The 71,655-nt window shown below is 42.5% G+C and overlaps 5 protein-coding genes across 6 annotated transcripts in view; 4 read left to right on the forward strand and 1 right to left on the reverse strand.

The window, feature by feature from the left end:
- The window catches only part of LOC139542056 (zinc finger protein 420-like), a 44,259-nt gene extending 43,195 nt beyond the window's left edge, over positions 1–1,064 (reverse strand). Inside the window, exons 1-2 of the mRNA XM_071347056.1 lie at positions 519–1,064; positions 1–76 (exon numbers count right to left, since the gene is read on the reverse strand). The exon at positions 1–76 is cut by the window's left edge and continues 22 nt beyond it. Of these exons, the coding sequence (XP_071203157.1) occupies positions 1–76; positions 519–735 (293 nt within the window). The 5' untranslated portion in view covers positions 736–1,064. The remainder of the gene's footprint in view (positions 77–518) is intronic.
- Positions 1,065–22,600: 21,536 nt separating this feature from the next.
- On the forward strand, positions 22,601–29,126 carry LOC139546840 (zinc finger protein ZFP2-like). The gene is made up of 2 exons (XM_071355697.1): positions 22,601–23,348; positions 27,841–29,126. The coding sequence occupies exons 1-2, from the start codon at positions 22,976–22,978 to the stop codon at positions 29,013–29,015; spliced, it is 1,548 nt and encodes a 515-aa protein (XP_071211798.1). The 5' UTR covers positions 22,601–22,975; the 3' UTR covers positions 29,016–29,126.
- A 10,217-nt stretch (positions 29,127–39,343) lies between these two features.
- Positions 39,344–45,648, forward strand: LOC139547024 (zinc finger protein 79-like). 2 transcript variants are annotated; one of them, XM_071356076.1, is made up of 2 exons: positions 39,344–40,116; positions 44,273–45,648. In XM_071356076.1, the coding sequence occupies exons 1-2, from the start codon at positions 39,636–39,638 to the stop codon at positions 45,046–45,048; spliced, it is 1,257 nt and encodes a 418-aa protein (XP_071212177.1). In that variant the 5' UTR covers positions 39,344–39,635; the 3' UTR covers positions 45,049–45,648. The 2 variants fall into 2 exon arrangements, with proteins under 2 accessions (XP_071212177.1, XP_071212171.1); XM_071356070.1 differs by having other exon boundaries at positions 39,345–40,116; positions 44,270–45,648.
- A 3,348-nt stretch (positions 45,649–48,996) lies between these two features.
- LOC139547069 (zinc finger protein 180-like) lies at positions 48,997–60,629 on the forward strand. Its single transcript, XM_071356130.1, has 2 exons — positions 48,997–49,611; positions 59,337–60,629. The coding sequence occupies exons 1-2, from the start codon at positions 49,269–49,271 to the stop codon at positions 60,221–60,223; spliced, it is 1,230 nt and encodes a 409-aa protein (XP_071212231.1). The 5' UTR covers positions 48,997–49,268; the 3' UTR covers positions 60,224–60,629.
- A 9,091-nt stretch (positions 60,630–69,720) lies between these two features.
- Positions 69,721–71,655, forward strand: part of LOC139542063 (zinc finger protein 431-like) — a 27,564-nt gene continuing 25,629 nt past the window's right edge. Inside the window, exon 1 of the mRNA XM_071347067.1 lies at positions 69,721–70,576. Within this exon, the coding sequence (XP_071203168.1) occupies positions 69,943–70,576 (634 nt within the window). The 5' untranslated portion in view covers positions 69,721–69,942. The remainder of the gene's footprint in view (positions 70,577–71,655) is intronic.

The following is a 71,655-nucleotide window of genomic DNA, read 5'->3' on the forward strand; positions in this document are numbered from 1 at the left end:
AGACTCTTCTCTGACTCGTCAGCATCAGGATGTTGTTGAGGCTCCCCAGAGGATCCACGATAGTCATGTCTCTCTCCTGTGTGAACGAGGACATCAAACAGATGGTAAACTTATGACCATCTATTGCAATCTTAGAGTCTTACAAGAGGCATGAATATGTCTAAAATGGCCACTTTCATCATGATTTCCTAAAATGTTCTTTGTGATGCAAATGTAAAAGGGTCGTTCCACAAAATGGGTGACTTTTGCATCCCTTTGATATTTTAAGTAGAAAATATGCACCAATATTGAATTTTAAAAGCCTGTTATATTAGATGAGGGGAACTTTAATATAGACCACATGGAGAATTCAATACATCTAATTGAAAAGTCCCAACAAAAAATGTACCAATGGCAGATCGAACCGTTAACAATTTATACAGTACTGAACAACATATTAAAATATAGAACTTCAGTAGAACGCCCCCACAGTTCAACAACTGCATAGTTTGTGCCCCTGCTTTTAAGAAAGTACTCACTGGTGTTAATCGGATCTTCTGTCTCCTCCTCTTTCACTCCCAAAACGTCTTCCTCCTTCACCTTTATTGAGATAGCATCCTCTTCCTCTCTAAAAGGTTCTTTCTCTTCTTTCACTATAACAGCCTCCTCTTCCTCCTTTTTCATTCTGAAAGATTCTTTCTCCATACAGCAGACCCCCTCTTCATTAGCAAGGGAAGAGTAGTTTGGTGAGCTCATGGTCAGGGATGTTAGCTAGCTAGCTAGCATTAGCGACTAGCCTAGTGCTAGGCTCAGTATCAATCTTTAACAAGTTTGCAAATTGAACAAGCAAATTAGGTTAAAGTTAAGCAGTTGATACGTCAACCGAAATTTGTTTAAAACACTGGGATTAGCTAATGTACACAAACATGGTCTAAAACGTAAACCTTTCAGTTTTATGTTGGCTAGCAAGCTACCGAGGTGGTTGAAAGAGTATCCGCGTTGTTGTTCCTGAATAAGCGTCCGGTCCAGAAAATGACACGTCACGCAAGAAGCAACACCTGAAAGACGCACATCGCCGTCTGCTGGCTGGAGTGGGTAACGCAGTTTGGAAACAATAGTTACTACACTTTTTTGTATTGGAAAGAACGTCATAATAATTTTACAATAAGCTGATATATTTTCTCTTCCAAATAATACGTTCCTGTACACAGACGTAGAAGCTCAATATGAATATGTAGATGATGAATAAATACTTATATGAATAGGTAGTGTGTTATTAATACACATTTTCTCTGTTTATTTTTCACATTCGTTTTTATCTAGATGTCACCATACTATTCCCTTAAAGCCACGCTCTATAAGATACAAATCATCCTGTAAACAACAGAGCAAATGCATCACATGCAAATAGCACTTGATTGTCTGTAGTGCTATACACTGAGTCAACAAAACATTAACAACACCTGCTCCTTCCATGACTTAGACTGACCAGGTGAATACAGGCTAAAGCTATGATCCCTTACTGATGTCACTAGTTAAATCCACTTCAATCTGTGTAGATGAAGGGGGGAAACAGGTTAAATAAGGATTTTTAAGCCTTGAGACATGATACATGGATTGTGCATGTGTGCCATTTAGTGGAAGACAAAATATTTAAGTTACTTTGCACAGGGTATGGTAGTAGGTGCCAAGCGCATCGGTTTGTGTCAAGAACTGCAACGCTGCTGGGTTTTTCAGCTCAACAGTTTCCAATGTTTACCAAGAATGGTCCACCACCCAAACAGTGGTGGTCAGTGCCGTTTAAGATGAGGCAGGACGATTAGTTTTTTCATGAGCATGGCCTTAATTCTATTACAGTATATTGTATGAGTGTCATTCATATTTCACTAACCCTGTTCAATGTAACAGCGATAGGTTTAGGCTACTACATGATACTAACATTTCCCCTATACCCATCATGAGGTAGCAACCTAGCCTATGAATGAAAGTTTAGAATGTAGGTTCACACAGGTCGAGAGCAAATTTTGCGGTGACACATGGACAGACACATTCAATATCGCCTTGCACACTCTCGCCTGCATCTAGCTAAGATAGAGAAGGTGAACAGTATAACTTTAGACCGTCCCATCGCCCATACCCGGGCGCGAACCAGGGACCCTCTGCACACATCAACAACAGTCACCCACGAAGCATCGTTACCCATCGCTCCACAAAAGCCACGGCCCATGAGGTAGCAACCTAGCCTATGAATGAAAGTTTAGAATGTAGGTCACACAGGTCGAGAGCAAATTTTGCGGTGACAGACAGTGACACATGGACAGACAGTGACACTTTCAATATCGCCTTGCACACTCTCGCCTGCATCTAGCTGAAATAGAGATATTACTGGACAAATTCAGGTATGTTTATCCTGGTCTTGTTCCGTTTAAGAAACATTTGTCAACAGAATCGGCGGAATGAATACACCCCTGATCAGGAATAAACACAGTTCACTTTCATAACAGCCACGTTGTATTCCTTCTCTCCTCCTCTCACCTTTTCCCTTTGCTTCTGGACTTCAATGCACAACACATCAGCTGTATGTGACCAGGCGAAAAAACCTTTCCAAGTCAAACCATACCATAACTGCTACACACAGCCTACATCCTTCACCATACTAGCTAAAGTAATGTCATAGTCAACATAGCTAATAGAACAAACGCGTTAGTAAACCTGCTACAATCATGCAGTAACATTACAGTGTACAGTCAGTAAGCAGTTTAGCACTTACATTGGCGGGTCCCAGTGGCAATAAATTAGTAAAACCAAAAACTTACCTTGACTTGGAAGAGTTCCAGTGTTGTGTTGGATAGTCATAGCCAGCTAGCTAACATAGCATCCCTTTGTTTGAGCCAAGTGTTTGAGTAAGCTAAACTAGATATCTGCATTTGCTAGCTAAGTAAGTGAAACTGAAAGTGGAAAATAAGTGACGAAATATCTCTCTCTCGCTTCTCCTTCATTTTGGAATAAAATAATTTGTTCAAAACTGTTCAACTATTGTCTTTTTCTCTCTCTTTGAGTCAACTACTCACCACATGTTATGCACTGCAGTGCTAGCTAGCTGTAGCTTATGCTTTCAGTCCTAGATTCATTCTCTGATCCTTTCATTGGTTGGACATCATGTCAGTTCATGCTGTAAGAGCTCTGATAGGTTGGAGGACGTCCTCCGGAAGTTGTCATAATAATAATAAGTCTATGGAAGCCTTGAGAATCCTCCTAGGTTTTGTATTGAAGTCAATGTAACCAGAGGAGGATGCAAAGTAGTATGTTTAACTTTTACTTGCTACGAATCCCGGATCCGGGAGCACCCCCCACAGTAAAAAAGCTGACTAGCGTAGCCTAGCATAGCGTCACAAGTAAATACAAGCATCTAAATATCATTAAATCACAAGTCCAAGACACCAGATGAAAGATACAGATCTTGTCAATCCAGCCATCATTTCTGATTTTTAAAATGTTTTACAGGGAAGACACAATATGTAAATCTATTAGCTAACCACGTTAGCAAAAGACACCACTTTTTTTACTCCACCAGTTTTTTACTCCATCAGTAGCTATCACTAATTCGACTAAATAAAGATATATATAGCCACTGACCAAGAAACAACTTCATAAGATGACAGTCTGATAACATATTTATGGTATAGCATATGTCTTTTTCGAAAAATGTGCATTTTTCAGGTATAAATCATAGTTTACCATTGCAGCCACTATCACAAAACTCACCAAAGCGACTAGAATAACTACAGAGAGCAACGTGTATTACCTAATTACTCATCATAAAACTTTTCTTAAAAATACACAGCATACAGCAACAAATTAGTTCTTATTAATGCAATCGCTGAATTACATTTTTAAAATTAACTTTACTGCGCAATACAGCGTGCGCTGAAGCAAGGCTACACTGAAATTAATGGCAGTGTAACGAAACTCTAATTCTTCCTCCTCCTCGGACGAGGAGAGGAGAGAGGGATCGGAAGACCAATTTGCAGCGAGGTATGATGACATGATATTCTTTATTCACAAGACGAAACTAAACACACGAAGAACACTTGATAATTTTACAAAACAACAAAACGACGTAGACAGACCTGAACGAGAGAACTTACATAAAACATGAAGAACGCACGAACAGGAACAGACTACATATACTAACGACAACGAAACAGTCCCGTGTGGTGCGAACATACACTGACACGGAAGACAACCACCCACACCAAACAATGTGAAACAACCTCCCTATGTATGTCTCTCAATCAGAGGAAAACGAAAACACCTGCCTCTGATTGAGAGCCATACAAGGTCAATTAAACCTGACACTTAACATAGAACAAACAACACAGACTGCCCACCCAGCTCACGTCCTGACCAACTAAAACAAATACAAAACAAAGGAAAACAGGTCAGGAACGTGACAGAACCCCCCCCCTTAAGGTGCGAACTCCGGGCGCACCAGCACAAAGTCTAGGGGAGGGTCTGGGTGGGCGTCTGTCCACGGTGGCGGCTCTGGCGCTGGTCGTGGTCCCCACCCCACCATAGTCAACCCCCGCTTCCGTGGCCTCCTCCCAATAACCACCCTCCATGTCAATCCCACTATTCCAAAAAGCAGTAACAGACTGAGGGGCAGCACCGGACTGAGGGGCGGCACCGGACTGAGGGGCGGCACCGGACTGAGGGGCGGCACCGGACTGAGGGGCGGATCCTGGCTGGCTGGCTCAGGCAGATCCTGGCTGGCTGGCTCTGGCGGATCCTGGCTGGCTGGCGGATCCTGGCTGGCTGGCGGATCCTGGCTGGCTGGTGGATCCTGGCTGGCTGGCTCTGGCGGATCCTGGCTGGCGGAAGGCTCTGGCGGATCCTGGCTGGCGGAAGGCTCTGGCGGATCCTGGCTGGCCGGCTCTGGCGGATCCTGGCTGGACGGCAGCTCCTGGCTGGACGGCTCTGGCTGATCCTGGCTGGACGGCTCTGGCTGGTCCTGGCTGGACGGCTCTGGACGCTCATGGCAGGCTGACGGCTCTGGACGCTCATGGCAGGCTGACGGCTCTGGACGCTCATGGCAGGCTGACGGCTCTGGACGCTCATGGCAGGCTGACGGCTCTGGACGCTCATGGCTGGCTGACGGCTCTGGACGCTCATGGCTGGCTGACGGCTCTGGACGCTCATGGCTCACTGGCGGCTCTGGCAGATCCTGTCTGGTTGGCGGCTCTGGCAGATCCTGTCTGGTTGGCGGCTCTGGCAGATACTGTCTGGTTGGCGGCTCTGGCAGATCCTGTCTGGTTGGCGGCTCTGGCAGATCCTGTCTGGTTGGCGGCTCTGGCAGATCCTGTCTGGTTGGCGGCTCTGGCAGATCCTGACTGACGAACGGCTCTAGCGGCTCCTGACTGACGAACGGCTCTGACGGCTCGGGACAGACGGGCGGCTCTAATGGCTCGGGACAGACGGATGGCTCAGACGGCACTGGGCAGACGGATGGCTCAGACGGCACTGGGCAGACGGATGGCTCAGACGGCGCTGGGGAGACGGATGGCTCAGACGGCGCTGGGGAGACGGATGGCTCAGATGGCGCTGGGGAGACGGATGGCTCAGATGGCGCTGGGGAGACGGATGGCTCAGATGGCGCTGGGGAGACGGATGGCTCAGATGGCGCTGGGGAGACGGATGGCTCAGATGGCGCTGGGGAGACGGATGGCTCAGACGGCGCTGGGGAGACGGGCAGTTCAGGCGCCGCTGGGCAGACGGCCAGCTCTGACAGCTCGGGACAGACGGGCAGTTCTGGGCAGACTGGCAGACCTGTAGGGAGGAGACGGAGAGACAGCCTGGTGCGTGGGGCTGCCACAGGACCCACCAGGCTGGAGAGACCTACAGGAGGCTTGATGTTAAAAGGAGGCACCTGAAGGACCGGGCTGTGGGGGAGCACTGGAGCTCTGGTGCGCAGCCTTTGCACCACTCCCCCAGGCTGGAGTACTATTCCAGCCCGTACCCTCCAGAGTACAGGCACAGGTTGAACCGGGCTGTGGATGAGCACTGGAGATCTAGTGCCTACTACGCGCACCTCTCTCTTAGGCTCCACTCCCACATTTGCCCGGTACGAGCGAAGCGTAGGCATAGGCATAGGACGCACTGCACCCTCCCAGCGCCCCGGAGACACAGCACGCAGAGCCGGCGCAGGATACCCTGGACCGAAACTGCGTACCGGAGACCAGACGCGCTGAGCAGGCACAATACGCCCCGGCTGGATGCCCACACTTACACGACACTTTCGGGGGGCTGCCCTATAGCGCACCGGGCTATGGGCACGCACTGGCGACACCGTGCGCTTCACCGCATAACACGGTGCCTGACCAGTGACGCGTTGCTTATAATAAGCACGAGGAGTGCGCTCAGGTCTGCTACCTGGCTTAGCCACACTCCTTTCTAGCCCCCCCCCAAAAATTTTTTTATGGGGCTGCCTCTCGTACCTGTCGCGCTGCCTTGCTGCCTCCTCATATCGCCGCCGCTCAGCTTTCGCTTCCTACAGCTCAGCTTTGGGGCGGCGATACTCCCCAGCCTGTGCCCAGGGTCCTTCTCCGTTCAAGATCTCCTCCCATGTCCATGAATCCTGGGATTTCTGCGGTTGCTGTCGCTGCCCTTTTCCCCGCTGCTTGGTTCTGGTAATTTGGTGGGTGGTTCTGTAACGAAACTCTAATTCTTCCTCCTCCTCGGACGAGGAGAGGAGAGAGGGATCGGAAGACCAATTTGCAGCGAGGTATGATGACATGATATTCTTTATTCACAAGACGAAACTAAACACACGAAGAACACTTGATAATTTTACAAAACAACAAAACGACGTAGACAGACCTGAACGAGAGAACTTACATAAAACATGAAGAACGCACGAACAGGAACAGACTACATATACTAACGACAACGAAACAGTCCCGTGTGGTGCGAACATACACTGACACGGAAGACAACCACCCACACCAAACAATGTGAAACAACCTCCCTATGTATGTCTCTCAATCAGAGGAAAACGAAAACACCTGCCTCTGATTGAGAGCCATACAAGGTCAATTAAACCTGACACTTAACATAGAACAAACAACACAGACTGCCCACCCAGCTCACGTCCTGACCAACTAAAACAAATACAAAACAAAGGAAAACAGGTCAGGAACGTGACAGGCAGCTTATGCATTTAACATTTTTCAACAGAACAACGATTTATCAGCATAAATAGTTCTTACTTTTAGATGAACTCGCATCAGAATCTTGGGAAAGGTGTCTTTTGTCCAGAACCATCTTCTTTTGGTCGAAAGATGTACTCTTGTCCTGTCGAAATCGCTGCTAACGTTCGGCATGTACCGGAAAGGTGTCCAAATGTTGAGAGCGCGTCACAAAGGAATGCCAGAAAATCGCAATAAACTGATATAAATTGCTATAAGTCGGTTTAAATTAACTACCTTATGATGTCTTTAACAACTATAACGAATAAAAACATGACCGGAGATATAGAACTGGCTAAACCAAAGCTTGGAAGGAGGCCAGTCCGACGTCCATCCTGAGTCAGGCGCACGGTCGAAAAGAAAGGTACTTCCTCCCCAAGGTATTATATGAGGTCCCAGATTGCACAATCGACTCCATTCAAATTGTCACCACTTACTGACGTCTAGAGGAAGGCGTATGCAGTGTTTGTAGCCCCACAGCATTCACAGGGACATAAAAACTGACCTGGGAACAGAGGCCAAGATTTCTGAAATCTCACTCCCTGGCAGGAAAAGTGCTGTAGAATGAGTTTTGTTCCACCCACAGACATAATTCAAACGGTTTTAGAAACTAGAGATTGTTTTCTATCCAATAGTAATAATAATATGCATATTGTACGAGCAAGAATTGAGTACGAGGCAGTTTAATTTGGAAACGTCAAGAAAAAAATAGTGCTAACAGTACCGGTATTGACAAAAGGTTAATTCAATTATTATTTGGTGATAAAAGTATACTAAATATAATTACATCTAAACTGAAACTGACATACTCCATATTTAGTTCAAATAAATTGTTATTTCCCACATGCGCTGATTACAACAGGTGTAGTAGACCTTACCGTGAAATGCTGAATACAACCTTACTGTGAATTGCTTACTTACAAGCCCTTAACCAACAATGCAGATTGAAGAAAAATAAGAGTTAAGAAAATATTTAGTAAATAAACGAAAGAAAAAAAAGTAACACAATAAAGAATACAGGAGGTACCTGTACAGAGTCAATGTGGAGGCTATATACAGGGGGTACCAGTACAGAGTTAATGTGGAGGCTATATACAGGGGGTACCAGTACAGAGTTAATGTGGAGGCTATATACAGGGGGTACCAGTACAGAGTTAATGTGGAGGCTATATACATGGGGTACCAGTACAGAGTTAATGTGGAGGCTATATACATGGGGTACCAGTACAGAGTCAATGTGGAGGCTATATACATGGGGTACCAGTACAAAGTTAATGTGGAGGCTATATACATGGGGTACCAGTACAGAGTCAATGTGGAGGCTATATACAGGGGGTACCAGTACAGAGTCAATGTGGAGGCTATATACAGGGGGTACCAGTACAGAGTCAATGTGGAGGCTATATACAGGTGGTACCGGTACAGAGTCAATGTGGAGGCTATATACAGGGGGTAGCGGTACAGAGTCAATGTGGAGGCTATATACATGGGGTACCAGTACAGAGTTAATGTGGAGCTATATACAGGGGGTACCGGTACAGAGTCAATGTGGAGGCTATATATAGGGGATAACGGTACAGAGTCAATGTGGAGGCTATATACAGGGGGTACCGGTACAGAGTCAATGTGGAGGCGATATACAGGGGGTACCAGTACAGAGTCAATGTGGAGGCTATATACAGGGGATAACGGTACAGAGACAATCTGGAGGCTATATACAGGGGGTACCAGTACAGAGTCAATGTGGAGGCTATATACAGGGGGTACCGGTACAGAGTCAATGTGGAGGCTATATACAGGGGGTACCAGTACAGAGTCAATGTGGAGGCTATATACAGGGGGTACCAGTACAGAGTTAATGTGGAGGCTATATACAGGAGGTACCAGTACAGAGTCAATGTGGAGGCTATATACAGGAGTTAGCAGTACTGAGTCAATGTGGAGGCTGTATACAGGGGGTACCAGTACAGAGTCAATGTGGAGGCTATATACAGGGGGTAACGGTACAGAGTCAATATACTGAGGTACAGCTTAGGAGCAGGTGTTGAAATAAAAAACATACAGCTTTATACAGTTTGATTTAATGAGGCTTAATGACCAAAAGCACAATTCTATTTTTGTAGAAAAACATGAGACAAGTGTACGAGCATTATGCCTGTTCTCTAATGAACTTTAAGTAGCCTACATTTGATGTGATATATTCTTTTCGAGACAGGATTGTGTGACGGCACAGATCTGGGGAAGTGTACCAAGGCATTTCTGCAGCATTGAAGGTCCAAAAGAACACATCATTCTTACATACATTTTCTAATAGAAGAAAACAGAATTAAACAAATAAAATTATTATATACCTGAGTATCTTCAACATGGACAATCTGGTTGATTCTCTGCTCAACAACACTGACTGTGAATCAATCTGGTTGATTCTCTGCTCAACAACACTGACTGTGAATCAATCTGGTTGATTCTCTGGTTGATTCTCTGCTCAACAACACTGACTGTGAATCAATCTGGTTGATTCTCTGCTCAACAACACTGACGGTGTCAAACTTTGATGTGTGTCCAGGCTGTCACTTCTGTCATCAACTACTAACACCAGTGCTGCACCTTTGTCCTTGAGAGACTGGATGACGGCTTCCTGCTCCCTCTTCCATAGTGACAACACTGATGGCTCAACATGGGTTTCTGAGAGACTGGATGACGGCTTCCTGCTCCCTCTTCCATAGTGACAACACTGATGGCTCAACATGGGTTTCTGAGAGACTGGATGACGGCTTCCTGCTCCCTCTTCCGTAGTGACAACACTGATGGCTCAACATGGGTTTCCTGGTTATGAAAGAAAGTGTGGCGGTCAATGGTAGCCACTCCCATTGTGTGAAGCAGTTGTAGTCTTTGTTGGCATGTATCCAGACACCAGAATGGCAGTAGAAAGACCCTGTTCCCCACATGCTTCCTCACAATCATTGGCTGCCTCGACCACTCCCCCACCTGACCACAGGACCAGCACTACTGTCCGACCTTCATTCCTACAGGCTTCATCTCCGCCCCTGGAGTCTCTTCACCGAGTAAGTAAAGCTAGTATAAGAAACCTGTCCCATTCTACTTGTCTATTATCTTTGTTTAGAAATAGTCATGTGTGACCTACTGATTTTCCCTACAATTTTTTTTAAAGGATTTATAAATATTGAAATAGTAGAACGAGCAATGTCAGAGTCTGGAATATAAATATATATACAGTTAGTTTACAATGTATATGATGGTGTGTCTAGACATTATGGACCGTATATGAATATAAAAGGTGTGTACAGCAGTAGTTATATAGGATGAGCCTTGACTAGAATACAGGGTGGAGTACTGGGTGGTAGACGGCTAGTAACAGTGACTAAAGTTCAGGGCAGGGTACTGGGCGGAGGCCGGCTAGAGGTGACTATTTAACAGTCTGATGATTACATTTTTACATTTTTACATTTACATTTTTAGTCATTTAGCAGACGCTCTTATCCAGAGCGACTTACAGTAGAGTGCATACATTTTATTACATTTTTTTTTTTTTTTACATACTGAGACAAGGATATCCCTACCGGCCAAACCCTCCCTAACCCGGACGACGCTATGCCAATTGTGCGTCGCCCCACGGATCTCCCGGTTGCGGCCGGCTGCGACAGAGCCTGGGCGCGAACCCAGCCCAGCCTGGGCGCGAACCCAGAGACTCTGGTGGCGCAGCTAGCACTGCGATGCAGTGCCCTAGACCACTGCGCCACCCGGGAGTATGATGATCTGGAGATAGACCACACATTAACCACACATTAAGTATTGTGGTGGTAGCATCATGTTATGGGTATGCTTGTCACCGGCAGGGACTGGGGAGTTTGTCAGGATCAAAATAAATATGAAAGGAGCAAAGCCCAGGTAAAAAGTTAAAACCCACCTCAGTCTTCTGAAAACCTAACCCTGCGACATTGTTTAATTTTTCTGAAGGACACAAATGTTTACACTGCTGCCACCATCAAGCCTGGAGGGCTGGGATAGGGTTTTATTTTTCTGGAATTACACAATTTTTTATGCAAAAGACACTCCAGAATGGCTTTCCAAGACTTGTTGAGTGTTCCTAAGTGGTCTGATCTCAGTCCTGACTTGAAAAAAAACATCTGGTTTAAATATCGCTGTCCAGCAATCAGCAGTTTTAACAAAAACTATGGATGTATTTTGCACAAAGTTGGTGGGATCTTAATGAAACTGTAATGGCTTCCACCAAGTATTAAACTTCTTAAGACTAGGGGGCGGTATTTTCGTTTTTGGCTAAAAAACGTACCCATTTGAAACTGCCTATTTCTCAGCCCCCGAAACTAGAATATGCATATAATTGTCAGATTAGGATAGAAAACACTCTAAAGTTTCCAAAACTGTCTTAAAAACTTCTTGAGAATACAGGGGGTGCTATTTTCCCATTAGCATAATTTGCTCTACAGATTAAACTGCCTCTTATTCAATTATTGCTCTTACTATATGCATATAAATAATACCATTGGAAAGAAAACAATCTCTAGTTTCTAAAACCGTTTCAATTTTGTCTCTGAGTGATACAGAAGTCATTTGACAGCACTTTCCATGACCAAGAAGAAAAAAGCAAGATGTGTATGCCAGCTTCAACGCTCTGCCTATATATGGTCGTGCCCCCTATGACCCGAAACACACCTCATTGGCCTTCCTCTGGGTGTCAAGAGGACGTCAGAGGAAAAATATCTTGTTTATCTGGGACTGACGTGAAATGAGAGCTAATTCTTTGGCGTGACCGACAACTTCCGGTTGTCTAAATCGTGCGACTTGTAGCTGCGATTGTCTTCTGTTGTGCGGCCATTATGGATGAAAACTATCTCCGTCTCGAAGTTTGTTTGATACATGTGACCAGATCATCGTAATGTATGTTTTTTCAATATAGTTTAATCAGATTATTTGAATTTTTTCGGGAGTTTTGTGGTGTTCCGTTGTCTGAATTTATTTACGTTTGAGAGATCTGTGCCACTCGACCGGTACCTGTGCTAAATGGAGTGGGAAAGGAACAATTCTGAACGGAACCAATGACTCATCTTGACAAAGGACACTTTGATCAACATTCTGATGAAAGATCAGCCATAGTAAGACCCAATTTACGATGTTATATCATATCTGTTGTGCATGTGAACTGGCCGTGGGCGCCTAGCCGAATCTGCCTGGTATAGCTATGCTAATTTAGCGCTACATTTTGTTTTCGTTATAAAACATTTAATAAATCTGAAATATTGTTTGGATTCACCAGATGTTGGGCTTTCAATATCTGTACGCTGTGTATTTTTCTGAAATGTTTTAAGATGAGTAATTCGTTATATGACGTTGGTCTCTGTAATTGTTCTGGCTGGGTCAGCACTATTTCAGATTGCAGCTGCAATGTAGAACTGTGATTTATACCTGAAAAATGCAAATTTTTCCCAAAAAAAACTATGCTATACCATAAATATGTTATCAGACTGTCATCTTATGAAGTTGTTTCTTGGTTAGTGGCTATATATATTTTTATTTAGTCGAATTAGTGATAGCTACTAACGCAGGAAAAAGCTGTTGGGAGTAAAAAAATCGTGTCCTTTGCTAACGTGGTTAGCTAATAGATTTACATATTGTGTCTTCCCTGTAAAACATTTTAAAAATCTGAAATGGTGGCTTTATTCACAAGATCTGTATCTTTCATTAGGTGGCTTGGACTTGTGATTTAATGATATTTAGATGCTACTATTTAATTGTGACGCTATGCTAGCGATGCTAATCAGTGTGGGGGGGGGTGGGGGGTGATCCCGGATCCGGGGTTGAGGCTCGTTAGAGGTTATCGTCTGTGAGTTTAACAGAACTGATATTGCAGGCGAAAACCGGAGGAAAATCCAATCAGGAAGTGGCTCTTTTTTGAAACCTCTCTGTTCCTATGCATGCCTAACGTGCATTTAAAGGGATATCAACCAGATTCCTTTTTCTACGGCTTCCCCAAGGTGTCAACAGTCATTAGACAAAGTTTCAGGCTTTTATTTTGAAAAATGAGCGTGAAAGATCACATTGCATAAGTGGATAGGTGGGGGCTCTCAGAGTGAGTTATGTCAACAGAGAAAGGCGGCCATTGTTTCTCCCTGTCCTAATGAAAAACCAACACTCCCGGTTGATAGATTATCGAATATATATTTGAAAAACATCCTGAGGATTGATTATAAAAAACGTTTGACATGTTTCTGTGGACATTATGGATATTATTTGGCATTTTTGTATGTGTTTTCGTGACCGCTCTTTCCGTTGGATTTCGGAGCATAACGCACCAAACGAACGGAGGTATTTGGATATAAAAGTAATATTTATCGAACAAAAATAACATTTGTTGTGTAACTGGGAGTCTCGTGAGTGGAACCACCCAAAGATTATCAAAGGTAAGCGATTAATTTGATTGCTTTTCTTACTTTCGTGACCAAGCTAACCAAGCTAATATAAGGCTAAGCTAATGTAGCATAGAAAGCTACACTCACAAAAGCTTGGATTTCTTTCGCTGTAAAATATATTTTCAAAATCTGACACGATAGGTGGATTAACAACAAGCTAAACTGTGTTTTGGTATATTCCACTTGTGATTGCATGATTATAAATATTTTTAGGAATATTTTTTAATCTGATACGTTTGGAAATTTCTGTCTTCCTTTCAGGACCTGAATGAGGCTGTCGTTTTTTTCTTCATGACGCACAACCCAAATGGCGTTTTTTTGTGATAAAAGTAATATTTATCGAACAAAAGAAGATTTGTTGTGTAACTGGGAGTCTCTTGAGTGGAAACGTCTGAAGATTATCTACGGTAAGCGATGAATTTTATTGTTTTTCACACTTTCGTGACTATGCTAATTTGGGGTTAGCTGATGTAGCATTGAAAACTACACTCACAAAAGCTTGGATTTCTTTCGCTGTAAAATATATTTTCAAAATCTGACACCATAGGCGGATTAACAACAAGCTAAGCTGTGTTTTGGTATATTTCACTTGTGATTGCATGATTATAAATATTTTGAGGAATATTTTTGAATTTGGCGCCCTGCAATTCATCGGTTGTTTAGGATAGTGAACCCGTATACGGTATGGGTTGGATGGGAACAGACTTATCCAATTATGATATAAAACTAAAAAAATTGTTCAACATTTTCTATTAAATCTAATTTAATCCCTTTATAGATTTAATTTTAAGGAGCAAAATGTGTCAAAAAGTTAAAAGGCGTGTAGACGTTCTATAGTCACTGATCAGCTTTAACTATGGAGTGACCCCATGAAATGAGATATCAGCCAATCACTGACCTCCACAGAACACTGATCAGCTTTAACTATGGAGTGACCCCATGAAATGAGATATCAGCCAATCACTGACCTCCACAGAACACTGTTCAGCTTTAACTATGGAGTGACCCCATGAAATGAGATATCAGCCAATCACTGACCTCCACAGAACACTGATCAGCTTTAACTATGGAGTGACCCCATGAAATGAGATATCAGCCAATCACTGACCTCCACAGAACACTGATCAGCTTTAACTATGGAGTGACCCCATGAAATGAGATATCAGCCAATCACTGACCTCCACAGAACACTGATCAGCTTTAACTATGGAGTGACCCCATGAAATGAGATATCAGCCAATCACTGACCTCCACAGAACACTGTTCAGCTTTAACTATGGAGTGACCCCATGAAATGAGATATCAGCCAATCACTGACCTCCACAGAACACTGATCAGCTTTAACTATGGAGTGACCCCATGAAATGGGACATCAGCCAATTCACTGACCTCCACAGAACACAACTTTGTATAGTTTACACAAATATTAGCATCTTAGCTCTTATTGCAGGACTTTGAATGTGCTACATCACATCCATAACCAACCTATTGTGTGTATTGAACATTCATATCGGACTGTACAGCTAGCTAACTGGCTACTGATCAACCTATTGTGAGAATTGAACATTCATCATTGACTGTACAGCCTTACCTATAGAGTGTACACCACCACCGATCACAACTTTCTGTTTCCATCATCCAGCTGTCGTGAGTTTTTTATACGGTATGACTTTACTGACATAAAAACTTTGGATGGAAACATGGTTAATCAAGCTATACAGTGGAGAGAACAAGTATTTGATACACTGCCGATTTTGCAGGTTTTCCTACTTACAAAGCATGTAGAGGTCTGTCATTTTTGTCATAGGTACACTTCAATTGTGAGAGACGGAATCTAAAACAAAAATCCAGAAAATCACATTGTATGATTTTTAAGTAATTCATTTGCATTTTATTGCATGACATAAGTATTTGAAAACCTACCAACCAGTAAGAATTCCGGCTCTCACAGACCTGTTAGTTTTCATTTAAGAAGCCCTCCTGTTCTCCACTCATTACCTGTATTAACTGCACCTGTTTGAACTTGTTACCTGTATAAAAGACACCTGTCTACACACTCAATCAAACAGACTCCAACCGCTCCACAATGGCCAAGACCAGAGAGCTGTGTAAGGACATCAGGGATAGAATTGTAGACCTGCACAAGGCTGGGATGGGCTACAGGACAATAGGCAAGCAGCTTGGTGAGAAAGCAACAACTGTTGGCGCAATTATTAGAAAATGGAAGAAGTTTAAGATGACGGCCAATCACCCTCGGTCTGGGGCTCCATGCAAGATCTCACCTCATGGGGCATCAATGATCATGAGGAAAATGAGGGATCAGCCCAGAACTACACGGTAGGACCTGGTCAATGACCTGAAGAGAGCTGGAACCACAGTCTCAAAGAAAACCATGAGTAACACACTACGCCGTCATGGATTAAAATCCTACAGCGCACGCAAGGTCCCCCTGCTCAAGCCAGCACATGTCCAGGCCCGTCTGAAGTTTGCCAATGACCATCTGGATGATCCAGAGGAGGAATGGGAGAAGGTTGTGTGGTCTGATGAGACAAAAATAGAGCTTTTTGGTCTAAACTCCACTCGCCGTGTTTGGAGGAAGAAGAAGGATGAGTACAACCCCAAGAACACCATCCCAACCGTGAAGCATGGAGGTGGAAACATCATTCTTTGGGGATGCTTTTCTGCAAAGGGAACAGGATGACTGCACCGTATTGAGGGGAGGATGGATGGGGCCATGTATCGCGAGATCTTGCATTGAAGATGGGTCGTGGCTGGGTCTTCCAGCATGACAACGACCCGAAACACACAGCCAGGGCAACGAAGGAGTGGCTTCGTAAGAAGCATTTCAAGGTCCTGGAGTGGCCTAGCCAGTCTCCAGATCTCAACCCCATAGAAAATCTTTGGAGGGAGTTGAAAGTCCGTGTTGCCCAGCAACAGCCCCAAAACATCACTGCTTTAGAGGAGATCTGCATGGAGGAATGGGCCAAATTACCAGCAACAGTGTGTGAAAACCTTGTGAAGACTTACAGAAAACGTTTGACCTCTGTCATTGCCAACAAAGGGTATATAACAAAGTATTAAAATAAACTTTGTTATTGATCTAATACTTATTTTCCACCATAATTTGCAAATACATTTATTAAAAATCCTACAATGTGATTTTCTGGAATTTCTTTTCTAATTTTGTCTGTCATAGTTGAAGTGTACCTATGATGACAATTACAGGCCTCTCTCATCTTTTTAAGTGGGAGAACTTGCACAATTGGTGGCTGACTAAATACTTTTTTGCCCTACTGTATGTATATGTATGTATGTATGTATGTATGTATGTATGTATGTATGTATGTATGTATGTATGTATGTATGTATGTATGTATGTATGTATGTATGTATGTATGTATGTATGTATGTATGTATGTATGTATATATGTATGTATGTATGTATGTATGTATGTATGTATGTATGTATGTATGTATATATTTATACACTGAACAAAAATATAAAACAAATGCATCAATTTTAAGATTTGACTGAGTTACAGTTCATATAAGGAAAAAAGTCTATGTAAATAAATTCATTGGGCCCTAATCTATGGATTTCACATGACTGGGAATACAGATATGTATCTGTTGGTCACATATACCTTTAAAATAACGATACCATGAAAAGGTAGGGGCATGATCAGAAAACCAGTCAGTATGATGTGACCACCATTTGCCTAGAGTTGATCAGGCTGTTGATTGTGGCCTGTGGAATGTTGTCCCACTCCTCTTCAATGGCTGTGCAAAATTGCTGGATATTAGCGGAAACTGGAACACGTTGTCGTACACGTCAATGCAGAGCATCCCAAACATGCTCAATGGGTGACATGTCTGGTGAGTATGCAGCCCATGGGAGAGCTGAGACATTTTCAGCTTCCAGGAATTGTGTACAGATCATTGCGACATTGGGCCGTGCATTATCATGCTGAAACATGAGGTGATGGCGGCAGATGAATGGCACGACAATGGGCCTCAGGATCTCGTCACGGTATCTCTGTACATTCAAATTGCCAACGATAAAATCCAATTGTGTTCATTGTCTGTAGCTTATGCCTGCCTATACCTTCACCCCACCATGGGACACTGTTCACAACGTTGACATCAGCAAACCACTCGCTCACACAACTCCATACATGTGAGGCCAGTTGGACGTACTGCCAAATTCTCTAAAACAACGTAGGAGGTGGCTTATGGTAGAGAAATTAACATTTAATTCTCTGACAACAATTCTCTGGTGGACATTCCGGTAGTCAGCATGCCAATTGCACGCTCCCTCAACTTGAGACATCTGTATCATTGTGTGACAAAACAGCACATTTTAGAGTGGCCTTTTATTGTCCCCAGCACAAGGTGCACCTGTGTAATGATCATGCCGTTTAATCAGTTCACTTATTCATATATCTTTATGTACATATTCTTTATCCCTTTACACTTGTGTGTATAAGGTAGTAGTTGTGGAATTGTTAGGTTAGATTACTCGTTGGTTATTACTGCATTGTCAGAACTAGAAGCACAAGCATTTTGCTACACTCGCATTAACATCTGCTAACCATGTGTATGTGTGACAAATAACATTTGATTTGTATTATTAAAACACTCACTACCTCATGAATGTTCCAATTGGTATTATTCAAACATTCACTACCTCATGAATGTTCCCATCAGTATTATTAAAACATTTACTACCTCATGAATGTTCCCATTGGTATTATTCAAACATTCACTACCTCATGAATGCTCCCATCAGTATTATTAAAACACTCACTACCTCATGAATGTTCCCATCAGTATTATTAAAACACTCACTACCTCATGAATGTTCCCATCTGTATTATTAAAACACTCACTACCTCATGAATGTTCCCATCAGTATTATTAAAACACTCACTACCTCAACATCAGTATTACTAAAACACTCACTACCTCATGAATGTTCCCATCGGTATTATTAAAACACTCACTACCTCATGAATGTTCCCATCAGTATTATTAAAACACTCACTACCTCATGAATGTTCCCATCAGTATTATTAAAACACTCACTACGTCATGAATGTTCCCATCGGTATTATTAAAACACTCACTACCTCATGAATGTTCCCATCGGTATTATTAAAACACTCACTACCTCATGAATGTTCCCATCAGTATTATTAAAACACTCACTACCTCATGAATGTTCCCATCAGTATTATTAAAACACTCACTACCTCATGAATGTTCCCATCGGTATTATTAAAACACTCACTACCTCATGAATGTTCCCATCAGTATTATTAAAACACTCACTACCTCATGAATGTTCACATCAGTATTATTAAAACACTCACTACCTCAACATCAGTATTATTAAAACACTCACTACCTCATGAATGTTCCCATCGGTATTATTAAAACACTCACTACCTCATGAATGTTCCCATCAGTATTATTAAAACATTCACTACCTCATGAATGTTCCCATCGGTATTATTAAAACACTCACTACCTCAACATCAGTATTATTAAAACACTCACTACCTCATGAATGTTCCCATCAGTATTATTAAAACACTCACTACCTCATGAATGTTCCCATCAGTATTATTAAAACATTCACTACCTCATGAATGTTCCCATTGGTATTATTAAAACACTCACTACCTCAACATCAGTATTATTAAAACACTCACTACCTCATGAATATTCCCATCAGTATTACTCCATGTCAGATAAAATAATATGCTGATTGTAAAAAGGATTAGATTGTCTGAATATAATTAAAATATAAAATACCCCTAATGAGAGGTTCATTATAAAATGTATAAAAACAGAAGTACATCATGTAGACGCATTAGGTGCTTAATGTGATGTCTGTTTGACTGACTGACGGTTTTTAATTGTCATGCATTAATAAAATATGCACTGACTAACAAATGGTTCTCTTTGTACGTTTCCAAATAATAACAATTATTTGATGAAATAAAGTGCAAAAAATTATCTTTTTGTCTGAAAATATAATACAAAATGTTACCAACTGCGTTACCCAGTCTAGACAGCAGATGGCGATGTGCGTCTTTCAGTCGATGCCGTCAGCGTGACTAATAATCTAGTGGACATGACGCTTCAACCAACAACAACCAGGGTTGCCATGTTTGGAGCAATGTTCTGAGTTTTCTAGCCAAATTGTGCTACTTTGAAAACGATGTGGTGGGTGAAAATGTATTGGTCGCGGGTTACAGGTTTTGGGCCACTTGTAATTTGCACAGCGGCCGCCATGGCATTTTTCTTAAAAATACAATCTTTCACTGTGATCTGCTGCTGCTGACTCAGGCAGTCTGTTGCTGATAGAATGAGTGTTGGGAGGGGGCAGCAAGAAGGGGTGGGGGGCGGGGCAAGAAGGGGTGGGGGGGTGAGACTGAGCGCTTTTTATTTTACCCTTTATTTAATTCCACACAATCCCGGATCCGGGAGCACCCCCATCAGTAAAAAAGCTGACTAGCATAGCCTAGCATAGCGTCACAAGTAAATACTAGCATCTAAATATCATTAAATCACAAGTCCAAGACACCAGATGAAAGATACACATCTTGTGAATCCAGCCATCATTTCAGATTTTTAAAATGTTTTACAGGGAAGACACAATATGTAAATATATTAGCTAACCACGTTAGCAAAAGACACCACTTTTTTTACTCCACCATTTTTTTCCTGCATAGGTAGCTATCACAAATTCAACCAAATAAAGATATAAATAGCCACTAACCAAGAAACAACTTCATCAGATGACAGTCTGATAACATATTTATTGTATAGCATATGTTTTGTTAGAAAAATGTGCATATTTCAGGTATAAATCATAGTTTACCATTGCAGCCACCATCACAACTCTCACCAAAGCGACTAGAATAACTACAGAGAGGAACGTGAATTACCTAAATACTCATCATAAAACATTTCTGAAAAATACACAGCGTACAGCAAATGAAAGACAAACATCATGTGAATCCAGCCAATATTTCAGATTTTTTAAGTGTTTTACAGCGAAAACACAATATAGCATTATATTAGCTTACCACAATAGCCAGAAACACAAGCCATTTACCAGCAGCAAAGGTTAGCGATCGTAACAAGCAAGCAAAAGATATATAATTTTTGACTAACCTTCATAAACTTCTTCAGATGACAGTCCTGTAACATCATATTACACAATGCATATAGGGTTTGTTCGAAAATGTGCATATGTAGCGGCACAAATCGTGGTTATACAATGTGAGTAGTGGCCAAACTTCAAGCAATCTGTCCGGCGCCATCTTGGAGAGGCACCTAATCTAATCGATAACTAATCATAAACTTGACTAAAAAATACAGGTTGGACAGCAAATGAAAGATACATTAGTTCTTAATGCAACCGCTGTGTTAGATTTTTAAAATTAACGTTACTACGCATACAGCGTGCGCTAAAGCGAGACCGCACCGAAATTCATGGCGGAATTATTGTTTAACATTTGTCAACATAAATACGAATTAACAGCATAAAGACTTCTTACTATTTGCTGAGCTTCCATCAGAATCTTGGGCAAGGTGTCCTTTCTCCAGAACAATCGTCTTTTGGTTGAAAGATGTCCTCTTCTCCTGTAGAAATAGCAGCTAACGCTAGCCATGTGCCGGAGAGGTGTCCAACTAGCGATAGCGCGTGACAAAGAAATTCCAGAAAATCGCAATAAACTGATATAAACTGCTATAAGTCAGTTTAAATTAACTACCTTATGAAGTTTTTAAGACAAAAATCAAATTAAATCAGAGCCGGAGATATAGAACTGCTAAAACGAAAGCTTTTCAGGACGCCATGGTGATGTCCCTCCTGCATCAGGCGCCCCGTTGAAAAGGTCGGACCTTCCGTTCCAAGAGCTTTTATAGTGCCCCAGATGGTGCAATCCACTCCATTCAAATTCTCACCGCTTACTGACATCTAGAGGAAGGCGTATGCTGTGCATGTAGCCCCATAGCTTACATGGGAATTTATAAACTGACCCTAGAACAGAGACCTCGATTTCAGAAATCTCACTTCCTGACAGGAAGTGTGCTGCAGAATGAGTTCTGTTTCACTCAGAGAAATAATTCAAACGGTTTTAGAAACTAGAGAGTGTTTTCTATCCAATAGTAATAATAATATGCATATTGTACGAGCAAGAATTGAGTACGAGGCAGTTTAATTTGGGAACGAATTTTTACAAAGTCGAAATGGCGCCCCCCTATTGACAAGAAGTTTTAACTAGGCAAGTCAGTTAAGCACAAATTCGTATTTACAATGAAGGCCTACTTATAACCCCCCGCAAATCGTCCCCTAACCCGGACGACGCTGGGCCAATTGTGCGCCGCCCTATGGGACTCCCGATCACGGCCGGTTATGATACAGCCCGGGATCGAACCCGGGGCTGTAGTGACGCCTCTAGCACTGCATTGCTGTAGTCTTAACGAGATGTCTCAACATCTGGGACATGATAACGTCACAGAAAATTGCCTAACATTAGTATTTTTTTTATTCATCCAAGTGTTTCTTGCACAGAGGTTGAGATCCTCTGTCCAACTTTCATCCCTCAAACTCTCCTGTTGGATGTATATATAGCTATGCACATGCCATACGGGATTTATTTACAATCATAGCAGTCAAACGAGTTAAATCGACATCCATTGATTGGAAATGATATGGCAAATTTAATGAGGGCGAATTATAATTTCTCTTGCGACATTATTAAATAATTTTTAGTCACCCTTATCTCACAATAATTATTGTTTCAATGGAAAACCGAATGTTGCTTCTTACATCGTTTCAAGTTAAATTGATAATCCTATTTAAATCACTCGATAACGTCATGGAAAAGGGGTTTGACTAAATCTGGCAACTCCGATGTTGCTGCGAAATGTTTTTATTTTTTTAGAGGGGGTTCGTTTTCAGGCCTTCTGGGCGGGTTTTGAGTGGTCAATAGAGATATAAATTGTATCTAGACCTGGCAACCACAACAGCAGCTAGTCAGCCACCATTGTTCAGCAACCTCGGTAGCTTGCTAACAAACATAGCAGAAACATTGGAGCCCTTTAGACACTATCGGTGATTATTAGCCATTTTATTTTCAACACACTTTCGTCGTATCTACCAGTTACCCCATTTAATAGCATATTTACGTTGTGGTTGTCAGTCAGCTAGCTGGATGGTTAAATTACCGCTAGGCTAGTCGCTAACGGTAACTAGCTAACGTTAGCTAGATAACATCCACGACTATGAGCTCCCTAAACTACTCCCTCCCAGCTAAAGAAGAGGCGGTCGGATGGACAGGGACAGAAACTCTCGTTAAAGAGGAGAAGGAAGAGGAGGCTGTCACAGTTAAACATGAAGTAGAGGGTGAGGCTGTTACAGTGAAAGAAGAAGAGAAAGACGTTGCAGTGACAGACGAGCAAGAAGCTTTAGGAGTGAAAGAGGAGAAGGATGTTACCGTGAAAGAAGAGGAGGAAGAGAAACAAGACGATGCGGTTTTTGGAGTGAAAGAGGAGGCAGCGATGACAGTTAAGGTAGAGGAAGACGTTTTTAGAGTGAAAGAGGAGGAGATGACTGTCTCGTTGGAGGAAGAGGAGACTGGAGATCTCATTAACACCAGTGAGTACTGTCTCAAACGGGTTAAAACGTTGAATGTGTGTTTTTTTTAAGGGTAAGTGTACTGAAATTGTACAGTTGAATATGTTGTTCTGTACTGTAGGGATTGTTAGTCACAAATAGTGGGGACCACCAAAAACGAAACAATGGATTAAATGCATTCTACTATTCTTTCTTTGATAAAGGTAGATGGCTGATTTAAATTCCTGCACTCTGTATGAATGTAATAGGTTCTCCATCAGTGGATGGACTGGAACATTAAATATAGAGTCCTGGACAGAGGCAATTCTGAATTCAACTAAGGATAACCGTTGAAGGTGGCTTACCTCTAGCCAGCTAAGTTTCTATGGCAACAAATCCTTCAACTCATCCTTCAACAAATCTTCTCCCAGGCAGGTTAAGGGCCAATCAGGATGCAGGCTAACTCCACTTTATCCTGACTCAAGTGTCTGAGCTGCGAGTTATGGTGTGGAGTCATGTATAGTAGTGATTTTAGGCCAGGATAGAAGCCAGCTCAGACACTTGAGTCAGGATAAAGTGAAGTTAGCCTGCCCCCTGATTGGTCAGATAACCTACAGTGATTCCACAACAGGATAGAAGCCATATATAGTAGTGATTCCACACCAGGATAGAAGCCATATGTAGTAGTGATTCTACACCAGGATAGAAGCCATGTGTAGTAGTGATTCCACACCAGGATAGAAGCCATATGTAGTAGTGATTCCACACCAGGATAGAAGCCATGTGTAGTAGTGATTCCACACCAGGATAGAAGCCATGTGTAGTAGTGATTCCACACCAGGATAGAAGCCATGTGTAGTAGTGATTCCACACCAGGATAGAAGCCATGTGTAGTAGTGATTCCACACCAGGATAGAAGCCATGTGTAGTAGTGATTCCACACCAGGATAGAAGCCATGTGTAGTAGTGATTCCACACCAGGATAGAAGCCATGTGTAGTAGTGATTCCACACCAGGATAGAAGCCATGTGTAGTAGTGATTCTACACCAGGATAGAAGCCATGTGTAGTAGTGATTCTACACCAGGATAGAAGCCATGTGTAGTAGTGATTCTACACCAGGATAGAAGCCATGTGTAGTAGTGATTCTACACCAGGATAGAAGCCATGTGTAGTAGTGATTCTACACCAGGATAGAAGCCATGTGTAGTAGTGATTCCACACCAGGATAGAAGCCATGTGTAGTAGTGATTCCACACCAGGATAGAAGCCATGTGTAGTAGTGATTCCACACCAGGATAGAAGCCATGTGTAGTAGTGATTCCACACCAGGATAGAAGCCATGTGTAGTAGTGATTCCACACCAGGATAGAAGCCATGTGTAGTAGTGATTCCACACCAGGATAGAAGCCATGTGTAGTAGTGATTCCACACCAGGATAGAAGCCATGTAGAGTAGTGATTCCACACCAGGATAGAAGCCATGTGTAGTAGTGATTCCACACCAGGATAGAAGCCATGTGTAGTAGTGATTCCACACCAGGATAGAAGCCATGTGTAGTAGTGATTCCACACCAGGATAGAAGCCATATATAGTAGTGATTCCACACCAGGATAGAAGCCATATATAGTAGTGATTCCACACCAGGATATAAGCCATGTGTAGTAGTGATTCCACACCAGGATAGAAGCCATGTGTAGTAGTAATTCTACACCAGGATAGAAGCCATGTGTAGTAGTGATTCCACACCAGGATAGAAGCCATGTGTAGTAGTGATTCCACACCAGGATAGAAGCCATGTGTAGTAGTGATTCCACACCAGGATAGAAGCCATGTGTAGTAGTGATTCCACACCAGGATAGAAGCCATGTCTAGTAGTGATTCCACACCAGGATAGAAGCCATATATAGTAGTGATTCCACACCAGGATAGAAGCCGTGTATAGTAGTGATTCCACACCAGGATAGAAGCCATGTGTAGTAGTGATTCCACACCAGGATAGAAGCCATGTCTAGTAGTGATTCCACACCAGGATAGAAGCCATATATAGTAGTGATTCCACACCAGGATAGAAGCCATGTGTAGTAGTGATTCCACACCAGGATAGAAGCCATGTATAGTAGTGATTCCACACCAGGATAGAAGCCATATATAGTAGTGATTCCAGACCAGGATAGAAGCCATGTATAGTAGTGATTCTACACCAGGATAGAAGCCATGTATACTAGTGATTCCACACCAGGTTAGAATCTAGTCATTATACTGTCACACCCTATGACATGATACAGACAACATCTAGGTGTTGTTATACTCCCTATAGTTTGCTCTAACATATGACCTCTGACCCCTACATTATACAGACATAATCTAGTCATTATACTGTCAGACCCCATGACCTCTGACCCCTACATGATGCAGACAACATCTAGGTGGTGTTATACTCCCTATAGTGTGCTCTAACATATGGAGTATGTCTTGATTCAGAAGTACAAATTGTCATGTTAATTTATTCAACATTCAAATATTCATGTTATCTCAAAAGTACTCTTTTTTTTTTTTGGGTTCATTTGAAGGCATATTGTTTGGCACCGTGTACTCTTCAATTAGGCCTGCTTCACATGTCCAGAGTGGGCTCTCTTGTTCATTTTGAAGTTGTGCTTCATTTTATGAGCTTCACTAACACAGTGAATGTGAAAATGCATTATAAAAAAAGGGACCTCTCTCTGTTGGTGATTTGCTGAATGTGCAATCGTCAAGGAGGGATGTGATTGGTTAATGACCTACAATGTACATTTCTATGTATAAAATGGGTGATATCTTCAGAGAGCCCACTCTGGAAATGTGACGTGTTAAAAAATTTTAAAAAAATCTAAAAAGAAGCTAAATCATAAAGGGTAATTTTCAGATATTTTTAATGTTGAATAAATGAATGTTCATATTTAAAAGCTCACTATAAAGGCCGATGGTCGGGGGGCCGGAACATAATTACAAATAATTTGTTGACTGCAAGAAGCCCAAACAAATATAATGTTTGACTTAATTTCAAACCTTGCTTATAACTCTCTATTATGCGTGTGAATACTTAGGAACAGATTTCTTAAATTTAAATCACTTGGAGCTGATTTTTCTGGTGTTTTTTTTTGTCTTATGTCCAACAATAAAAGTTTTTTTTATATATATAAATATATATATTTTCTTCTCAGAAAACTCGGTTGGGCCAAATAAAAACACCCGTGGGCCAAATTCGGTCCGCAGGCCTGAAGTTAGGGAACCCTGCTATAAGGAGTGTAAGACACCGAGATGTTGTCCCTATCATGAACGGTTCACAGATCATAGGGTCTTAAAGGAAGCATGAATAGGTCTCCACATTAAGTTTCTATGTGAGAATTACCAGAACAATCTGAGATACCCAACATATATTTCTGGGGTTTGTCCTGGAGACGAATTGCCCTCTCGCTAAGATTGCTTTAAAAAAAAAAAAATATTTTTTATTTTTTTGAAATTTAAAATGTAATTTAACCACGTAGGCTAGTTGAGAACAAGTTCTCATTTGCAACTACGACCTGGCCAAGATAAACGCATAGCAATTCGACATACAACAACACAGAGTTACACATGGAATTAACATCTTCCGCTTCATATGAACAATATTTCAGGCAGAGGACTGATGAAATGTTAGGGTTGCTTTGTCTTACCTTGCTTCATAGGGGCTGGGTTACCCGAGCAACAGCCAGGAAGAGAAGCGCTTCAAGGGGGGGGGGGGGCGTAGAGCTAGCCGGCAAATAAGCAGAGGGGGGAGGCGGGAGCTACACCGGGTCACGGGAGAGTCAGAGGGTAATCCGATGGGTATTCCAGAGAGATGTATGGCAAGGGAAATCCCAAATAAAGACATTCCCAAGGCAATACTCCAGAGCTGGGTCAGGGAACCAGGAGGCCAGCAATCAGAGGAAGAAGCTAAACAGGTGGATATGATCAAAGCAGTGCACTCCAGACTCAGACGTAGGCAAAACAGCCAGTTAGCAAGCTAGCTAGCGCTATTAAACCAAGGTGGTAAAAGTCACAAAACCCCCTTAGGCCTAAAAGTAGACAAAAACAACAGGCCTAAAAGTTGACAAAAACAAACAACGAAAAACAAAAGCAGACAAATCAAAGCTAACGGGTAAACACTGTTAACTAAACAGGTACCAGGCAGTACGCGGCAGTCAAGCACGACGCCAGCAGATACTCTTGCCCAGATATGACTTCACTGACATGATGACAACGTATTTAATGACCTTTTGACCCAGATTTCAGACGCACAAATTGTAATATCTCAGCAATGGTAAGGCCTAAAGACTTGAAACAAAGTGCACTGTACTTCTGAGAGTATGTTGTATCGGCTTTAAAAGCTATGTTTATTTTATCCGCATAACACCCTACCATGACTACTGCCATCCTACCACTATCAAGACTGTTTCACAACCATAAATATTTTAAGCACACATTTCTTCAGTAAATCTCATTTTCGAGTTAAATAATCTGTTTGTCTTTGGCAGGAGAGAGAACAGACTTTCATTCTGACAGTGGGAAGAGTCCTTCAGAGGAACCAGAGACATCCAACCCAGCAAGACGACACTGCTGCTCCCAGTGTGGAAAGAGTTTAACTCAGTTAGGGAACTTGAAAATACATGAACGAATACACACAGGAGAAAAGCCTTACCAATGTTCCCATTGCGGGAAGAGTTTTACCCAGTCAGGGTACTTGAGAACTCATATGAGAATACACACAAGAGAGAAACCCTACCAATGCTCTCAGTGTGGAAAGCGTTTTACCCAGTCAGGGCACTTGAAAGAACATAAGAGAACACACACAGGTGAGAAGCCCTACCAATGCTCCCAATGTGGGAAGCGTTTTACCCTGTCAGGACACCTAAAAGTGCATGAAAGAACACACACAGGTGAGAAGCATTTAGCAAGACCACACCACTGTTCCCACTGTGGAAAGTATTTTACTCAGTTAGGGAACTTAAAAATACATGAACGAATACACACCGGAGAAAAGCCATACCAATGCTCTCATTGTGGGAAGAGTTTTACCCAATTAGGGTACTTGAGAACCCATACGAGGATACACACAAGAGAGAAACCCTACAAATGCTCCCAGTGTGGAAAGAGTTTTACCCAGTCAGGACACTTGAAAGAACATAAGAGAACACACACAGGGGAGAATCCTTACCAATGCTCCCAGTGTGGGAAGCGTTTTACCCTGTCAAGTCACCTAAAAGTGCATGAAAGAACACACACAGGGGAGAAGCCTTACAAATGCGCCCAGTGTGGAAAGAGCTTTACCACATTAGTTCAATTGAAAGAACACAAAAATAAACACACAGGGGAGAAGCCTTTCCACTGCTCCCAGTGTAGAACAAGCTTTACACAATCAGGGGGCCTAAAAATACATATGAGAATACACACAAAAGAGAAACCCTACCAATGCTCTCAGTGTGGAAAGTGTTTTGCCCGGTCAGGGCACATGAAAGAACATAAGAGAACGCACACAGGGGAGAAGCCTTACCAATGCTCCCAGTGTGGGAAGAGTTTTACCCTGTCAGGGCACTTAAAAGTGCATGAAAGAACACACACAGGGGAGAAGCCCTACCAATGTTCTCTGTGTGGAAAATGTTTTACCACATCACAGAATCTTAAAGTACATGAGAGAATACACACAAGATAGAATCCTTACCACTACTTCTAGTGTGGAAATTGATATTTCACATCACTTGAAGACGGAGTGGTTACACAATTGATTGGACAACACCTAGTAAGCAATACTATACACATTAAAAAGTGAAATACTGTAGATATGTTCTTAAAAAATTCAACTCAAAGCTAGAAGCATCAGAGCACCTAGAAAGGTAGTTGACTGGGCAAAGTCACATTAGTTCTACCCTTAAATATGACTGGGCAAAGTCACATTAGTTCTACACTTAAATATGACTGGGCAAAGTCACATTAGTTCTACCCTTAAATACGACTGGGCAAAGTCACATTAGTTCTACCCTTAAATACGACTGGGCAAAGTCACATTAGTTCTACCCTTAAATATGACTGGGCAAAGTCACATTAGTTCTACCCTTAAATACGACTGGGCAAAGTCACATTAGTTCTACCCTTAAATATGACTGGGCAAAGTCATATTAGTTCTACCCTTAAATATGACTGGGCAAAGTCATATTAGTTCTGACCTTAAATACGACTGGGCAAAGTCATTACTTCTACCCTTAAATATGACTGGGCAAAGTCATATTAGTTCTGACCTTAAATACGACTGGGCAAAGTCATATTAGTTCTGACCTTAAATACGACTGGGCAAAGTCATATTTAAGGTTAGAACTACCTTTCTAGGCGTTCTGATGCTTCTAGATTTGAGTAGAATTTTTTTAATAACATATCTACAGTATTTCACTTTTTAATGTGTATAGTATTGCTTACTAGGTGTTGTCCAATCAATTGTGTAACCACTCCCTCTCCAAATTAGGGCTGATTTGGAAAAAGCTGTTCAAAAGAGGACAATGTATTAACATTTCTTTGTACTCCCTGATGAAAGCCGTGCGGCCGAAACGTGTCTGATTTTTTAAAACTTTGTTTCCATTGAACATGCCATACAAATAAAGTCATTTTAATTAATTATATGAAGAGTGCCTTGGTCCTCCTTTCTTTTTGATGACCAATTGACCCCTTTTACCAAAGAGCACCTTCTGTGTTCCTTAGCAGTGCTTCCCTTCCTCCTCTTTTTTCTACAAGGAAATTAATTAATTAGAAATTAATTCATTAGGCCCTAATCTATGGATTACATATGACTGGGAATACAGATATGCATCTGTTGGTCACCTTAAAAAAAGGTGTAGGGTGTGGATCAGAAAACCAGTCAGTATCTGGTGTGACCTCATGCGGTGCGACACATCTCCTTCGCATGGAGTGCTGGATATTGGCGGGAACTGGAACACACTGGATTGTACAAGTCGATCCAGAGCATCCCAAACATGCTCAATGGGTGACATGTCTGGTGAGTATGCAGGCCGTGGAAGAACTGGGACATTTTAAGCTTCCAGGAATTGTGTACAGATCTTTGTGGCATGGGGCTGTGCATTATCTTGCTGAAACATGAGGTGGTGGCTGAAAACATGAGGTGGTGGCTGAAAACATGAGGTGGTGGCTGAAACATGAGGTGGTGGCTGAAAACATGAGGTGGTGGCTGAAACAGGAGGTGGTGTGCTGAAACATGAGGTGGAGGCTGAAACATGAGGTGGCGGCTGAAAACATGAGGTGGCGGCTGAAACATGAGGTGGTGGCTGAAAACATGAGGTGGTGGCTGAAAACAGGAGGTGGTGTGCTGAAACATGAGGTGGAGGCTGAAACATGAGGTGGCGGCTGAAACATGAGGTGGTGGCTGAAACAGGAGGTGGTGTGCTGAAACAGGAGGTGGTGGCTGAAAACATGAGGTGGTGGCTGAAACAGGAGGTGGAGGCTGAAAACATGAGGTGGAGGCTGAAAACATGAGGTGGAGGCTGAAAACATGAGGTGGAGGCTGAAAACATGAGGTGGAGGCTGAAACATGAGGTGGAGGCTGAAACATGAGGTGGCGGCTGAAACATGAGGTGGCGGCTGAAACATGAGGTGGCGGCTGAAACATGAGGTGGCGGCTGAAACAGGAGGTGGCGGCTGAAACAGGAGGTGGTGTGCTGAAACAGGAGGTGGCGGCTGAAACAGGAGGTGGTGGCTGAAAACATGAGGTGGTGGCTGAAACAGGAGGTGGAGGCTGAAACATGAGGTGGAGGCTGAAACATGAGGTGGAGGCTGAAACATGAGGTGGAGGCTGAAACATGAGGTGGAGGCTGAAACATGAGGTGGAGGCTGAAACATGAGGTGGAACATGAGGTGGAGGCTGAAACATGAGGTGGAGGCTGAAACATGAGGTGGAGGCTGAAACATGAGGTGGAGGCTGAAACATGAGGTGGCGGCTGAAACACGAGGTGGCGGCTGAAACACGAGGTGGCGGCTGAAACACGAGGTGGCGGCTGAAACACGAGGTGGCGGCTGAAAACACGAGGTGGCGGCTGAAACACGAGGTGGCGGCTGAAACACGAGGTGGTGGCTGAAACACGAGGTGGTGGCTGAAACATGAGGTGGTGGCTGAAACATGAGGTGGTGGCTGAAACATGAGGTGGTGGCTGAAGCGAGCCTCTTGCCCACACAATTTGCTTAATATAAGGAATTCTAAATTATTTCTACTTTTACTTTTGATTAATTAAGTATATTTTAGAAATTACATTTACTTTTGATACTTAAGCACATTTAAAACCAAATACTTTTAGACTTTTCCTCAAGTAGTATTTTACTGGGTGACTTTCACTTTTACCTGAGTCATTTTCTATTAAGGTATCTTTACCTTGACTCAAGTAGTATTTTACTGGGTGACTTTCACTTTTACCTGAGTCATTTTCTATTAAGGTATCTTTACCTTTAAGTCTGACTATTACTTTTTCCACCACTTGTTTCTAACATGTATTGACTCAGGGGACTCAGGGTGGGGAATACTTATCTAATCAAGGTATATTCATGTTACATTTTTCATTAATCTTTAAAAAAATATATTAAAACATGTTCCACTGACATTACAGGGTATTTTATGTAGATAGTTGACAAAAATGACAATTCAATCCATTTTAATCCCACTTTGTAACACAATAATATGTGAATAAATCCAAGGGAGGTGTAGACATTCTATAGGCAATGTTCTAAAGACTCCAACCAACCAAAAGCCTGTTCTCTCTGCTTCTGCACAGCAAGCGGTACAGGAGCATCAAGTCTGGCACCAACAGGCTCCTGAACCAACACTGTCTCACACTCAATTCGTGCAAGTATGTACAAAAAAGTATTTCCGTAGGTTTTGTGCGTTTTTGTGTGGCTTAATTAGTGTGAAAATACAAATTTTTGTGCATCTCAATTCGTAGGAAAATACATATGTTTTTGTGAGACATCATTTATAGGAAAATACATGGGGGGGGGGGCAGCAAACTTCGGGACAAACATTTGAAAGTAATTGGAGCAATGCATTTTGGGTAATGGGGTTCTACACGGCCTTTTTTTGTGTCCCACATTTATTTATATAAAAAAAGAAACGTGTTAACAATCCAATATTGTTAATCAACCAGGTTGTCACCGAAATACTTATAATAGTAGTCTTCCGTTTTTTATTTTTTATTAAAGCCAATACTGTTCTCTGTGCTTATTTTCGCTTAATACTTTGGGATTCTGGTGCTGTTTGATTTCATGGGGGTTGCTAGATTGGAGTAAAAACGGGTTTTTGTCAGGTTTTTTTTGGTGGTGGTATAGTGTTTGGTTGGGGAATCGAGGTATACATTTTCATGATGGGAAATTGATTTATAAATAAATATGGGGAAATAGAAGACCTGCAAAAAAAATGTTTGGTTTAAATTCACCTGATGCAACTGCATGGTATTTAGAACTAAAAATGAGTCAGGACCATGATCAATTAAACCATATCTATAACGAGTCTGGACTATGATCAATTAAACCATATCTATAACGAGTCTGGACTATGATCAATTAAGCCATATCTATAACGAGTCTGGACTATGATCAATTAAACCATGTCTATAACGAGTCTGGACTATGATCAATTAAGCCATATCTATAACGAGTCTGGACTATGATCAATTAAGCCATATCTATAACGAGTCTGGACTATGATCAATTAAGCCATGTCTATAACGAGTCTGGACTATGATCAATTAAACCATATCTATAACGAGTCAGGACTATGATCAATTAAACCATGTCTATAACGAGTCTGGACTATGATCAATTAAGCCATATCTATAACGAGTCTGGACTATGATCAATTAAGCCATATCTATAACGAGTCTGGACTATGATCAATTAAGCCATATCTATAACGAGTCTGGACTATGATCAATTAAGCCATATCTATAACGAGTCTGGACTATGATCAATTAAGCCATATCAATGCAGTTAAACAGGTTAATGTAAAGTCCTGAATTATGTTGGTTTACACTTATGGCACTTCCAAAGGCCGTTTCATGATGATTATTACGGTCGTGTCAATCATGTTATATACTTAGGCTAGCGTGGTAGACCTACTGCCTCTGCCCAGAGGAATACTAGGCTGTCATGACAACAGGCGTTACTTTACCACGTGTGAGTCCTCTCTCTACCGCTACTCTGGGATCACGTCCAGCTCACGTCTCGTCATGTGATCTAGTGGTGGGAAGCATTCTGATTTTCTAACATTGTGTTGGGTGTAATTACGTTGATGTATCTAGTGAACAATGGATACGTAACAATGGGGTTGTGACGGATAGAAGTAGTCACTACAGGTGTGATCAAGCCTTACATCCAAGTTGCCTGAAGCCTAATGGAAAGTGCTCTGCCCTGATCAGTGATTCAGAAGGAAATCCTCTGTGACTGTCTCATTTACATAAGTTAACTTACCAGTGTGGACCCCCCACAAAACAAAACACTTTCTACACATTTACAAAGTGTTATTACAACCATGGTTTTCTGTTGTTACTGAAACTTATATCAGATAACCTGACATTGATCCACATCATATGGGTAGACAAATAATGTACGAGTGTTATGCAGATCAAACACAACTATCCTTTTTAAAGATGCAAACCAGTCATATGAAGCACTGTTGACCATCCTGTTCTGATCTAATGAGATGGATGGAGGATTTGATTTGATTTTACGGACTAGAATCAAGGCCTTTCCTGTTCTGATTTAATGAGATGGATGGAGGATTTGATTTGATTTTACGGACTAGAATCAAGGCCTTTCCTGTTCTGATCGAATGAGATGGATGGAGGATTTTGAACAGCTTTGAACAGCACCCCTGATAAATTGAAATACATTTGAAAAAAATTAAAGTTATAGTTACTGCTGTATGTTCAGAGATAAATGATATAATTCAGAATAGGCTATGATAAAGTATATAATTTTGACACAGAGGATCAATAGCTTCTTGGAGAAAATAATTGCCTAGCTGTAGAGTGTAGCACAATAACAAGGCATAGCCTACGGTTGGAAACGCGGCAAATCTGTCAAAGAACAAACAGCATGCAGACAAAACAGGTCTTTTGCAATATTTCAAATACAATCGGGGAAAACACAGGTTGGAAAGAAAATGGCTCCTGCTGAAAAGAGAAGACTGTAATATGTCCGCTGTAGGCTACCAACATATTTGATCAACTTTCAAATATTGTTTTACGACGAAAAAAACGAGAGGGGCTTTTTGGCACGAGCGCATCGGCTATCACCAGCGAGTGGGTTGCGCATCATTAGGTGAGTCAGTGAAACAGGATATCATTTTTAGGACTATAATTTCCTCCTAATATTGTAGCCTACACTCTGTAACTAAATCATCATTTTCAAACTCTGCCTGTGTGGGTTTGTGTGTGTGTCTGCTTATGTCATTCCTTCAGCACTACAGATAATCAAGCGCAATCGGCTATTTTCTCAATTGTTTATATTTGTGTTGGTGGATCACTCAGATAATTTGTATATTATAGAGTGTGATTTTAAGGAAATAGTATGTTTATATTTTACAGAGTGTGATTTTAAGGAAATAGTATGTTTACATTTTACAGAGTGTGGCTTTAAAGGGGCAATCTGGAATTGCTACATCCAATTTCAATCTTTTAAAATAATGATATACACTCATGGATTATTGGAGAATTAACTTATACATGCCTCATGGGCTTAGATCAACTGTTGTACCCCATCAGAACCCAACTATAATATACATGCCTCATGGGCTTAGTTCAACTGTTGTACCCCATCAGAACCCAACTATAATATACATGCCTCATGGGCTTAGTTCAACTGTTGTACCCCATCAGAACCCAACTATAATATACATGCCTCATGGGCTTAGTTCAATGGGCTTAGTTCAACATTTTCATCCCCAATTACAAGATTTTCAGACAAGATAGAACGGCCAAAGGGGGCGGTGTTGCAATCTACTGCAAAGACTGCCTGCAGAGTTCTGTTTTACTATCCAGGTCTGTTCCCAAACAATTTGAACTTCTACTTTTAAAAATCCACCTCTCTAAAAACAAGTCTCTCACCGTTGCCGCCTGCTATAGACCACCCTCTGCCCCCAGCTGTGCTCTGGACACTGTATGTGAACTGATTGCCCCCCATCTATCTTCAGAGCTCGTGCTGCTAGGCGACCTAAATTTGAACATGCTCAACACCCCATCCACCCTACAATCTAAGCTTGATGCCCTCAATCTCACACAAATTATCAATGAACCTACCAGGTACCACCCCAATTCCGTAAACACGGGTACCCTCATAGATATCATCCTAACAAACTTGCCCTCCAAATACACCTCTGCTGTTTTCAACCAAGATCTCAGCGATCACTGCCTCATTGCCTGCATCCGTAATGGGTCAGCGGTCAAACGACCTCCACTCATCACTGTCAAACGCTCCCTGAAACACTTCAGCGAGCAGGCCTTTCTAATCGACCTGGCCGGGGTATCCTGGAAGGATATTGATCTCATCCCGTCAGTAGAGGATGCCTGGTCATTTTTTTAAAATGCCTTCCTCACCATCTTGAATAAGCATGCCCCATTCAAGAAATTTAGAACCAGGAACAGATATAGCCCTTGGTTCTCTCCTGACCTGACTGCCCTTAACCAACAGAAAAACATCCTATGGCGTTCTGCATTAGCATCGAACAGCCCCCGTGATATGCAACTTTTCAGGGAAGCCAGAAACCATTATACACAGGCAGTTAGAACAGCCAAGGCTAGCTTTTTCAAGCAGAAATTTGCTTCCTGCAACACAAATTCAAAAGTTCTGGGACACCGTAAAGCCCATGGAGAATAAGAACACCTCCTCCCAGCTTCCAACCGCTCTGAAGATAGGAAACACTGTCACCACCGACAAATCCACTATAATTGAGAATTTCAATAAGCATTTTTCTACGGCTGGCCATGCTTTCCACCTGGCTACCCCTACCCCGGACAACAGCACTGCCCTCCCCTCTGCTACTCGCCCAAGCCTTCCCCATTTCTCTTTCTCCCAAATACAGTCAGCTGATGTTCTAAATGAGCTGCAAAATCTGGACCCTTACAAATCAGCCGGGCTAGATAATCTGGACCCTTTCTTTCTAAAACTATCTGCTGAAATTGTTGCCACCCCTATTACTAGCCTCTTCAACCTCTCTTTCGTGTCGTCTGAGATCCCCAAAGATTGGAAAGCAGCTGCGGTTATCCCCCTCTTCAAAGGGGGGGACACTCTTGACCCTAACTGCTACAGACCTATATCTATCCTACCCTGCCTTTCTAAGGTCTTCGAAAGCCAAGTCAACAAACAGATTACCGACCATTTCGAATCCCACCACACCTTCTCCGCTATGCAATCTGGTTTCAGAGCTGGTCATGGGTGCACCTCAGCCACGCTCAAGGTCATAAACGATATCGTAACCGCCATCGATAGGAAACAATACTGTGCAGCCGTATTCATTGACCTGGCCAAGGCTTTTGACTCTGTCAATCACCACATCCTCATCGGCAGACTCGACAGCCTTGGTTTCTCTAATGATTGCCTCGCCTGGTTCACCAACTACTTCTCTGATCGAGTTCAGTGTGTCAAATCGGAGGGTCTGTTGTCCGGGCCTCTGGCAGTCTCTATGGGGGTGCCACAGGGTTCAATTCTTGGACCGACTCTCTTCTCTGTATACATCAATGATGTCGCTCTTGCTGCTGGTGATTCTCTGATCCACCTCTACGCAGACGACACTATTCTGTATACTTCTGGCCCTTCTTTTGACACTGTGTTAACAACCCTCCAGGCGAGCTTCAATGCCATACAACTCTCCTTCCGTGGCCTCCAACTGCTCTTAAATACAAGTAAAACTAAATGCATGCTCTTCAACCGATCGCTGCCTGCTCCTGCCCGCCTGTCCAACATCACTACTTTGGACGGCTCTGACTTAGAATATGTGGACAACTACAAATACCTAGGTGTCTGGTTAGACTGTAAACTCTCCTTCCAGACTCACATCAAACATCTCCAATCCAAAGTCAAATCTAGAATTGGCTTCCTATTCCGCAACAAAGCATCCTTTACTCATGCTGCCAAACATACCCTTGTAAAACTGACCATCCTACCAATCCTCGACTTCGGTGATGTCATTTACAAAATAGCCTCCAAAACTCTACTCAATAAATTGGATGCAGTCTATCACAGTGCCATCCGTTTTGTCACCAAAGCCCCATATACTACCCACCACTGCGACCTGTACACTCTCGTTGGCTGGCCCTCGCTTCATACTCGTCGCGAAACCCACTGGTTCCAGGTCATCTACAAGACCCTGCTAGGTAAAGTCCCCCCTTATCTCAGCTCGCTGGTCACCATAGCAGCACCTACCTGTAGCACGCGCTCCAGCAGGTATATCTCTCTAGTCACCCCCAAAACCAATTCTTCCTTTGGACGCCTCTCCTTCCAGTTCTCTGCTGCCAATGACTGGAACGAACTACAAAAATCTCTGAAACTGGAAACACTTATCTCCCTCACTAGCTTTAAGCACCAGCTGTCAGAGCAGCTCATAGATTACTGCACCTGTACATAACCCATCTACAATTTAGCCCAAACAACTACCTCTTTACCTACTGTATTTATTTATTAATTTATTTTGCTCCTTTGCACCCCATCATCTCTGTCTCTACTTTGCACTTTCTTCCACTGCAAACCAACCATTCCAGTGTTTTTTAGTTTTTATTTTACTTGCTGTGTTGTATTCACTTCGCCTCCATGGCCTTTTTATATTTTTATTTATTTATACATATATTTGTTTGCCTTCACCTCCCTTATCTCACCTCACTTGCTCTCATTGTATATAGACTTATTTTTTTCACTGTATTATTGACTATATGTTTGTCTTACTCCATGTGTAACTATGTGTTGTTGTATGTGTCGAACTGCTTTGCTTTATCTTGGCCAGGTCGCAATTGTAAATGAGAACGTGTTCTCAATTTGCCTACCTGGTTAAATAAAGGTTAAATAAAAAAATAAAAAATAAAAAAAATAAAAAAACTGTTGTACCCCATCAGAACCCAACTATAACTAATACATGCCTCATGGGCTTAGATCAACTGTTGTACCCCATCAGAACCCAACTATAATATACATGCCTCATGGGCTTAGTTCAACTGTTGTACCCCATCAGAACCCAACTATAATATACATGCCTCATGAGCTTAGTTCAACTGTTGTACCCCATCAGAACCCAACTATAATATACATGCCTCATGGGCTTAGTTCAACTGTTGTACCCCATCAGAACCCAACTATAATATACATGCCTCATGGGCTTAGTTCAACTGTTGTACCCCATCAGAACCCAACTATAATATACATGCCTCATGGGCTTAGTTCAACTGTCGTACCCCATCAGAACCCAACTATAATATACATGCCTCGTGGGCTTAGTTCAACTGTTGTACCCCATCAGAACATAAAAACCTGTTTTTACCTCGTTGTTTGTAAACAATGTAGTTCTGAACAAACACTATATATTCTCACAGTTTGGTTAAAACTATAACCCCTTTTTTACCAAAACAGTGGCGGGGTAGCGGCTTGTTATTGTTTGAACTGCAGATTGCCCCTGTAAAGAAATAAAATGCTCTCATCAAGATAAAAACTCCGGAGGTGAAAACATAAACAACGACAACAACAGATAATTGTTTAACACATTATCTTTTCATAACAGGATTTATTAAATCTGTACATATTCATATTCAGCTTCTACATCTGTGTAGAGGTACTTAGAAGTAAGAGAAAAAATATCTGGTTATTTTCCCAATAATTTCTTTGTAACGTTGTTTGCCAGAATTGTTTATTTCATTGAACAGCGTTACCCACTCCAGTCAGCAGATGGCGACGTGTCTTTCAGCTGATGCTTCTTGGTGACGTGTATTCTAGTGGACGGGACGTGATGCTTCTTGGTGACGTCTATTCTAGTGGACGGGACGCTTCTTCAACAACAACACGGCTACTGATTCAACCACTTCGCTAGCTTGCAAGCAAACATAAAACCTAAACATTGATACTCTTTCGACCATTTGTGTTCATATGAATCTCAGTGTTTTAAACACAATTCTGTTCACGTATACACTACTTAACTTACATGCAATTTGCTTGTTTACTTAAATAAGCACATTTGTTAAATTCATACTGAGTTTAGCACTAGGCTAGTTGCTAATGCTAACTAGCTAGCTCGCTAACATCCCCGACCATGAGCTCACTAAGCTACTGTCCCCTTGTTATTAAAGAAGAGGAGGTCTGCTGGACGGAGAAAGAAGCTCTGGGGCTGAACATTGTCGTAAAAGAAGAAGAGGATAATATTACAGTGAAAGAAGAGGAAGAAGAAGCTTTCAGAATAAAACAGGAGGAAGAGGAGGATGTTACAGTGAAAGAAGAAGAGGAGGATGTTACAGTGAAAGAAGAGAAGGAACCATTTGTAGTGAAAGAGGAAGAGGGGATAGAGGCTGTCACAGTGGAAGAGGAGGAGGTAGAAGCTTTCAGAATCAAAAAGGAGGAAGATGACGTAACATTGAAAGAAGAAGAGAATTTAGTGAAAAAAGAGGAAGAACCTTTTGGAGTAAAAGAGGAAGAGGAGGCTATCTCAACAAAAGAGGAGGAGGAAGACGTTTTGGGAGTGACAGAGGAGGAGGAAGATGGAGAGGAGGAAGAGACTGAAGATCCTGTTAACACCAGTGAGTATTGTCTTAAAAACAGGGGACAGAAGCTATGCAGTTGTTGAACTAGGCTGTGTGTGTTTTTAAAGGGGCATTCTACTGACGTTCTACACTTGAATATGTTGTTTAGTACTGTATGAGTTGTTAAAGGAGAAGACGGCCATTGGTACATGCCTGTTTTGTTTAACTAAGTTCTGTGGCCAACAGCCCTAGCCATTGATTCTAGGAGAATTATAAAGGCCCAATGAGCTTAGTTCAACTGTCGTACCCCAGGGGTAGGCCTATTTATCAAATCAAGTTTATTTTATATAGCCCTTTGTACATCAGCTAATATCTCGAAGTGCTGTACAGAATCCCAGCCTAAAACCCCAAACAGCAAGCAATGCAGGTGTAGAAGCACATTTACTTTTGAGTCATTTAGCAGACACTCTCATCCAGAGAGACTTACAGAAATAGCCAAATTCACAAATTTGAAGTGGTGTCCACATACTTTTGTATAAACAGCATATCTTAGATTAATTCTGACCATTTTGAAGAACTGTATACTGCCTACGGCGTCTCAAGACGAACAAACAGTACTATTGCAGTTTTAAGTACTATTAAAAGGGAGTAGCCTATGTGAGCACACTCGTTAGGTTCGCCAGCTGAACCAAAGCATGCGGAAGGCTTTTGGGGCGGCAGGTAGCCTAGTGATTAGAGTGTTGGGCCAGTAACCGAAAGGTTGCTAGACCGAATCCCCGAGCTGACGAGGTAGAAATCTGTCATTATGCCCCTGAACAAGGCAGTTAACCCACTTTTCCCCAGTAGGCCGTCATTGTAAGTAAGAATTTGTTATTGACTGACTTGCCTAGTTAAATAAAGGTTAAATAATTTTTTTTTTTTTTTTTTAAATAGGCAGGGCTTCGATATTAACACTTTGTCCGCTTGCCTGGCACAAGTTTTTTTTTTTTTAAATAGTCAGACAACAGAGGAACTAGATAGCCAATTCAAATCATCTAGTTAACTATTTAGCTATTAGCGCCAAATCAAATGTTATTAGTCACACGCGCCAAATACAACAGGTGTTTCACCTTAGTGAAATGTTTACTTACAAACCCCTAACCAACAATGCTTACTTACAATACATTGACATGTATTAATGTCAACGTCTTGTGCCCACTGTCTTGTTGCCAAACCGCGCTCCTTAACACCTGCCCGCTTAACTCTGCACCAATGTGTCAGAGGAAACACCGTTCAACTGACGAACGAAGTCAGCCTGCAGGCGTCTGGCCCCCCACAAGGAGTCACTAAAGAGCGCGATGAGCCAACCTATATGTAACTAGGCAAGTCAGTTAAGAACAAATTCTTATTGACAATGACGGCCTACCAAAAGGCAAAATGCCTCCTGTGGGGACGGGGGCCTGGGATTCAAATAAATAAATACAATATAAATATAGGACAAAACACACATCACAACAAGAGAGACAACACAACACTACATAAAGAGAGATCTAAGACAACAACATAGCAAGGCAGCAACACATGACAACACAACATGGTAGCAACACAACATGGTAGCAGCACAAAACATGGTACAAACATTATTGGGCACAGTCAACAGCACAAAGGTCAAGGCGGTAGAGACAACAATACAAGAGATGGAGACAAAACGGTCCAGTTTGAGTGTTTGTTGCTGCTCCTTCCAGTCGCTAGCTGCAGCGAACTGAAAAGACGAGCGACCCAGGGATGTGTGTGCTTTGGGGGACCTTTACCAGAATGTGACTGGCAGAACGGGTGTTGTATGTGGAGGATGAGGACTGCAGTAGATATCTCAGATAGTGGGGAGGGAGGCCTAAGAAGGTTTTATAAATAAGCACTTTTGATAAACAGGGCAAAATAGAAATAGGCCTATAACAGTTAGGATCAGCTTGATCTCCCCCTTTTAAATAAAGGACGAACTGTGGCTGCCTTCCAAGCAATGGGAACGTCCCCAGAGAGGAGAGAGGTTAAACAAGTTGAAGATGATAGGGGCAGCAACCTTAAAGAAGAAAGGGTCCTGAATACGAAGTGTTATGTTTGGGGCAAATCCAATACAAAGCTCTTAAGAGACGTACCCAGAAAGACTCACAGCTGTAATCAAATGTGATTCTAACATGTATTGACTCTGGGGTGTAAATAATTATGTAAATGAGATATTTCATTTTCAATAAATTTGCTAAAATGTCAACAAAAAAATGACTTTGTCGTTATGGGGTTATTGTGTGTAGATAGATGTGTGAGAGCAAAATAATATTTAATCCATGTTGAATTCAGGCTGTAATTCCACAAAATGTGGAATAAGTGAAGGGGTGTGAATCCTTTCTGAAGGCTCCATGTTTCAATTGTCTCGAAACTTAAAAATCCTTATTTAACCCCCCCCTCCATTCATCTACACTGATTGAAGTGGATTTAACAAGTGACATCAATGAGGGATCATAGCTTTTATCTGGATTCACTTGGTCAATCTATGTCATGAAAAGAGCATTTCTAATGTTTTCTTCCTCAGTGTATGTGACGGATATGAAAATCTTTGTTAGAAACTTAAAGGGGCAGTAGGAAGCTTTTTAGGCACCCCGACCAAATTCACATAGAAATATAAATCCATTCTCATTTAAAGCAAGTCTGAGAAGCGGTAGATCTGTTCGACATGATCTATTTCTATGCTTTTCATCGCTCTTAAGTTTCTCGCTTTTGCTCGTTTTACTTTCGGGTTTCGCACACCAGCTTCGAACAGCTGAAAATACAATATTTTTAGTTCATGAAAATATGTTTCACAGCGGTTTAGATGCTACAATGATCCTCTACACTATTCATCGCTTGTTTTGCCACAAACTGAAATTAGGCGAACCGTTCGAATTTCTGCCACCAGAATTCTGTCTATTGTGCCGTTTAAGAAGAAGGTAAATGTAAAGCTGCAACAACTAGGATAGGTTGCTAATATGTCTAGGATTGTGCCTTTGACGTCTGGACAACGAAATGAAAACCAATAGAATAGGAGTGAAATGCTGGTTTCAATGACATAATGAGGCAGTCTTTATAAAATAATAGCCTCCATGTTTCTATGGTTAGATATTGCCTCGGCTACTTTGAAGCAAGGTAAGACATGCCCCATAATGTGAAGTAAAACTGGGTGACATGTCTGGTGAGTATGCAGGCCATGGAAGAACTGGGACATTTTCAGCTTCCAGGAATTGTGTACAGATCCTTGCGACATTGAGCCGTGCATTTTCATGCATTCAAATTGCCATCGATAAAATTAAGTTTTTGTTCGTTGTCCGTAGCTTATGCCTACCTATACCATAACCCCAACGCCACCATGGGACCCTCTGTTCACAACGTTGACATCAGCTAACCACTCCCCCAAACGACGTCAAACACGTGGTCTGTGGTTGTGAGGCCTGTTGGACGTACTGCCAAGTTCTCTACAACTATGTTGGAGGTGGCTTATGGTAGAGAAATGAACATTCAATTCTCTGATAACAGCTCTGGTGGATATTCCTGCAGTAAGCATGCCAATTCCACTCCCCCTCAAAACTTGAGACATCTGTGGCATTGTGACAAACTGCACATTTTAGAGTGCACTTTTATTGGCCCCATCACAAGGTGCACCTGTGTAATAATCAAGCTGTTCAATCAGCTTCTTGATATGCCACACCTGTCAGGTGGATGGATTATCTTGGCAAAGTAGAAATGCTCACTAACAGGGATGTAAACAAATTTGTGCACGACATTTGAGAGAAATAAACTTTTTGTGCACATGGAACATTTCTGGGATCTTTTATTTTTAGCTCATGAAACACGGGACCAACACTTCACATGTTGCGTTCATATTTTTGTTGAGTTGCATGTGTGTTGTTACTCTGAGTAAATAGGGGTGCTACTTTGTTTTATTACATGTATCCTATACTGACTAGTCTATTTACCCATTAGGTCTAATACATGTATCCTATACTGACTAGTATATGTATCCATTAGGTCTAATAAATGCATAACACCACTAAGTTTAATAGTGTTTTTATTAGCCTACAAAGCACTACAGCCACTCTGTGATGACAAGCTCTAGTCTAGATTAAACCTCATAGGAAGACAGTGTTATTATGTGGAGGTTTCATTCAGGTCTCTCTGTTTAACTAAACTCTCTGTTTGTCTTCAGCAGGGGAGAGACCAGACGCAGACTCTCAGTGTGACAGCTTGAAGAGTGCTTCAGGGGAACCAGACCCAGAGACGTCCAAACCAGAAAGACGAAGACACTGCTCTCAGTGTGGAAAGAGTTTTAGCTGGTTTGCGAACCTGAAACGACATGAGAGGACACACACAAAGGAGAGACCCTACCAATGCATTCAGTGTGGAAAGAATTTTAATTCATCAGAATATATGAAAAAACATGAAAAAATACACTCTAAGCCTTACCACTGCTCCCAGTGTGAAAGAAGTTTTACCCAACGGGGGGACCTGAAATCACATGAGAGGACACACACAGGAGAGAAGCCTTACCACTGCTCACAGTGTGAAAGGAATTTTTTCTCATCGGGGTCCTTGAAAAGACATGAGGGGACACACTCTGTGGAAAAACCTTTCCACTGTTCTCATTGTGAAAAGAGTTTTAAGAATGTATGGAACCTGAAAGAACATGAGCAAAGACACACAATGGAGAAGCCTTTCCACTGCTCCCACTGTGGAATTAAATTTACGTGGTTTCAACAACTTAAAGAGCATGAAAGAATCCACATCGTAGAGAAAAGTTATCAGTGCCTCCGGTGTGGAAAGATATTTATGCAGTTAGGGCACCTGAAAGTCCATGAGGTAACACACACAGGGGAGAAGCCTTACCAATGCTCCCAGTGTGGAAAGAGATATAGTACCTCACATGGACTTAAAATTCATCAGAAAACACACATTGTGCTCCCACAATTGTCTCATATTTTTGACTGAGTGTTTTTGTTTATGCCACATTAAATCTAATTATAGAAAGTGGACTCAAAAATACATTTGTATGATTTATTTTTATTTTAAAATATAAATTGAATATGGAGTGAGTAAGTGTATGGCTTTCCCAGATTTCTATGATGTATAATTAATTACAATATGAGTGAAATCGTTTTCCAAATCTTTAAAATTAAGTATGTTAAAAAGGTAGCTTTTCTGTGTTGGAATGGTGTGCGTATCCCAACTACAGAATGTTGTGGGCATATATACAAGTCATTAAAGGTATACTTTATGATTTTGACAATGAGGCCCTTTATCTACCTTACCAGAGTCAGATGAACTAGTGGATTCCATTTTTATGTGTCTGTGTCCAGTATGGGGGACGTTTGAGGTAGTTTTGTGAGCCAATGCTAACTAGATGAAATAGCTGAATCCACTCATTTTAAGGGGTAATCTTGCATACACTATATATACAAAATGATGTTGCATATCTTAATTCATATTCCCACTATTGATGAATAATATGTGTAATGATGTAGGCACTTCAACAGTTGTTCCATCCTCGAGCCCATATAAATAAATAAAAGAGAAGACTTGATGACTGAATGTGTATTTTGTTATTTTTTGTATTTAACATTGTATTTAATTAGGCAAGTCAGTTAAGAACAATGATGGCCTACACCTGCCAAACCCGGACGACACAGGAGGAAGTGGGAGTCCCAGACACAGGAGGAAGTGGGAGTCCCAGCCACAGGAGGAAGTGGGAGTCCCAGACACAGGAGGAAGTGGGAGTCCCAGACACAGGAGGAAGTGGGAGTCCCAGACACAGGAGGAAGTGGGAGTCCCAGCCACAGGAGGAAGTGGGAGTCCCAGCCACAGGAGGAAGTGGGAGTCCCAGACACAGGAGGAAGTGGGAGTCCCAGACACAGGAGGAAGTGGGAGTCCCAGCCACAGGAGGAAGTGCGAGTCCCAGACACAGGAGGAAGTGGGAGTCCCAGACACAGGAGGAAGTGGGAGTCCCAGACACAGGAGGAAGTGGGAAACAAGGCAGTTGACAAACTGTTCCCCGGTAGGACGTCATTGTAAATAAGAATTTGTTCTTAACTGACTAGTTAAATAAAGGTAAAATAAGATGTCACCAGGAGGAGGCCTTCTCATTGCCACCCCTACCATGTGTTTGTTATAAATATCCATTATATGACGTGGTCCAGCGATTCCTTTCATTGATACGGTCAGGGCAACAGCCTACCTGTGACAGGAATATGGTCACATCGAGATGTTAAAAATAACTTTGAAAAAACAATGAGTATTTATTAATTATGGAGGGAATTCAGACCTGACAAACACACACGGAAATGGAACCTCATTCCCTTTTCACGCAGTTTCCTCACACATTCTGACGTTGAACTGTTTCGTTTGTAGTGGAGAGAGCAGAAATGGAGGCGTGGCAGGGGTGTGTCTATAGATAAGTGTATTCTGACCTTGACTTCATTCCCTCATAATTCCACCACCTTTACGTGCGAGGAAACCATGAATAAAGTTGAGCAAAAATGGAAAAAATCTACTTTCTTTTTTTTCTCTCGATATAAATAACACAATTCTCCATGCACTGCGATTTACAAATTGCGTGAGATAACGAGCAGCATTACTTCCGGTGATTTGGACAATTCACGATGTTGCAGACGTCAGAAGGGGATGGGACATCTGGCCTGTGACTTGCAAAAAGAGAGGTCATTTTCACACTTTGTTTCGTGTGTGTGTGTGTGGTGTACGCGCGCATCCTTGTCTATGTGTCATTCGGATAATTGTGCTATTTGGATCAATAAGATAAACCAGCTAACTTTAATAAAGAATTAGAAGATATCTGTTGATTTTCTGGTTCATTAGGAAACTTAGATATGCGTTTTTGGCATATCTACAGTCAAATATTCTTAGTTACAGCCACATATATATATATATATATATATATATATATATATATATATATATATATATATACACTGCTCAAAAAAATAAAGGGAACACTTAAACAACACAATGTAACTCCAAGTCAATCACACTTCTGTGAAATCAAACTGTCCACTTAGGAAGCAACACTGATTGACAATAAATTTCACATGCTGTTGTGTAAATGGAATAGACAACAGGTGGAAATTATAGGCAATTAGTAAGACACCCCCAATAAAGGAGTGGTTCTGCAGGTGGTGACCACAGACCACTTCTCAGTTCCTATGCTTCCTGGCTGATGTTTTGGTCACTTTTGAATGCTGGCGGTGCTTTCACTCTAGTGGTAGCATGAGACGGTGTCTACAACCCACACAAGTGGGTCAGGTAGTGCAGCTCATCCAGGATGGCACATCAATGCGAGCTGTGGCAAGAAGGTTTGCTGTGTCTGTCAGCGTAGTGTCCAGAGCATGGAGGCGCTACCAGGAGACAGGCCAGTACATCAGGAGACGTGGAGGAGGCCGTAGGAGGGCAACAACCCAGCAGCAGGACCACTACCTCCACCTTTGTGCAAGAAGGAGCAGAAGGAGCACTGCCAGAGCCCTGCAAAATGACCTCCAGCAGGCCACAAATGTGCATGTGTCTGCTCAAACGGTCAGAAACAGACTCCATGAGGGTGGTATGAGGGCCCGACGTCCACAGGTGGGGGTTGTGCTTACAGCCCAACACCGTGCAGGACGTTTGGCATTTGCCAGAGAACACCAAGATTGGCAAATTCGCCACTGGCGCCCTGTGCTCTTCACAGATGAAAGCAGGTTCACACTGAGCACATGTGACAGACGTGACAGTCTGGAGACACCGTGGAGATCGTTCTGCTGCCTGCAACATCCTCCAGCATGACCGGTTTGGCGGTGGGTCAGTCATGGTGTGGGGTGGCATTTCTTTGGGGGGCCGCACAGCCCTCCATGGGCTCGCCAGAGGTAGCCTGACTGCCATTAGTTACCGAGATGAGATCCTCAGAGACCATATGCTGGTGTGGTTGGCCCTGGGTTCCTCCTAATGCAAGACAATGCTAGACCTCATGTGGCTGGAGTGTGTCAGCAGTTCCTGCAAGAGGAAGGCATTGATGCTATGGACTGGCCCGCCCGTTCCCCAGACCTGAATCCAATTGAGCACATCTGGGACATCATGTCTCGCTCCATCCACCAACGCCACGTTGCACCACAGACTGTCCAGGAGTTGGCGGATGCTTTAGTCCAGGTCTGGGAGGAGATCCCTCAGGAGACCATCCGCCACCTCATCAGGAGCATGCCCAGACGTTGTAGAGAGGTCATACAGGCACGTGGAAGCCACACACACTACTGAGCCTCATTTTGACTTGTTTTAAGGACATTACATCAAAGTTGGATCAGCCTGTAGTGTGGTTTTCCACTTTAATTTTGAGTGTGACTCCAAATCCAGACCTCCATGGGTTGATAAATTTGATTTCCATTGATAATTTTTGTGTGATTTTGTTGTCAACACATTCAACTATGTAAAGAAAAAAGTATTTAATACGAATAGTTCATTCATTCAGATCTAGGATGTGTTATTTTAGTGTTCCCTTTATTTTTTTGAGCAGTGTATATAGATAATATATATATATATATATATATATAGAGAGAGAGAGAGAGAGAGAGAGAGAGAGAGAGAGATGAGAGGGAGCGAGAGAAGCAATGTTGTTTTTTACAGTTTTTTTTATTTTTATTTTTTACAGTTTTTTTTTCAACAGAACATTGTACAAATGGCAGCAACATGCTGAACAGTACAACTAGCATTTGAGTATTACAATTGGCAAAACAAACAAAAATCCAATAAACAACTGATTTTGAAATTACTTGTTATGATATTGCATGCCCTGATATTGCTTGCCAGAACAAACACAATGTAGGGAATATTTTCCTAAACTGCGTTACCCACGCCAGTCAACAGATAGCAATATGCGTCTTTCGGGTGGCGCTTCTTGCGTGACGTATAAACTAGTGGACGGAACAGGACGCTTCCTCAACAACAAAACGGCTGATTCAAACACATCGGTAGCTTGCATGCTAACAAAAAACCGAAACATTGAAGGTCTGTAGATCATTGTTTTTGTATTAACTTCAGTGTTTTATACATACTGTCTGCATCTTTACTAGTTACTACATTTAATATGTACATTGTTAGTCAGCTAGCTGACTGGTTAAATTAGCCTAGCACTAGGCTAGTCGCTAATGCTAACTAGCTAGTTAACATCCCCGACCATGAGTTCAATAAGCTACTCCCCTACTGCTAAAAATGAGGGGGTCTGCTGGACGGAGAAAGAAGTTCTCGTGAAAGAGGAGGTGGAAGAGGAGGATGTCACAGTTAAACAAGAAGTAGAGGGTGAGGCTGTTACAGTGAAAGAAGAAGCTTTCGGAGTGAAACAGGAGGAAGATAAACAAGAGAATGTCGTTTTTGTTGAGGAGGAGGAGAATATGACTGTATTAGTAAAAGAAATGGAACAAGTTTTTGGAGTGAAGGAGGAGGGGGAGATTACTGTCACATTGGAGGAGGAGGAAGAAGAAGAGGAGGAAGAAGAGAATGATGGAGATCTGATTAACACCAGTGAGTACTGTCTTAAACTGGGGCACAAACTATGTAGTTGTTGAATCCATGTCTCTGAATATCTCTTTCTGTTGAACTAATGTGATTTTAAAGGGTATTTTTACTGAAGTTATGGGTGATTCCAGTTCTATGGACATTACAACCCTAGTAGACTAGTAGACCCTAGTAAAACCCTAGTAGACTAATAGACCCTAGTAAAACACTAGTAGACTAATAGACCCTAGTAAAACCCTAGTAGACTAGTAGACTAATAGACCCTAGTAAAACCCTAGTAGACTAATAGACCCTAGTAAAACCCTAGTAGACTAATAGACCCTAGTAAAACACTAGTAGACTAATAGACCCTAGTAAAACACTAGTAGACTAGTAGACCCTAGTAAAACCCTAGTAGACTAGTAGACTAATAGACCCTAGTAAAACCCTAGTAGACTAGTAGACCCTAGTAAAACCCTAGTAGACTAATAGACCCTAGTAAAACCCTAGTAGACTAGTAGACCCTAGTAAAACCCTAGTAGACTAGTAGACCCTAGTAAAACCCTAGTAGACTAGTAGACTAATAGACCCTAGTAAAACCCTAGTAGACTAATAGACCCTAGTAAAACACTAGTAGACTAATAGACCCTAGTAAAACCTACCCTACTAGTAAAACACTAGTAAAACCTACCCCACTAGTAAAACCCTTGTAAATCACTAGTAAAACCTACCCTACTAGTAAAACCATTGTAAATCACTAGTAAAACCTACCCTACTAGTAAAACCCTAGTAAAACCTACCCTACTAGTAAAACGCTAGTAAAATCTACCCTACTAGTAAAACACTAGTAAAACCTACCCTACTAGTAAAACACTAGTAAAACCTACCCTACTTGTAAAACCCTTGTAAATCACTAGTAAAACCTACCCTACTAGTAAAACCCTTGTAAAACCTACCCTACTAGTAAAACCTACCCAACTAGTAAAGCCCTAGTAAAACCTAACTCTACTAGTAAAACCCTAGCAGACCCTAGTAAAACCTACCCTATGAGTAAAACGCTAGTAAAACCTACCCTACTAGTAAAACCCTAGTAGACTAGTAGACCCTAGTAAAACCCTAGTAGACTAGTAGACCCTAGTAAAACCCTAGTAGACTAGTAGACCCTAGTAAAACCCTAGTAAAACCTACCCTACTAGTAAAACCCTAGTAAAACCTACCCTACTAGAAAAACCCTAGTAGACTAGTAGACCCTAGTAAAACCTACCCTACTAGTAAAACCCTAGTAAAACCTACCCTACTAGTAAAACCCTAGTAGACTAGTAGACCCTAGTAAAACCTACCCTACTAGTAAAACCCTAGTAAAACCTACCCCAGTAGTAAACCCCTAGTAGACCCTAGTAAATCCTACCCTACTAGTTAAACCCTAGTAAAACCTACCCTACTAGTAAAACCATAGTAAAACCCTAGTAGACTAATAGACCCTAGTAAAACCTACCCTACTAGTAGACCCTAGTAGACTAGTAGACCCTAGTAAAACCCTAGTAGACTAGTAGACCCTAGTAAAACCCTAGTAGACTAGTAGACCCTAGTAAAACCCTAGTAGACTAATAGACCCTAGTAAAACCTACCCTACTAGTAAGACCCTAGTAGACTGACACTAGTAGACTAGTAGACCCTAGTAAAACCCTAGTAGACTAGTAGACCCTAGTAAAACCCTAGTAGACTAGTAGACCCTAGTAGACTAATAGACCCTAGTAGACTAATAGACCCTAGTAGACTAATAGACCCTAGTAGACTAATAGACCCTAGTAGACTAATAGACCCTAGTAGAACCCTAGTAGACTAATAGACCCTAGTAAAACCCTAGTAGACTAGTAGACCCTAGTAGACTAATAGACCCTAGTAGACTAATAGACCCTAGTAGACTAATAGACCCTAGTAGACTAATAGACCCTAGTAGACTAATAGACCCTAGTAGACTAATAGACCCTAGTAGACTAATAGACCCTAGTAGACTAATAGACCCTAGTAGACTAATAGACCCTAGTAGACTAGTAGACCCTAGTAGACTAGTAGACCCTAGTAGACTAATAGACCCTAGTAGACTAATAGACCCTAGTAGACTAATAGACCCTAGTAGACTAATAGACCCTAGTAGACTAATAGACCCTAGTAGACTAATAGACCCTAGTAGACTAATAGACCCTAGTAGACTAATAGACCCTAGTAGACTAATAGACCCTAGTAGACTAATAGACCCTAGTAAAACCCTAGTAGACTAATAGACCATAGTAGACTAATAGACCCTAGTAGACTAATAGACCCTAGTAGACTAATAGACCCTAGTAGACTAATAGACCCTAGTAGACTAATAGACCCTAGTAGACTAATAGACCCTAGTAGACTAATAGACCCTAGTAAAACCCTAGTAGACTAATAGACCATAGTAAAACACTAGTAGACTAGTAGACCCTAGTAGACTAGTAGACCCTAGTAGACTAGTAGACTAATAGACCCTAGTAGACTAGTAGACCCGAGTAGACTAATAGACCCTAGTAGACCCTAGTAGACTAGTAGACCCTAGTAGACTAATAGACCCTAGTAGACTAGTAGACCCTAGTAGACTAATAGACCCTAGTAGACTAATAGACCCTAGTAGACTAATAGACCCTAGTAGACTAATAGACCCTAGTAGACTAATAGACCCTAGTAGAACCCTAGTAGACTAATAGACCCTAGTAAAACCCTAGTAGACTAATAGACCCTAGTAGACTAATAGACCCTAGTAGACTAATAGACCCTAGTAGACTAATAGACCCTAGTAGACTAATAGACCCTAGTAAAACCCTAGTAGACTAATAGACCCTAGTAAAACCCTAGTAGACTAATAGACCCTAGTAGACTAATAGACCCTAGTAGACTAATAGACCCTAGTAAAACCCTAGTAGACTAATAGACCCTAGTAGACTAATAGACCCTAGTAGACTAATAGACCCTAGTAGACTAATAGACCCTAGTAGACCCTAGTAGACTAATAGACCCTAGTAGACCCTAGTAGACCCTAATAGACCCTAGTAGACTAATAGACCCTAGTAGACTAATAGACCCTAGTAGACTAATAGACCCTAGTAGACTAATAGACCCTAGTAGACTAATAGACCCTAGTAAAACCCTAGTAGACTAATAGACCCTAGTAAAACACTAGTAGACTAGTAGACCCTAGTAGACTAGTAGACCCTAGTAGACTAGTAGACTAATAGACCCTAGTAGACTAGTAGACCCTAGTAGACTAATAGACCCTAGTAAAACCCTAGTAGACTAGTAGACCCTAGTAGACTAATAGACCCTAGTAGACTAGTAGACCCTAGTAGACTAATAGACCCTAGTAGACTAATAGACCCTAGTAGACTAATAGACCCTAGTAGACCCTAGTAGACTAATAGACCCTAGTAGACTAATAGACCCTAGTAGACTAATAGACCCTAGTAGACTAATAGACCCTAGTAGACTAATAGACCCTAGTAAGACCCTAGTAGACTAATAGACCCTAGTAAAACCCTAGTAGACTAATAGACCCTAGTAGACTAATAGACCCTAGTAGACTAATAGACCCTAGTAAAACCCTAGTAGACTAATAGACCCTAGTAGACTAATAGACCCTAGTAGACTAATAGACCCTAGTAGACTAATAGACCCTAGTAGACCCTAGTAGACTAATAGACCCTAGTAGACTAATAGACCCTAGTAGACTAATAGACCCTAGTAGACTAATAGACCCTAGTAGACTAATAGACCCTAGTAGACTAATAGACCCTAGTAGACTAATAGACCCTAGTAGACTAATAGACCCTAGTAGACTAATAGACCCTAGTAAAACCCTAGTAGACTAATAGACCATAGTAAAACACTAGTAGACTAGTAGACCCTAGTAGACTAGTAGACCCTAGTAGACTAGTAGACTAATAGACCCTAGTAGACTAGTAGACCCTAGTAGACTAATAGACCCTAGTAGACCCTAGTAGACTAGTAGACCCTAGTAGACTAATAGACCCTAGTAGACTAGTAGACCCTAGTAGACTAATAGACCCTAGTAGACTAATAGACCCTAGTAGACTAATAGACCCTAGTAGACTAATAGACCCTAGTAGACTAATAGACCCTAGTAGACCCTAGTAGACTAATAGACCCTAGTAGACCCTAGTAGACTAATAGACCCTAGTAGACTAATAGACCCTAGTAGACTAATAGACCCTAGTAGACCCTAGTAGACTAATAGACCCTAGTAAAACCCTAGTAGACTAATAGACCCTAGTAGACTAATAGACCCTAGTAGACTAATAGACCCTAGTAAAACCCTAGTAGACTAATAGACCCTAGTAGACTAATAGACCCTAGTAGACCCTAGTAGACTAATAGACCCTAGTAGACTAATAGACCCTAGTAGACTAATAGACCCTAGTAGACTAATAGACCCTAGTAGACCCTAGTAGACTAGTAGACCCTAGTAGACTAATAGACCCTAGTAGACTAATAGACCCTAGTAGACTAATAGACCCTAGTAGACTAATAGACCCTAGTAGACTAATAGACCCTAGTAGACTAATAGACCCTAGTAGACTAATAGACCCTAGTAGACCCTAGTAGACGAATAGACCCTAGTAGACTAATAGACCCTAGTAGACTAATAGACCCTAGTAGACTAATAGACCCTAGTAGACTAATAGACCCTAGTAGACTAATAGACCCTAGTAGACTAATAGACCCTAGTAGACTAGTAGACCCTAGTAGACTAGTAGACCCTAGTAGACTAATAGACCCTAGTAGACTAGTAGACCCTAGTAGACTAATAGACCCTAGTAGACTAGTAGACCCTAGTAGACTAATAGACCCTAGTAGACTAATAGACCCTAGTAGACTAATAGACCCTAGTAGACTAGTAGACCCTAGTAGACTAATAGACCCTAGTAGACTAATAGACCCTAGTAGACTAATAGACCCTAGTAGACTAATAGACCCTAGTAGTCTAATAGACCCTAGTAGACTAATAGACCCTAGTAGACTAATAGACCCTAGTAGACTAATAGACCATAGTAGACTAATAGACCCTAGTAGACTAATAGACCCTAGTAGACTAATAGACTAGTAGACCCTAGTAGACTAATAGACCCTAGTAGACTAATAGACCCTAGTAGACTAATAGACCCTAGTAGACTAGTAGACCCTAGTAGACTAATAGACCCTAGTAGACTAATAGACCCTAGTAGACTAATAGACCCTAGTAGACTAGTAGACCCTAGTAGACTAGTAGACTAATAGACCCTAGTAGACTAGTAGACTAATAGACCCTAGTAGACTAATAGACCCTAGTAGACTAATAGACCCTAGTAGACTAATAGACCCTAGTAGACTAATAGACCCTAGTAGACTAATAGACCCTAGTAGACTAATATACCCTAGTAGACTAGTAGACCCTAGTAGACTAATAGACCCTAGTAGACTAATAGACCCTAGTAGACTAGTAGACCCTAGTAGACTAATAGACCCTAGTAGACTAATAGACCCTAGTAGACCCTAGTAGACTAGTAGACCCTAGTAGACTAATAGACCCTAGTAGACTAGTAGACCCTAGTAGACTAGTAGACCCTAGTAGACTAATAGACCCTAGTAGACTAGTAGACCCTAGTAGACTAGTAGACCCTAGTAGACTAATAGACCCTAGTAGACTAATAGACCATAGTAGACTAATAGACCCTAGTAGACTAATAGACCCTAGTAGACTAATAGACCCTAGTAGACTAGTAGACCCTAGTAGACTAATAGACCCTAGTAGACTAATAGACCCTAGTAGACTAATAGACCCTAGTAGACTAATAGACCCTAGTAGACTAATAGACCCTAGTAGACTAATAGACCCTAGTAGACTAATAGACCCTAGTAGACTAATAGACCCTAGTAGACTAATAGACCCTAGTAGACTAGTAGACCCTAGTAGTAGACTAGTAGACTAGTAGACCCTAGTAGACCAATAGACCCTAGTAGACTAATAGACCCTAGTAAAACCCTAGTAGACTAGTAGACCCTAGTAAAACCCTAGTAGACTAGTAGACCCTAGTAAAACACTAGTAGACTAGTAGACCCTAGTAAAACCCTAGTAGACTAATAGACCCTAGTAAAACCCTAGTAGACTAGTAGACCCTAGTAAAACCCTAGTAGACTAATAGACCCTAGTAAAACACTAGTAGACTAGTAGACCCTAGTAAAACACTAGTAGACTAGTAGACCCTAGTAAAACACTAGTAGACTAGTAGACCCTAGTAAAACACTAGTAGACTAGTAGACCCTAGTAAAACCCTAGTAGACTAGTAGACCCTAGTAAAACCCTAGTAGACTAGTAGACCCTAGTAAAACCCTAGTAGACTAATAGACCCTAGTAAAACCCTAGTAGACTAATAGACCCTAGTAAAACACTAGTAGACTAATAGACCCTAGTAAAACCGTAAAACCCTAGTAGACTAGTAGACCCTAGTAAAACCCTAGTAGACTAGTAGACCCTAGTAAAACCCTAGTAGACTAGTAGACCCTAGTAAAACCTACTCTACTAGTAAAACCCTAGTAGACCCTAGTAAAACCCTAGTAGACTAGTAGACCCTAGTAAAACCCTAGTAGACTAGTAGACCCTAGTATAGACTAGTAGACCCTAGTAAAACCTACTCTACTAGTATAACCTACCCTACTAGTAAAACCTACCCTACTAGTAAAACCCTAGTAGACTAGTAGACCCTAGTAAAACACTAGTAGACTAGTAGACCCTAGTAAAACCCTAGTAGACTAGTAGACCCTAGTAAAACCCTAGTAGACTAGTAGACCCTAGTAAAACACTAGTAGACTAGTAGACCCTAGTAAAACCCCCTACTAGACCCTAATAGACCCTAGTAAAACCCCAAACCAACTACCAGGTAGACTTCTATAAATATGATGCTGCTGCCCAAACCAACTACCAGGTAGAGTTCTATGATGCTGCTTCCCAAACCAACTACCAGGTAGAGTTCTATGATGCTGCTGCCCAAACCAACTACCAGGTAGAGTTCTATGATGCTGCTTCCCAAACCAACTACCAGGTAGAGTTCTATGAATATGATGCTGCTTCCCAAGCCAACTACCAGGTAGAGTTCTATGATGATGCTGCTTCCCAAACCAACTACCAGGTAGACTTCTATAAATATGATGCTGCTTCCCAAGCCAACTACCAGGTAGAGTTCTATGAATATGATGCTGCTTCCCAAGCCAACTACCAGGTAGAGTTCTATGAATATGATGCTGCTTCCCAAGTCAACTACCAGGTAGAGTTCTATGAATATGATGCTGCTGCCCAAACCAACTACCAGGTAGAGTTCTATGAATATGATGCTGCTGCCCAAACCAACTACCAGGTAGAGTTCTATGATGCTGCTTCCCAAACCAACTACCAGGTAGAGTTCTATGATGCTGCTTCCCAAACCAACTACCAGGTAGAGTTCTATGAATATGATGCTGCTGCCCAAACCAACTACCAGGTAGAGTTCTATGATGCTGCTTCCCAAGCCAACTACCAGGTAGAGTTCTATGATGCTGCTTCCCAAGCCAACCCTACCAGGTAGAGTTCTATGAATATGATGCTGCTTCCCAAGTCAACTACCAGGTAGAGTTCTATGAATATGATGCTGCTGCCCAAACCAACTACCAGGTAGAGTTCTATGAATATGATGCTGCTGCCCAAACCAACTACCAGGTAGAGTTCTAGTGATGCTGCTTCCCAAACCAACTACCAGGTAGAGTTCTATGATGCTGCTTCCCAAACCAACTACCAGGTAGAGTTCTATGAATATGATGCTGCTGCCCAAACCAACTACCAGGTAGAGTTCTATGATGCTGCTTCCCAAGCCAACTACCAGGTAGAGTTCTATGATGCTGCTTCCCAAGCCAACTACCAGGTAGAGTTCTATGAATATGATGCTGCTTCCCAAATCAACTACCAGGTAGAGTTCTATGAATATGATGCTGCTGCCCAAACCAACTACCAGGTAGAGTTCTATGAATATGATGCTGCTGCCCAAACCAACTACCAGGTAGAGTTCTATGAATATGATGCTGCTGCCCAAACCAACTACCAGGTAGAGTTCTATGAATATGATGCTGCTGCCCAAACCAACTACCAGGTAGAGTTCTATGATGCTGCTTCCCAAACCAACTACCAGGTAGAGTTCTATGATGCTGCTTCCCAAACCAACTACCAGGTAGAGTTCTATGAATATGATGCTGCTTCCCAAACCAACTACCAGGTAGAGTTCTATGAATATGATGCTGCTTCCCAAACCAACTACCAGGTAGAGTTCTATGAATATGATGCTGCTTCCCAAGCCAACTACCAGGTAGAGTTCTATGAATATGATGCTGCTTCCCAAACCAACTACCAGGTAGAGTTCTATGAATATGATGCTGCTTCCCAAACCAACTACCAGGTAGAGTTCTATGAATATGGGATCTTCCCTGGAGTCGTTGGCTGTATAGATGTATGTCATATTCCCATCAGGTGTCCCTCTACAGCAGATGCTGAGGAGTACAGAAATATTACAATCTGATTCTCCAATAAATGTACAAGGTGTGTATGTGTGTGTACTCACAGTGTGCAGGTCTCCAACATTGTTGCACGTTGGAAAGGTGCAAATCATGACTCAAGGATTTTCCCAAACCTCTGCTTGGTATGCTCCTGTTGACGGAGGACGACATAGTGGAATCGTACTTGGTGACGGTGGGTATGCAGAGACCAGCTTCTTGTTCACCTCCTTATCTTCATGCAATAGGACCTGAGCAACAACGGTACAACCAGGCTCATATCCGCACCAGAGGAGTAGCGGAGCGCATGGTTGACGTATAGAAGAGTCATTTCTGGTGTCTCAGATACACATTGGGCGTTCAACCAAGAAGATGCTGCATTTTTATAATTGTAACAGCAGTGCTTCACAATGACCTCAAACAACATGGCTGCCCAGATCTTCACAATGCCCTCAAACAACATGGCTGCCCAGATCCTCACAATGACCTCAAACAGCATGGCTGCCCAGATCCTCACAATGACCTCAAACAACATGGCTGCCCAGATCCTCACAATGACCTCAAACAGCATGGCTGCCCAGATCCTCACAATGACCTCAAACAGCATGGCTGCCCAGATCCCTCACAATGACCTCAAACAGCATGGCTGCCCAGATCCTCACAATGACCTCAAACAACATGGCTGCCCAGATCCTCACAATGACCTCAAACAACATGGCTGCCCAATATCAGGACATTGGTACTGCAGCTGCTTCATGTTTCTGTCCTCCTCCTCCTCCTTCCACCAACAAAAACGTAACAATGGATCAAATGTATCTTATTATAGTAGACTTTTCAGATTTTTCTAGACCAGACTTGGTTTCCAGCTGTTGTGCAGCTTTTGACTTTGTCATAGTGATTAACTTGACCTCAGGTTGATGGATGTGATTTGGATTAAACCCCTTTAAATAGGAAGACGGTTTTATCATGTGGAGGTTTCATTCGAGGTTGTATTCATTCGTGGAAAAACGTAGCAAAATGTTTTGCATCGGAAAACAAAAACAAGCGTTTCTTATTGGACAAGTTCCGCTACTCGTCCTTCCCCATTTCCCATCTGTTTTCATTTGTTTCTTGTGAATACCAATCTCGGTTACATTACATACTTTGTTTGTCTTTGGCAGGAGAGAGACAAGACTCAGAGGAACCAGAGCCAGAGACGTCCAAACCAGCAAGACGACACCAATGCTCCCAGTGTGAAAAGAGTTTTACCAAGTTAGGGAGCTTGAGAATACATAATAGAATACACACCGGAGAGAAGCCCTACCAATGCTCCCAGTGTGGAAAGCAGTTTACCCAGTTAGGGACCCTAAAATTACATAATAGAATACACACAGGAGAGAAGCCTTACCAATGCTCCCAGTGTGGAAAGAGATGTTCACAGTTAAGTTCCCTGAAATCACATGAGAAAATACACACAGGAGATAAGCCTCACAAATGCTCTCAATGTGGCAATACTTTTAAGCGGTTAAGTAACCTGAGAGATCATGAAAGAGTACACACTGGGAAAAAGCCTTACCACTGTTTCCATTGTGAAGAGAGTTTTAGCTGGTCAAGGCAACTGAAAGCGCATGAGAGAACACACAGTGGAGAGAAACCTTACCACCACTGCTCTCAGTGTGGAAAGAGTTTTACCCAGTTATGGAACCTGAAAGCACATGAGAGAATGCATACAGGAAATAAGCCTCACAAATGCGCTCATTGTGGAAAAACTTTTAACCGGTTATATAACCTGAAAGTACATAAGAGAATACACACAGGGGAAAGGCCTTATCACTGCTCCCACTGTGGTAAGAGTTTTATCCTATCACGGGCCCTGACAAAGCATAAGAGGACACACACGGGAGAAAAGCCTTACCATTGCTCCCAGTGTGGAAAGAATTTCACTGACTCAAGTAACTGGAAAAAACATGAGCTAACACACTCTGTAAAGAAGCGTTTCCAGTGTTCTCATTGTGAAAGGAGTTTTAAGAAGTTAGGGAAACTGAAGCAGCATGAAAATACACACTAGGGAGCAGCCTTTTTGAACTGCTGCCACTGTGGAATGACATGTACCTGGTTAAAGCAACTGAACTTAACATGAAAGAATCCACACCGGAGAGAAACGTTACCTCATGGTCCTAACTGGAAGCATTGGTAACACACACAGGGGAGATTTCCTCCCATTGCTCCAAGTGTGGAGAGAGATATTTCACATAAACTTACAATTTATGACTTGACACACAGTGCTCCCACATGTCTCAAATTTTTGACTGAAAGTTGGTGGTTTTGTTTATGCCCTGATTGCCATATGAAATCTGATTGGAGACTCAGAAATAAAAAATGTTTAATCCCAAGATATGAATTGAATACGGAGTATGTCCGTTTCTATGTAGATTCAGTGTACAAACTGTGATTAAATAAGTTTTTACTCTGTCTCTCTCTGTCTGTGTGTGTGTTGTCTGTGTGTGTGTGTGTGTGTGTGTTGTCTGTGTGTGTGTGTGTGTGTCTGTGTGTTAATCAAGTGCTACAGTATTTGCTTGTGATGTACAGTGGGCTCCAAAGTTACTGGCACCCCTGACTGGCAATGCACAAACAATACTTAAAAAAATGTAAACAATATAATTATAGAGAGAAACTGAAAATACCAACATGTGAGAAATATTGTACTTTATTAATGTTTCAATGGAACCCACCAAAATCATACAATTATTTAATACAAAATATATTTCACCAAAATCAAGGTTTCATAATTATTGGCTCCTCATTTAGTACTTAGTGCCACCACCTCTGGCAAGGATAACAGCATGGAGTCTTTTCCTGTAACGTTTGACAAGGTTAAGGAACACATTTGGAGGGATGTTGGACCATTCCTCTATGCAGATCCTTTCCAGATCCTTCACATTCTTGGGTTTGCGCTTATTCTTCCACTCAGCCCACAGGTTTTCGATTGGATGGAGGTCCGGCGACTGAGATGGCCATGGCAGAACATTGATTTTGTTGTCACAGAACCATTTCTGTGTGGATCTTGAGGTATGTTTTGGGTCATTGTCTTGTTGGAAAGTCCACCTACGGCCAAGTTCCAGCCTTCTACCAGAGGCAACCAGATTGTCAGACAAAATTGCCTGATACTTGGTGGAATTCATTATGCCGTCAATCATAATCAATGCCCCTGGTCCTCTGGAATTAAAACAGCCCCAAAACATCACTGACCCCCCTCCATATTTCACCGTGGGTATGAGGTGGCTCTCCTTGTATGCATCTCTGTTTTCGACGCCAAACATGCCGATGCTGTATCTGACCAAAACGTTCAATTTTGGTCACATCTGACCAGAACACCTTCCAATCAATATTTGGCAAACTCCAAGCGCTTGCGTCTGTGTCTTGGGGTCAGAAAGGGCTTTCTTCTGGCAACCCTTCCAAAGAGCCTGTGGTTGTGGAGGTGGTGTCTGATGGTGCCACCAAGGCCTGCAATTCTTTCACAGTGATTCTTGGGGATTTTGTTGCTTCTCTCACCATCCTCCTTCCTATCCTGGGGGGCAAAATGCATTTGTGTCCTCTACCCGTGAGGTTTTCAACTGTTCCATATCTGTTGAATTTTATTATAATTGTCCAGACAGTGCTCAGTGGTATATTCAATCGTTTGTGGATATTCTTGTAGCCATTACCAGATTTATGAAGGTCTACGACCATCTGTCTCTTTTGAACTGCCAGTTCTTTTCTTCATGGTGTTGGATGACAGCGGGATATTGCATGTGTGTTACCTCATTTTTATACCCCCGTGAAACAGAAAGTGATGTAATGGCTCAATATAGTTCCTTAAGACTTAGATCAACCATTTAATTTGTGGTTTAATTTTGGTATATGTTACAATAATCTTTAAGGGTGCCATTAATTGTGAAACCTTGATTTGGAGGACATTGATTTTTAATTAAATCAATAAATTATTTTGGTTGGTTCCATTGAAACATTAATAAAGTACAGTATTTCTCACATGTTGGTATTTCGAGTTTTACTCTATAATTATATTGTTTATATTTGTTTAAGTATTGTTTGTGCGTTGCCAGTCAGGGGTGCCAGTAATTTTGGAGCCCACTGTATATGCTTTATTATTTACACGTGGAAATGTATCTTTAAACCCCTGTGCTGTCTTTTAAATGTATTTTTTAATTGCAACTTTATGTTAAATAAATCACTGTGTGTGTTTATTTTTATAAATAACTCCAACATGTATTTGTAATAATACATTTTCCTGAGAGAGACAAAACTTTGTTCCCTCTTCTCTGTTTCTGGTTCAGGTCTTGTAGGGACAGCTCAGGACCTCGTTCCCTCTTCTACCCCTCTTCTCTGTTTCTGGATCAGGTCTTGTAGGGACAGCTCAGGACTTCGTTCCCTCTTCTACCCCTCTTCTCTGTTTCTGGATCAGGTCTTGTAGGGACAGCTCAGGACTTCGTTCCCTCTTCTATCCCTCTTCTCTGTTTCCGGATCAGGTCTTGTAGGGACAGCTCAGGACCTCGTTCCCTCTTCTACCCCTCTTCTCTGTTTCTGGATCAGGTCTTGTAGGGACAGCTTAGGACTTCGTTCCCTCTTCTACCCCTCTTCTCTGTTTCTGGATCAGGTCTTGTAGGGACAGCTCAGGACTTCGTTCCCTCTTCTACCCCTCTTCTCTGTTTCTGGATCAGGTCTTGTAGGGACAGCTCAGGACTTCGTCCCCTCTTCTACCCCTCTTCTCTGTTTCTGGATCAGGTCTTGTAGGGACAGCTCAGGACTTCGTTCCCTCTTCGTTCCCTCTTCTCTGTTTCTGGATCAGGTCTTGTAGGGACAGCTCAGGACCTCGTTCCCTCTTCTACCCCTCTTCTCTGTTTCTGGATCAGGTCTTGTAGGGACAGCTCAGGACCTCGTTCCCTCTTCTACCCTTCTTCTCTGTTTCTGGATCAGGTCTTGTAGGGACAGCTCAGGACCTCGTTCCCTCTTCTACCCCTCTTCTCTGTTTCTGGATCAGGTCTTGTAGGGACAGCTCAGGACTTCGTTCCCTCTTCTACCCCTCTTCTCTGTTTCCGGATCAGGTCTTGTAGGGACAGCTCAGGACCTCGTTCCCTCTTCTACCCCTCTTCTCTGTTTCTGGATCAGGTCTTGTAGGGACAGCTCAGGGCTTCGTTCCCTCTTCTACCCCTCTTCTCTGTTTCTGGATCAGGTCTTGTAGGGACAGCTCAGGACCTCGTTCCCTCTTCTACCCCTCTTCTCTGTTTCCAGATCAGGTCTTGTAGGGACAGCTCAGGGCTTCGTTCCCTCTTCTACCCCTCTTCTCTGTTTCTGGATCAGGTCTTGTAGGGACAGCTCAGGACCTTGTTCCCTCTTCTACCCCTCTTCTCTGTTTCCGGATCAGGTCTTGTAGGGACAGCTCAGGACCTCGTTCCCTCTTCTACCCCTCTTCTCTGTTTCCAGATCAGGTCTTGTAGGGACAGCTCAGGACCTCGTTCCCTCTTCTACCCCTCTTCTCTGTTTCTGGATCAGGTCTTGTAGGGACAGCTCAGGACTTCGTCCCCTCTTCTACCCCTCTTCTCTGTTTCTGGATCAGGTCTTGTAGGGACAGCTCAGGACCTCGTCCCCTCTTCTACCCCTCTTCTCTGTTTCTGGATCAGGTCTTGTAGGGACAGCTCAGGACTTCGTTCCCTCTTCTACCCCACTTCTCTGTTTCTGGATCAGGTCTTGTAGGGACAGCTCAGGACTTCGTTCCCTCTTCTACCCCTCTTCTCTGTTTCTGGATCAGGTCTTGTAGGGACAGCTCAGGACTTCGTTCCCTCTTCTACCCCTCTTCTCTGTTTCTGGATCAGGTCTTGTAGGGACAGCTCAGGACTTCGTTCCCTCTTCTATCCCTCTTCTCTGTTTCCGGATCAGGTCTTGTAGGGACAGCTCAGGACTTCGTTCCCTCTTCTACCCCACTTCTCTGTTTCTGGATCAGGTCTTGTAGGGACAGCTCAGGACTTCGTTCCCTCTTCTACCCCACTTCTCTGTTTCTGGATCAGGTCTTGTAGGGACAGCTCAGGACTTCGTTCCCTCTTCTACCCCTCTTCTCTGCTTCTGGATCAGGTCTTGTAGGGACAGCTCAGGACTTCGTTCCCTCTTCTGTCCCTCTTCTCTGTTTACAGATCAGGTTTGGGGTTTGACAAGGGACCTTGGCTTGACTTAATTAAAACAAACTTTATTTGGTTTAAAAGATGTAAAGAAGATAATAAAAATAAAGAGAGGGTTGGATTGGATACAGGATATGAACCTGGTTTAGGGGTAGGGTTGGATACAGGATATGAACCTGGTTTAGTGGTAAGGTTGGGTACAGGATATGAACCTGGTTTAGGGGTAGGGTTGGATACAGGATATGAACCTGGTTTAGGGGTAGGGTTGGATACAGGATATGAACCTGTTTAGGGGGTAGGGTTGGATACAGGACATGAACCTGGTTTAGGGGGTAGTGTTGGGTACAGGATATGAACCTGGTTTAGGGGGTAGGGTTGGATACAGGATATGAACCTGGTTTAGGGGGTAGTGTTGGGTACAGGATATGAACCTGGTTTAGGGGGTAGGGTTGGATACAGGATATGAACCTGGTTTAGGGGGTAGTGTTGGGTACAGGATATGAACCTGGTTTGGGGGGTAGGGTTGGATACAGGATATGAACCTGGTTTAGGGGGTAGGGTTGGGTACAGGATATTAACCTGGTTTAGGGTTGGATACAGGATATGAACCTGGTTTAGGGGTAGGGTTGGATACAGGATATGAACCTGGTTTAGTGGTAGGGTTGGATACAGGATATGAACCTGGTTTAGGGGTAGGGTTGGGTACAGGATATGAACCTGGTTTAGGGGGTAGGGTTGGGTACAGGATATGAACCTGGTTTAGGGTTGGATACAGGATATGAACATGGTTTAGGGGTTGGGTTGGGTACAGGATATGAACCTGGTTTAGGGGTAGGGTTGGATACAGGATATGAACCTGGTTTAGGGGTAGGGTTGGATACAGGATATGAACCTGATTTAGGGGGTAGGGTTGGGTACAGGATATGAACCTGGTTTAGGGGGTAGGGTTGGGGACAGGATATGAACCTGGTTTAGTGGTAGGGTTGGATACAGGATATGAACCTGGTTTAGGGGTAGGGTTGGATACAGGATATGATCCTGGTTTAGGGGTAGGGTTGGATACAGGATATGAACCTGGTTTAGGGGTAGGGTTGGATACAGGATATTAACCTGGTTTAGGGGTAGGGTTGGGTACAGGATATGAACCTGGTTTAGGGGTATGGTTGGATACAGGATATGAACCTGGTTTAGGGGTATGGTTGGATACAGGATATGAACCTGGTTTAGGGGTAGGGTTGGGTACAGGATATGAACCTGGTTTAGGGGTATGGTTGGATACAGGATATGAACCTGGTTTAGGGGTATGGTTGGATACAGGATATGATCCTGATTTAGGGGTAGTGTTGGATACAGGATATGAACCTGGTTTAGGGGTAGGGTTGGATACAGGATATGAACCTGGTTTAGGGTTGGGTACAGGATATGAACCTGGTTTAGGGTTGGGTACAGGATATGAACCTGGTTTAGGGGGTAGGGTTGGGTACAGGATATGATCCTGGTTTAGTGGTAGGGTTGGATACAGGATATGAACCTGGTTTAGTGGTAGGGTTGGGTACAGGATATGAACCTGGTTTAGGGGGGTAGGGTTGGGTACAGGATATGAACCTGGTTTAGGGTTAGGATTGGATACAGGATATGAACCTGGTTTAGGGGGGTAGGGTTGGATACAGGATATGAACCTGGTTTAGTGGTAGGGTTGGGTACAGGATATGAACCTGGTTTAGGGGTAGGGTTGGATACAGGATATGATCCTGGTTTAGGGGGTTGGGTTAGTTACGGATATGTTACGTCTCCAAGTGGCCACCCCTCTCCAGACTGGTGATAATGTAAATGTGATATTTAGGTTTTTTATTTATAATAAATTTGCATTTCTAAAAAACTGTTTTTGCTCTGTCATAATGGGGTATTGTGTCTAGATTGATGAGGGGGAAAAACAATTTAATCCATTTTATAAAAAGGCTGTAACGTAACAAAATGTGGATGAAACCAAGGGGACTGAATACTATCTGAATGCACTGTAAGATGCTCAATGCCAAGCGTCGGCTGGAGTGATGTAAAGCGCTCACCCCTATTGGACTCTGGAGTGATGAATCACACTTCACCATCTGGCATTCTGATAGACCAATCTGGGTTTGGCGGATGCCAGGACAACACTACCTGCCCAAATGCATAGTGCCAACTGTAAAGTTTGGTGGAAGAGGAATAATTTTCATGGGCTGTATTTCCAACTTCGTGGCAACAGTTTGGGGAAGGCCCTTTCCTATTTCAACATGACAATTCCCCCGTGCACAAAGCGAGGTCCATACAGAAATTGTTTTTTCGAGATCGGTGTGGAAGAACTTCACTGACTTTCACAGAGCCCTGACCTCAACCCCATCAAACACCTTTGGGATGAAGTGGAACGGCGACTGCGAGCAAGGCCTAATCGCCCCAACATCACTGCCAGACCTCCCTAATGCTCTTTTGGCTGAATGGAAACAAGTCCCTCTGCAGCAATGCTCTAACATCTAGTGGAAAGCCTTCCCAGTGGAGGCTGTTATAGCAGCAAAAGGGGGACCAACTCCATATTAATGCACATGATTTTGGAATGAGTTGTTCGACGAGCAGGTGTCCACATACCTTTGGTATATAGTGTATATATATTTGGGCAAGTTAGCTAACTAACTCATTGATCCTGCTTTTGAATCTATCAGGCATTACAAAAGGAAACCCAGACGAGAGCTGCCCAGAGAAGATTGCCTACCAGACGAGATAAATGCCTTCTATGCTCGCTTCGATGCAAGCAACACTAAACCATACGTTAGAGCACCAGCTGTTCCGGACGACTGTATGATCACACTCTCCATAGCCGACGTGAGTAAGACAGTATTTCCCAAACTTGGTCCTCAAAATCACAAGGGGTGCACGTTTTGTTTTTTTGCCCTTAACACTACACAGCTGATTCAAATGATTAAAGCTTGATGATTAGTTGATTATTTGAATCAACTGTGGAGTGCTAGGAGGGCAAAAACAAAACGTGCACCCCTTGGGGACCCAAGGCCTGAGTTTGGGAAACCCTGGAGTAAAACCTTTAAACAGGTTAACATTCACAATGCCGCACAACCTGATTACCAGAGGCATACTCAAACATTTTCAACCTCTCGGACACCTGGCAGTGTGGTGCAAGGTACAACAGCCTCTCCCTCAACGTGGGCAAGACAAAGGAGTTGATCGTGGACTACAGGAAACGAAAAGCCTAACCCATTCACATCGACGGGGCTGCAGTGGAGAGAGCTTCAAGTTCCTCGGTGTCCACATACTCACTGGACTCTACCCACACACTCACTGGACTCTACCCACATACTCACTGGACTCTACCCACACACTCACTGGACTCTACCCACACACTCACTGGACTCTACCCACACACTCACTGGACTCTACCCACACACTCACTAGACTCTACCCACACACTCACTCTACCCACACACTCACTAGACTCTACTCACACACTGACTAGACTCTACCCACAGACTGACTAGACTAGACTCTACCCACACACTGACTAGACTCTACCCACACACTCACTAGACTAGACTCTACCCACACACTCACTAGACTCTACCCACACACTCACTAGACTAGACTCTACCCACACACTCACTAGACTAGACTCTACCCACACACTCACTAGACTAGACTCTACCCACACACTCACTAGACTAGACTCTACCCACACACTGACTGGACTAGACTCTACCCACACACTGACTAGACTCTACCCACACACTCACTAGACTCTACCCACACACTGACTAGACTCTACCCACACACTCACTAGACTCTACCCACACACTCACTCTACCCACACACTCACTAGACTCTACCCACACACTCACTAGACTCTACCCACACACTGACTAGACTCTACCCACACACTGACTAGACTCTACCCACACACTCACTAGACTCTACCCACACACTGACTAGACTCTACCCACACACTCACTAGACTCTACCCACACACTCACTCTACCCACACACTGACTGGACTAGACTCTACCCACACACTGACTAGACTCTACCCACACACTGACTAGACTCTACCCACACACTCACTAGACTCTACCCACACACTCACTCTACCCACACACTCACTAGACTCTACCCACACACTGACTAGACTCTACCCACACACTGACTAGACTCTACCCACACACTGACTAGACTAGACTCTACCCACACACTGACTAGACTCTACCCACACACTGACTAGACTCTACCCACACACTCACTGGACTAGACTCTACCCACACACTGACTAGACTCTACCCACACACTGACTAGACTCTACCCACACACTGACTAGACTCTACCCACACACTGACTAGACTCTACCCACACACTCACTAGACTCTACCCACACACTGACTAGACTCTACCCACACACTCACTAGACTCTACCCACACACTCACTAGACTCTACCCACACACTCACTAGACTAGACTCTACCCACACACTCACTAGACTAGACTCTACCCACACACTCACTAGACTAGACTCTACCCACACATTCACTAGACTAGACTCTACCCACACACTGACTAGACTCTACCCACACACTCACTGGACTAGACTCTACCCACACACTGACTATACTCTACCCACACACTGACTAGACTCTACCCACACACTGACTAGACTCTACCCACACACTCACTAGACTCTACCCACACACTCACTAGACTCTACCCACACACTCACTAGACTAGACTCTACCCACACACTCACTAGACTAGACTCTACCCACACACTCACTAGACTAGACTCTACCCACACATTCACTAGACTAGACTCTACCCACACACTGACTAGACTCTACCCACATATTCACTAGACTAGACTCTACCCACACACTCACTAGACTAGACTCTACCCACACATTCACTAGACTAGACTCTACCCACACACTGACTAGACTCTACCCACACACTGACTAGACTCTACCCACACACTCACTAGACTAGACTCTACCCACACACTGACTAGACTAGACTCTACCCACACACTGACTAGACTAGACTCTACCCACACACTCACTAGACTCTACCCACACACTGACTAGACTCTACCCACACACTCACTAGACTAGACTCTACCAACACTTATCTCTACTAGATGACGTGTGTTCTCTTAACTTACTTCTTACAGCTCTGTAAGAAGAGAACACATGTCATCTAGTTGTTTTGAAATGACTTGTGACATTATTTGCCAGATGAAACAATGTCGTGAATACTTTTCCTAAACTGCGTTACCCACTCTAGTCAGCAGATGGCGATATGCGTCTTTCAAGGGACGTTTAACCAGGCGTCAGGCGTGACGTATAATCCAGTGGACGGGACCGGATAACAACAATACGGTTAATGATTCAACCACATCCGTAGCTCCCTAGCAACATAAAACCAAAACATTGAAGCTCTTTGGACCATTACGTGTGTGTATAGACATCAGTGTAGTAAACACGCTGTCTGCGTATAAAGTTACTCCATTTCATACTGACGCTGTTAGTCAGCTAGCTGGTTAAAATAGCCTAGCACTAGGCTAGTCGATAATGCGAGTTAGCTAACGTCTCAGGACATGAACTCACTAAATGACTCCCACCCTGCTAAAGAAGAAGCGCATGGCCTGAACATTGTCGTGATAGAGGAAGAGGAGGAAAAAGATGCGTTCAGGGTGAAAGAAGAGGAGAAGAAGGCTATCACATTGAAAGAAGAAGATGATAATGTCAATGTAGAAGAAGGTTTTGGAGTACATGAGGCGATGTATGTTACAATGACAGAAGTGGAGAAAGAAGAGGACGCCGTTTTTAGAGTGAAGGAGGAGATTACTGTCACAGTGAAAGAGGAAGAAGATTTCAGGGTGAAAGAGGAGGAGAAGGACATGACTGTCACAGTGAAAGAGGAGGAAGAAGGTTTCAGGGTGAAAGAGGAGGAGAAGGACATGACTGTCACAGTGAAAGAGGAGGAAGAAGGTTTCAGGGTGAAAGAGGAGGAGAAGGACATGACTGTCACAGTGAAAGAGGAGGAAAAGGACATGACTGTCACAGTGAAAGAGGAGGAAGAAGGTTTCAGGGTGAAAGAGGATGTTTTAGTGAAGGAAGAAGAGGACATTTTTGGTGTGAAAGAGGAGGAAGAAGCTTTGAGAGTGAAATATGAGGGGGAAGATGATGATGATGAGGAGGAGGGGGAGACTGAAGATCTGATTACCACCAGTGAGTACTGTCTTAAATAGGGGCACAAACTATTGTTGAACTAATGTGGTTTTTTAAGGGCATTCTACTGAAATTCTACACTTGAATATGTTGTTCAGTACTGTAGGAATTGTTGAAGCTATAAAGACTGGGGGTGCACCAACAAAAGGTTAACAACGGATCAAATGCTTCCCTCGTAGCCTGGTATTGGACTATAGGAGTCTAACGTTACTCCTTAGGCCAAGGACCTAACATCTTCTGTTTGAAGGGGGAATTGGCAGCCAAGTACTCCCGTATTTATTTAGATTCCAGTTGTAAATCGATTCCAGTTGTAAATCGATTCCAGTTGTAAATGGATTCCAGTTGTAAATCGATTCCAGTTGTAAATCGATTCCAATTGTAAATCGATTCCAGTTGTGAATCGATTCCAGTTGTGAATCGATTCCAGTTGTAAATCGATTCCAGTTGTGAATCGATTCCAGTTGTAAATCGCTTCCAGTTGTAAATCGATTCCAGTTGTGAATCGATTCCAGTTGTAAATCGATTCCAGTTGTAAATCGATTCCAGTTGTAAATCGATTCCAGTTGTAAATCGATTCCAGTTGTAGATCGATTCCAGTTGTAAATCGATTCCAGTTGTAAATCGATTCCAGTTGTAAATCGATTCCAGGTTCTGGAAACCTGAATCTCTCTTCTTTCATATCACATCAAAAATAATTTTACAAATTCAAAATGACTGTACAGCAGTGGAGGCTGCTAATGGGAGGACGATGGCTGGAATGGAGTCAATGGAGCGGTATCAACCACATGGAAACCAGGTCTTTGATGTGTTTGATGCCGTTCCATTTGACTCCATTCCAGCCATTACTATGAGCCGTCCTCCCATCAGCAGCCTCCACTGGTGTACACTGTTTTAAATCAGTTGCAGACGACAGTAAGAGTCCAATGACTCTTATGTGTAATGGAATGGAACTGAGTCATGATCAAATGACTCTTATGTGTAATGGAATGTTAACAATGGATCAAATTTAGTGTTAAGCAAAAAATGACTGTTATGTTCAGCTCATAGTGTCTCCTGTTACTGTCCTCCCTTCCACTGAC

This window comes from Salvelinus alpinus, chromosome 2, assembly GCF_045679555.1.
Source record: "Salvelinus alpinus chromosome 2, SLU_Salpinus.1, whole genome shotgun sequence".
Classification (NCBI taxonomy): Eukaryota; Metazoa; Chordata; class Actinopteri; order Salmoniformes; family Salmonidae; genus Salvelinus; species Salvelinus alpinus.

Coding starts and splice junctions, on each gene's coding strand:
- LOC139546840 (XM_071355697.1), top strand. CDS start 22,976: ATGAGCTCCCTAAACTACTCCCTCCCAGCTAAAGAAGAGGCGGTCGGA. Junction 23,349..27,840: donor TGGAGATCTCATTAACACCA/GTGAGTACTGTC, acceptor TGTCTTTGGCAG/GAGAGAGAACAGACTTTCAT.
- LOC139547069 (XM_071356130.1), top strand. CDS start 49,269: ATGAGTTCAATAAGCTACTCCCCTACTGCTAAAAATGAGGGGGTCTGC. Junction 49,612..59,336: donor TGGAGATCTGATTAACACCA/GTGAGTACTGTC, acceptor TGTCTTTGGCAG/GAGAGAGACAAGACTCAGAG.
- LOC139547024 (XM_071356070.1), top strand. CDS start 39,636: ATGAGCTCACTAAGCTACTGTCCCCTTGTTATTAAAGAAGAGGAGGTC. Junction 40,117..44,269: donor TGAAGATCCTGTTAACACCA/GTGAGTATTGTC, acceptor GTTTGTCTTCAG/CAGGGGAGAGACCAGACGCA.